Source organism: Adiantum capillus-veneris, chromosome 1 (assembly GCF_014529385.1).
Source record: "Adiantum capillus-veneris isolate H3 chromosome 1, ASM1452938v2, whole genome shotgun sequence".
Lineage (NCBI taxonomy): Eukaryota > Viridiplantae > Streptophyta > Polypodiopsida > Polypodiales > Pteridaceae > Adiantum > Adiantum capillus-veneris.
In genome coordinates, this window is record NC_140931.1 from 102,351,291 (window position 1) to 102,423,379 (window position 72,089).

At 41.2% G+C, this 72,089-nt stretch overlaps 1 protein-coding gene and 1 pseudogene across 1 annotated transcript; one reads left to right on the forward strand and one right to left on the reverse strand.

Annotated features, from left to right (window-relative positions):
- Window positions 1-23,172: 23,172 nt before the first annotated feature.
- Window positions 23,173-25,708, forward strand: LOC147465283 (serine/threonine-protein kinase STY13 pseudogene; annotated as a pseudogene).
- A 20,498-nt stretch (window positions 25,709-46,206) lies between these two features.
- On the reverse strand, window positions 46,207-50,041 carry LOC147465284 (uncharacterized). Its single transcript, XM_086486204.1, has 5 exons — window positions 50,006-50,041; window positions 49,710-49,905; window positions 49,552-49,611; window positions 49,260-49,365; window positions 46,207-48,548 (listed from the first exon to the last, which is right to left on the reverse strand). Exons 1-5 carry the CDS (start codon window positions 50,039-50,041, stop codon window positions 48,521-48,523), a joined length of 426 nt encoding a protein of 141 aa, XP_086342330.1. The 3' UTR covers window positions 46,207-48,520.
- Between the last annotated feature and the right edge of the window lie 22,048 nt (window positions 50,042-72,089).

The window sequence follows — 72,089 nt, forward strand, 5'->3', positions numbered from 1 at the left end:
CGCTATGGAGGCACTCCATTCCTCTAGCAACATCAAGAGCATATTTTATTGCAAGCAGAAATGGTATTATGAGTCTCCATGCAAGAAAATTTCTCAAAGAGCCCCCTTTAGCATACTCCATCTCGATGCACTAGACCAAAGGTTTGGAACATGCACCAATGAAGCGCGCTACATTCTCACGTTGAAGGGAAGCAAGCATGGAGACCTCTTTAGCAAACTAGTTTTCAAGAAATTGTGCCCTCTCAAGGATGTTTTCTGGCCTATCAAGGAGCTTAATATCAACTTATTCACTATTGTAAGTGCCTTCGTAGAGGAGGCCAAAGGCACCTTGTGCAAATGCACGGCCCATGGAGGCGGCACAAATCAAGCTGGAGGCCCTCAGCAGGGTATCTAGCATTGATAAGGGCATTTGAAAGAGAGTCCACACACCAAAAGCAAGTGACGGTGAACTATTGTGAACAATGTTGTATTCTATCGTGGTACCTCTCGTATGTTCAAGTATGAGCATGATGGTAGAGGTTGCTATGAAATGGTTGGAGCCCTCACTACTGTATACCAGAGACATAATAGCCGTTTGGTCTATATCCATTGGCATAGTGTGCGGATAAGGCAAGCGGTGATAATCCCTATCTATGAAGATGGGGTAAGAATGCCCATCAAACTGAATTTTGGGCAAACAGAAGCAAACCCAAAATTCTGCAACTTCAACAGAGGAAACCTTTTTTCGCAATGCAGACTCAAAAGCCCCCTGAAAACAGTGCGCAGAGGAACATCATGGCATTTTAGCAGAAACACTTGATTCCGCATCGTGCATCATCAGCCCGTGGCTGTGTTGTTATGGGTGCTACACAAGTTCATCAGTACAATTGTTGGCGCTCCTTTATGCTCCTCTACTACATTTTCCTTTCAACTCCCTTGCCTTCTTCGTCGGTTGGTGCTACTCTACAAATTAGGCGGAGATGAAGGAGTTGTTAACTCATGCTTTCTTCTTGGGCTTATACATTCGACTTGCAACACCATATAATTAACTAAAGAGAGGAATAATTTCTCAACGTTTTTCTACTTCCTCCAATCGAAGTTGCCAAATGGCATGGCTCAGATTCCATGCTTGTTTACTATATTAGGTAATCAATGTAAAAACTGCTTCCACCGTTGTAGGTCTAATGCACAACTCTAACTTGATCCTCCTAGCCTATTACCCACTGGCGTCCACTTCTAGTATTCATGGGTCGGGCTTGTCGGTCCAATAGGAAAAGAGTAAGATGATCGCCGATGAGAGGTGCACTCTAATAGGAACATTCAAGGGTTATTTGGCTAAGTATGGGCGCCCAAGTGTGAATGGGGCGAGCTCATATAAAAGTCACCTAAACCTAAAATTCATTTATTCTTTCATTTGTGCAATTGAAGAGTGCTCTTGATCCATCTCCATCTTCTTCTTCTTCATCTCCTTGTGTGTGTGTGTGTGTGTGTGTGTGTGTGTGTGTGTGTGTGTGTGTGTGTGCATGAGAGAGAGAGAGAGAGAGTGTGTGTGTGTGTGTGTGTGTGTGTGTGTGTGTGTGTGTGTGTGTGTGTGATCGAGCATTGCGACGAAGGCACAGTGGCAGCGAGGTGGTTGAGCGTGGCATGGTGGTAGCTCCTTCTTCTTCGCGGCGAGGAATCCTCCATGAAGGCGAGCATAGGGCGGTGAGTGACACACCCTTACTCTCTTGAGCTTGCTAGATTAGTCTAATTGTGTGCTTGCAGCCATTTGTGGCTCGCACACAGTGTATCGGCAAGTCCCTTGCATTGACACATGCGACAAACACGCATATTTTTGGTGTCGTTGCCAGGGAAATGCCTTACACTAAGCTCGAGTAGCACTCTATGCTGCGTTGTGGTGCAATTTCAAATGTAGGAAAGGTAGAGAAGGAAGGTGTGTGTGTTGAGAAGAAGTTTGTTTTGTTGCTGTGTATTGTTTTGTTAATAAGGTGCTTAAAGGTACTGTGTTTTTTTTGTTAATAAGGTGTTGAAAGGTACTGTGTTTTCTCTGTGATAAGGTGTTAGAATTAAGGTAGTACATCCAGAATGTTAGTTCTGTGTAAAGTACAGTAAGTAGAACTGTTAGCTAATGAGTTACTGTAGTAGTGTGTTAGTGTGTAACAGTAGTTGTATTAGTTGTAAGTAGGTAGGTTAGGTGTGTGTGTGCTCGCGTGCACAACGCGGCCACGACGACCTTATCCCCAAAAAAATAAAAATAAATTTTTTTAAAAAAAGTAAAAACATTTTAAAGGTAGGACCGGGCTCAGGAATATTTCCCAGGCCCAAGCCCAAGCCCACGCTCAGGCTCAGGCCTCAATCCCCCTTTAAAATTACGTATTTTAGTCTCACGCATAGGTAAAAATCGACCTTTTTGAGAACCAAGGGAGCTTCGGGTAACCGAATGCTGTGCTGTAAAGCACACCACAACCCTTGAGCAATATGCTCGTTTCAATCTATCGCACACTCTAATCCAAAAACCGATCATTAAAAAATATTTTTAAAAAATAAAAAACGAGTGAAAACGAGGTGCAAAACACCTAAAAAAGTAAGCGGTTAACCTTCAAGGTTATTTGCCGACACTTGTAGGGTGCCAAATGTACATGCATCTGCACTCTGGTCATGTGCTAGAGGCCGAGCAACTAGAGAGCATTTCGATTTACGCGAGTTCTCAATATCCACCTCCCTTAGGTTCCGGGCCCTCGGCGGGGACCCAAGGTAGTACAAACCAAGACCCAAACATAGCGGCTAGTGACCTCTGACTACGATGTCATGGAGGGTTTCCCAATGCCTAATCCCAATAGCTTAAGCCAAGACATGCATGCCATGGATCCACGGTCCGGGTTGAGCGTGCTTAGCCGCTTGAAGGAAACCTTTAGTAGAGACACTCGCTCCAAACATGGAGCTAACGATGTAAATGAGGGGGGTGGGGAAGTAAATTTTCCATTCATGACCAACATAGACCCCATGCTCTTGGAGAGTATGCACGTGAATGCTCCATTCACTGCACCCGCTGACTCTTCAGAGCTATTCCCCTCCGAGGTCATATTACCTGATGGTAGAAGCCTTGCCAAAGTGGAAGAGGTTGAGCGATATATCATTGCCGCTAGGGAAAAGGAAATTAGAGCTTACACAAGGCGAAGCAATGAAGAGAGTTAAAATATAAAGCCCCTATGTCAATATCATTGCTAGGAGAGCAATCGAGTGCTCCTGACTTAGCAACCACTAAGGGCCAATCCATAGAGAGCAACATTACATCTAGCTCAAAGGACACCCCTAGGACCTCAATCCTAGATGGAGCGCTCTTAAATGAGAACTGGGAGTACGAACTACAAACAAAAACTCTAACCGACCTATACACAGGTCACACCTATCACGTGGGTTGGTTACATGTCCTACAATCCACAACAGGAGCTACTAGTGTGGAGGATCAACAACAAAGAGTTTGTGAGGTCATCCATAGGGTTATTGCACTAGAGAGACAGAACAAGGGGATCCACATGCCTTCAATGGGTCTCATGAGATTCTTTGATACAAGGAAGTCTAAACAACTAACCTTATCACAGATGGAGACTCCCTCGATAAGTCCAATGGATCCTCCATATGTTGTTTCGCCAGGGGTCTCAGTGCAATCTGAGGCTACAAGTGATAGCTTTACGTTTCCAAGTCTAGCTCATCTTTCCCTTGATGACACCATGGTTACCATGCCTACCCCAATGATGGGCATGCCAAGAAACACGCCATGGACCTCATTTGTTAGTAAAGCACCGCTACATGGTAGCTCAATGCCAACAACAGCCCCTACAAGTGTGTACCAATCGTATGCACCTATGGGTCATCGCACTCATGTAGCCCCTACCCCTCCCGTTGTTTCAACAACCAATGCTCCACAACCACAACACCCAAGTTCTTATTTCCATGGGACCATACCGGCTAGCATTAGCATGTCACATCCGACGTCTGCTATGCCTAGGGCCACACATATGAACTTTGGGCCACCACATGGCACAACACCGTACCAAACATGGAACCCAAGGGCTTCCTACGTGCCAATCCCAATGCCAATACCTACTCCACATGTAGTATCTGGAGCGCCTTCACCCACGATGCCTGCTCAATTAGGTGACTTGGCAACATTTGCTCAAGCTATCGGTCGATCTATTGCTGAAAATATGTGTAACACGCCTGATAGAGAACCTAGAAGTAAGGCAATACAAATAGCCAAGCTCACACAAAATTTAGTGGAGACGGAGATGTGAGAAAGCATATCAAAGTGTTTGAACACATATGTGATTCTCTGGGAGAACACAATGACCTGCATAAGAGTAATGCTTTAAGCCTAATCTTAAGTGGGAAGGCAGGGAAATGGTATAGAATCCTAAGGACGAAAGAAAAAACAATTTACCCTACTCTTAGGAGAATGTTCTTGAAAGAATACATACGAGAGGGAGTGCTTTGGGTGTAGCCTCTCAACTCCAGAAAGCCCAACGAGAGGAAGGAGAGTTGGTGAGAGACTTTATTAGTCGCTTGAAGCATTTGAATTCTCGTTGTAATCCAAATGAGTGCTTCAATAATCATCAAGTGCTTGATAGATTCATTAAGGGATTACGACATGAGGATATCTACAATGGCCTAGTCATTAGAGGTATCACCACTTGGGAAGCAGTCACCACCAATGCAATCCAATTGGAGGATAATTTAATGATTCAAGGAGAAAGACTGTCTGTTGAGCCTAAATCTATTAGCTCGCAAGCATTGGGGCATCAGCCAATGACCCTAAAGCCTATTGCTAAGAAGCCAAAGATATCTGAGATGACTTTAGCAGATCTCACCAAGGCCATTCAAGAGAGTCTTAGAGACAATCGTGCTCCGCAAAACAATCATATGTATCCAAGAAGGGAGCAACAATGGTGCTCAATATGCTATGGACTGCATAGTACTAGTGAATGCCCTACTTTTAGAGTAAAATTCAATGGGATCTGCAATGCCTGTGGGAGGTATGGTCATCAAGCTAAGGATTGCATAGTATTTAAGTGCGTGACGACCAATAGACCAACCTTAGCATGGACAGACACACCTCGAGTGCCTGCATTGATGCCGACCCCACCTCTTGAACAAACATCACAACACATGGTCCCTAGGGCCCCGAATGTTGTTCAAACAACACCCTTACCACCTCCAGTGCTAGGAACACAACCACCACATCCGAGAATCACTTCAGTGAATCAAGTGGGCTGTGAGTCATCTATTGCTTGTTTGGAAGGCTATGAGGAAGATATAGACCTTAATTTTGCCTATGGGATTGATGCGCTTGAAGAAAGTCCACAATACTACATGGAGGACTATTGGGGACAAGTCAAACTTGTCTATCAAGTAGCTGCTCTTGCTTACAAGAGGCCAAAATATCAATTACACTGCTAACAGACCACCTCTTCAATGCTATGAGTGTGGAGGTCCACATCGTGTGGCCGAGTGTCCTATTAGGCTACAAAAGAATGCCACACTAATGCAAACCAAGCAAGCGAGCACGTGTTCAATGTCGATACTCATTTGTAATCGATGTGGCATAGATCATTTGATTGCCCAATGTTTGAATAATCCAAATGCACTGAAGATCACGCCATTAAATGTGATTGAGGTTACCGAGGAGCCATCACAAAGTACACCTATGGTATCGGTAAACGTACTCACATGATTGATGCTCCAAAAATAAAATTATATTCTTGAGGAAAGAGACACGGCATCAATTTCCCACTCTCAAAAAAAAAAGAAAACACGAGGAAGAGATCGCAAAAAGAAGCAAAGTCAGACCCCAACATAGGGACTGGTGAAGACCCCGTATATATGAACGACACTGAAGAGGATTCTGATTCAGGTGAAACCATGGAGACCAAAACGACCACTAAGATAGAAACCAAGGAAGATCTTCATGAGCCACAATGGACAGGATCCAAGAAGAAGATAGGAACTTATCCAAACCCTACAGAGGAGATCGAGCGAGTCAAGCAATTAAGGATTTTGGTAGAAGATACCCAAAGGGATCTAGAACCAACACCTAGGCAGATCCAAATTATAGACACAATGTTCCCTACAAAACAACAACCTCATCAAGTCCATAGACCCTTAGCCATACCTAGTGTCATCCAAGAAAAAAGTGACTTAAAGTCATGGGAAAGTGGACGTACTCACTTCTTGATGGAAAGAATGTTTACAGAGGGACTACTGATCCTATCGAAGAAATGGAGATCCCATCTTCCCTGCGTTAAGGGACTGAAGCCCAAAAGGTGCCGTTAAACATTGCCAAATTGATGGATTTCATGTCTGCAGAAGTTAGAACCACCATCATGTCCAAACTATATCAAGACCCTGAGCTAGTCTCACCTCTTCAAGCCTTCCTCAATGGAGAACTGAAGTTTGGGTTACCAAAATTTGCACTGATGGATGGAGCTAGGGAGATGCCAATAGAGGAGGAACACTTAGATCCACAACCCAACCTAGATGAGAACCTTGTTATAGAAATACATGTTAACAAGTTGGGACAATACTTTGAGGGTGATGAATCCAATGCGACCATACCAATCACTACTAAGGGATTAACTGTGAAGGGAATCCTTGATGGTGGCGCTGGGGTTAGCATTGTGAATAAAAATTGCTAGAAACTATGGGACGACCTCACCTTGCGACCACAACCATAGTAATGAAGATGGCCAATGGGTCTATTGTTAAACCTATTGGGATGCTAGAAGATCTCAAGATCAAGTTCTTTGGACATAAAATAAGAATTACCTTCATGTTTATGGATTTCTCCAAGCACACTATGACATCTGAGATGATCTTAGGATGTCCTTTCATGAGGGAAGCAAAAATGGTGCATGATTGGTCTAAAAACCATGTCTACTTGCAGTTCCAAGATTTTGTCATTCGAGTGGATCTTGTAACTGGTAGAGCACATCCTCTAGGAAACACGTTTATAATTGATCATAGATCTGACACCACAGTTCACTCGTCCCCATTGCAGTATTGTTACACGTGTAAAGCGGACACTGATGTTGGGGAAGATTCTCCTTATATGGACGTACTACCTGGGATGACTGAGTCGGACAATGTGGATTGCGTCCACCTAGCAGCAACCATAAACACTTGGGGAAATAATGGGACGACCTGGGTAACACCTGAGGGGGATAAAATTCCACCACTCGTACCCTTAAATATGCTAATAGCAATGCATATAGCTTATGATGACCTACAAGATGAAGGTTTGACTAGCATTAGAACCAGTAGCGCCTCACAAGACTATAGCCCACACGATTTGGGGTCAGAATCATAAATTGAAATTGACTCTGAGGACAAAGAATCTGAGTTAAATCTTAGTGCAAATGTGGGGAAAAACCATTCAGGGCCCAGTGGTACCCCAGATGACAATCTATCCAAGGGATCAGAAGACACAAGAAGCGATTCATCTAGTGACTCTTCACTAGAGATCGGTCGTAATAAAAAATTAGACAAGAGGAATAAGAGATATAAGAGGTGATGATATCGAGAAAATGTGCGTGCTAGAATAAATGAAAAGAAATCTATTGCAGAATGTCTTAATTATATAGGGGCATGTGATGCTCATCAGAAGTTGGTAGATAATTTGGGTGAATATCTTCAAAGCATTATGTAGTGTAGTCCACAACCATTGACATCGCACAACTAGAGGCTACAGAGAAGCCAAAAATGAGCCGTACCGTAATGGGACGACAAAATCGAGAGTTAGCTCAACAACAAAAGGAATTGGAAGTGAAATCACAGTCCACAGAACAACAGGACCTCACAGACTTACACCCTGCACTTGAACATTTCAAATCCTATACCACAGAGGAACATAAGGTTGTGTATACAAAGTCTCAAAGAAAACATATCAATGGGAGCAATGGAGTCTATGACGGTCCAGCACTATGACAACAACTAAAAACAAAACAAGAAAAAAAGAGAAAAAAGAAAAGAGAAAGCAAATAGCACAAACTTCCTTGTATTTTATGTGGATTTTATGTGGATTACACCTAAGTGGTATAAATGACAAGACCACTAGTCCTTAGACCCCGACGAGAATTCCTAGAGTTAACTACTCTTTAGTCGATGTTTTTTAATTAAGGTTGGTCAATCTAGTACTTACTTTAGCCCTAGCTCTTGTGTACTTCTCTTAGAGTCGACCTAATAGACTCTAACTCAATTGCATTTTCTTCAAGTACTACGCTTGTTCTAGTTGGCAGGGTTACAATTCATGAATTTGTTTTTGCATTTCCTCAAATATCATGTATGCATCTCACTTATTGCACACTTGTACATGCTGCCTTTGAGATTTCACAATGTTGTTTTTCTTCTAACACAAGTACTTCTATCGTGAATCCCAATGCTGCACTGTTATATTTCGAGGACGGAATCTACATGAGGAAGGAGGGCATGCTTACCACTGGTGTCCACTTCTAGTAGTCATGGACCGGGCTTGTCGGTCCAATAGGAAAAGAGTAAGAGTGATCATCGATGAGAGGCGCACTCTAACAGAAACATTCAAGGGTTAGTTGGCTAAGTATGGGCGCTCAAGTGTGAATGGGGTGAGCTCATATAAAAGTCACCTAGACCTAAAATTCATTCATTCTTTCATTTGGGCAATTGAAGAGTGCTCTTGCTCCATCTCCATCTTCTTTTTCATCATCTGCTTGTGTGTGTGTGTATGCATGAGAGAGAGAGAGAGAGAGAGAGAGATCGAGCATTGCGACGACGGCGAGGCGGTTGAGCACGTCACGGCGGTAGCTCCTTCTTCTTCGCGGCGAGGAATACTCCACGAAAGCGAGCATAGGGCAGTGAGTGACACACCCTTGCTCTCTTGAGCTTGCTAGATTAGTCTAGTTGTTTGCTTGCAGCCATTTGTGGCTCGCACACAGTGTATCAACAAGTCCCTTGCATTGACACGTGTGACAGAAGCACACATAGCCATGTGTGGTGCCCCGACAAATGGGATGGTTCCCACCTTTGATGGCATGTGCAGTGCTACCTACACTAGTCTTCATGGCCGGCCCGAAATGGGCTTCCTTCGTTGCTAGCTATTGTGCCCTGTAGTGCCTTTTCCTGTGCCTTCTAGCTACCCCAATCTGCCTTACACTGCTGACTATGCAGCCTCCAACTAGCGAAACTCACTCCACTATGTCTGCCTCCAGCCTCTGATCACATTCCACCTGCCTCACGTATGGGTTGCAGTACAGTTTTCCTTTTCATGTTATGTTGGCCTGAGCCGCCTAGCAGGCCCAGTGGCTCCGTCGCGACTGGGTGGGTTGGTCACAGGCTGGTTGGGCTACCTTGCCGTCCCCTCCTCTTATCATGTTGTAGCCGAGTTGCACCCTGCAACGTTATATTTGGAACCGTGTGTGCTTAGCAGAGGGATTCCAATGTCGAGATCCAATGATTTTTCTATTGTGTGGTTTTTTTTTGTTTGGGAATGCAAGCTAAGCAACCTCAACAGTGAAGAAATGATGAGCTGGCACATGTCAAAAGGTAGAGCGAGCAAAAACAACGAACAACAATTGATTATATAACCACAGAAAAGCTGCACACTGGCGTGGAGTCTGGTTCGTGCGCAGCTGGAGGTTATTGCCCTTATATATATAACCACAAAAAAGCAGCACAACTCGAGTTTATTATGGAATTTGGATGCGATTCTTTGTTAAGGAGCCAATAGAAGCATTGCAAGTGGCATAGGTGCCCTTGCATGGTAAATCTGGCTCGGGCCAGTCTGCTTGTGAAGGGAGGATGGGTCCAAAACCTATATGGTCTCAATTACATAGAGATGAGCAGAGAAAACGCATTACACCGAGCCGAAAAGAGCAAGTGCGTAGGGCAAAGAAAGAGGAGTCTTTGGGTGTGAATCACTTGGGGGTTGTGTGCACTTGTATGGCAAGCCGTGGCGAGGCCTCTTGCGAGCCCTAGTGCTGTTCACGGCTTTGTGCAGACTGGTTGTTGTACATGTTATTCAATGTGGCTGTAGTGACATCCCCACCCATGCTAGCAATGTCACTCTACAGTCCCAGGTTTCTCAACAACTCTCTTGATGTATCAATGAGGATGGAAATTTGCATAATCGATTTTTGATGGGTGGGAATCAAGTATTGATGAAGGAGAACGTCCTGCACATACTAGTTATGGCCACTACGTTAGTAGAACATCTTTGTATTTGTTTTCAACTCCTCCAAAGGAGGTTGAAACAATGCTCCTACAATAGCATAAGTAGTCAAAAAGTGCTTATCTTATTGCATTACATGCGGCAAAATGTATGGAAGGATGAGATGCCACACGAGCAATGTAATATGCTTGAAAGCATTCATGAAAAATGTAATTGTCCATTTGTGGGTCACTACACGGAATATTTGATGCAAATGACACCCTTTGATTGCCGGTAGTGCAATGAAATTCATGGATATGTATGGGACTATGGCACGCAAAGTGAAGTTTCTGGTAAAATATAAGCTACCAAGTGGTAGTGATGTATATCATAAAGGATTGATTGAAGCTTCTATGGAGAGTTTAATGATAGATGGTTATGCATGGTACAATTTGTTGCGTATCGGAATGGGATCTCTTATCAGATGCAATATTTGATTTACATTTTGATAGATACGAGGATGCTCTAAATATGCGTAGTAATGCTCTTACACTCTCTATGGACCTTATGCAATTCTTTGCATACGCTTTTGATGTGTTTGGTGAGAACAATGGTAGCATCCATTCTGTTGAATTCACTCATGAGGAACATACATGCAATGCTCTTTTGTTACCCTCCACGAGTAGTGTTCATATGCATGAAGAAGGTGATGCAAACTTGAAAGAAGTAATGAAAGTATAGGGGATCTGAAGTCTATCTTGTAGAATAATATATCAATAATGAAATCACACTTGCAAAAAGATGTGTCAAACTTGCAAAACGATGTGTTGAAAGATATGTTGCAAGTGAAATCCGAATTATCTTACTTGCGGAAAGAATTGAAAGAAAAATTTGTGTTGCAACACGATCATGTTCCTATTGACGTTAAAATGTATGAGCATATCATGAGGGATGTGAAGAAGAAGGTACAAAGCATCATGGATGCACAAGGATCAAAGATAATTAAAAAGATTGATAAATTGGCTATGCATGTGGGTGCTTTTCATGAGAAATTATGTAGATCTTTATTGGAAATAAATATAAAGCAATTAGTGTGCCATTGCAATGCTTTGGAGGGGTTTAAAGAGTATGATGCATAGTTGAGTCACATTTTTACATGTGTGAAGGATATATGCAATCATTTGCAACTTTGACCCCGCGAATGTCGATACGTAAGGAATTCACTTGTGCATGCTTTGAAGTCAGATAGTATTGGCAAACACATACTTTCTAGTTTTGTGACGTCTCTTGTACGGGCGTTAGAGAAGAGTTTCCCAAAAGATGAAATTAAATGGCCTATTTGCATCTTCTATGCATAAGCACTGCGAAAATGTGCTTGAATTGCTTTCTAAGCCTCTTGCCATGACTGCAATTATTTAAAATCTAAGGAATGTAAAAGAGTTGGAGAAGGAGAATTTAAAGGAAGATGTGCATCTTTTGTATCTATGTAGGGGAGTGATGACATCACAGCTCTTGCTCATAGTTTTGAAGGTCTGTCATAATAATCAATATCTAATTCTCCTAAATGATTTTCTCATGTTAAACTGATCATTTAATATGGGGAAGTGTCAGGGGAGAAAAAGCTAGAATATTGGTTAAGCTAGTAGACTGGCCACAGTAGGGATTCAAAGGAGGGAAAATAGGGATCCAAAGGGGAGGCCATCTGCAAAAGAGCCATGTGCAACAATGGGCTAAAACGACCGTGAGGTTCAGCCCATTAAGACTTCCAAAATGCTAAGGTTCCAAAATTCAAAGGTTGTGTCCAAAGGTCAACCTTAAGGGAATTGGATGCTTTGTGTGTGTACAAAAAAGTCTTTGCAATCCCTACTTGGGAGGGGGCGAGCCTTGCATGTAGGGGATGAGAGAGAAATCCACACACACACACACACACACACAAGCTCCCTTTACACAAAGGGAAAGAGGGACACATGTCAGCTCCCTAGGCCAGATGCCCACAAGGTGTACCCAATTCCTATTGGATGGCCTTGGAGGTGGACCAATGAGAATTAGGCTAGAGTAAATCTAGTTTAATTAATTTAAAAACACTTAATAAAAGAACCAATGAGAATTAAGTCCTCTAGAAGACTATTGGACTGTCTCCCAAGGGGTCCAATGAGCATTCAACAGCCTAATGGCTTGCCTGATTCCTATTGGCTAGGAGGCAAAGGGATCCAATGAGAGTTTAGTTGAATTATTAAATTACCTAAAGCTCTCACAAAAGGGGAAAGGGGGACACATGTCAGAAGGCTATCACTTATGCTGCTTAATAGTCATTGGCTAGCCCTGGGGAGGTCCAATGGGAGGATAACAAGAGCAATTAGGAATAGGGATCGCCCGAGAGAGAGAGGGGGATGATTTTTGCAAGGCATTATCACACACACACACTCACACAGTCTATGTGAGAAGCAAGAAAAAGACTATCTCTTCCCAACTTTAATGGAGAGCTCATCACCTACTCCAAGCTTGTGAGATAGAAGCCTACATCAACACACTCTTGGCATGTGGATGCAAATCCAACCAAGATCCAAGCTTCAATGCATGCTCATCTCCTCTACCATGCTAATTACTAAGATAAGTTATGCTAATATGAGTGATTATGTGAGGATATGTACATCTTTCTCGTAAGATACTTCTTCTTCCTCTTAATCTACTCTCATACCCTGCTAGCTCTCACCATCTTCGAAGGTGTGTGAGGTCTTGGGTCTGAGACCGGGGAAAATTGATGTTGTGTTTGCTAAGTGTTTTGCTTAGTGCATGAAGCTTTCCTCTTCATTGCACTAGCTAGTCTTGAAGGAACACAAAGAATTGTATCGTACAATGTCTCTCTTTATGGGAGAAACCATAATACAAAGCCTTTTGGAGGGGGGACCGGCTCCATGCAAATCCTGTCCTCAACTATTGTCAATAGCTTAATTTCTCTCTCTTTTGAAAGTATTGTTCATGCTATCTAACTAGGTGTTATGCTTTTTGTTGCTCTCTCCACCCAAGCACTCTTGTAATTCTCATTAGTAATCTATTCTAATGAAATGCCCACTATGTTCATGCTAATTTCCGCTACACACAATTTTTTAGGCCATTAAATGTTACATTGGTATCAGAGCACAAGGTTTCTTTTTTCTTGCTCAAGAAGGGAGGTCCTCAAGCTAGCTATAAATGGTTGGTATTATTAATTGCCTGTGAGTAAGTAGAATAGGGAATTTTCAGCCTTGCAGTGCGCCTGCCTTTGTGCAGTTAACAGGGCATCACCATCGAGAGCTATGGTCTTAATAGTGGAGTCCTACGGGGCTTGCCTACGGCTTAACCACTATTGAGCTATTAGAAGCTTGACAGGAGCCGGTGCTATTTTGGTGTTGAAAGACCATCTCTTCTATTCCTTGCAATTAATGGTGTTCGAGCCACGGGTACAGTAGCTTGAGTGCTTTTTCTAAAGGGGTAAAGAGGAGTAGCAACTAGGGCTTGAAGTGCCAAAGTACACATAAAATTTTACACCTAAAAGTTGTTAGAATGGCTGACAATAGTAAAGAGAGTGAAATTAATGTTGATAACTTTGATTTTGCTAATGAGAAAGCTACTAATGATGCTCCGATGCTTGTTAACTATCTTGTTTCTAGGCTTCAACAAGCCATGGGAAATCCATCTCTCCAAAGTGAAGTGCAACGGCAGCTCCGTGCTCACGGGATTCTCCAAGCTCATCACCATGACGAGAGAACACCTAGGAAGCCTCCTTGTGAGACTCCCAAAAGAGGTCTCTCTCCGATTTGGGAAGAAGAAGAGAATCCATACGAAGACAAAGTACTCACTGAATGGCGAAGCTTAAAGCTCTCTCCCTATGAATCCATCCACAAATATGTAGACAAGTTTTGGGACTTACAACTCAAAGCCACTGTCTTCAAAAAGTTGGATTTTGGAGAGCAAAAGCAACAATTTTGTGCGAGCTTAATCGAAGAAATGGCAGAGTATGTCAACTCCCAAAGGCCACGTACCATATCGGCGGTAATACACCATACATTGTTGGCTCTCAAATCAATTTCCAAACGGGGGCTAAAAGAAATAATAAGCCCACGGAAAACAAGGGTTCCAATGAGCCTAAGGGAAAGGACAATGTCCAAAAGTCTCCTAAGGGCAACTCCAACAAAGCTAAAGAGAAGGGAGTTTACAAAGGTAAAAAAAAAATCTCTCCTGAAGATCTTGAGCATTATCGCAAGGATAACCGGTGTTTCAAGTGCGGCGAACAAGGGCATGCGTACCGCGCTTGTCCCCAAAAGAACAACTGCCAAGATCCTCCTAGAGCTTCCTTGGTTGAAGTCCAAGAGGAGGAGACTCACCAAAATCATCACAAAGGATCTCCTCTATGCCATGCTTGGGGAAAGGTAAGAGAACATGATGCTTTTATTCTCTTTGACCCTGGTTCTACTCACAATTTTATATCTATAGAGTTGGCCACCAAGCTAGGCATACAAGCCTACGAGATGGGAGATGTCCTACCCGCAGACAGTGCCTTCAAGGGGCAAGAAGCTTCAGTCACTCGCTTAATCGGGAAATTGAGGCTTCATGTCCAAGGCTATGTGGACAAAGAGGACTTCTTTATCTCTCCTCTCAAGCATGAGGAGGTAATCCTAGGGGCACCATGGTTTGACCGCCTGGCTGTCAATGTTAAATTTCCTGAAAGAAGAATCTCCTTTAAGTTCAGGGAAAAAGACATGTATATAGATGCTAAGGAAATGGGTAACACTATTCCCATTGTACATACACCAGCTTTCAACAAGTCAATAAAGAGCTCTATTTTCCTGTACATGAAAGATTCTCAAAATGAACCTAATGCTTTAGCAAAGAAAATAAAAGCAACCAAAAGGAATTAGAGTTATCCAATTTTCTCAAGGGGTTTCAAGATGTTTTTATTGACGACATCCCTTGTGAGTTACCTCCTAAACGAGGTAATGATGACCATGCAATTGAACTTCTTCCAGAAATTTCACCGCCTAACAAACCTCCTTATAGAGTTTCTCAAGCTCAACAAGAGGATATTATGCGGCAAGTGCATGAGTTAGTTGAGAAGGGCATGGTTAGGCCTAGCTCATCTCCATTTTGCTCACCTGTGCTATTAGTGCAAAAGAAAGATGGCACATATCGTATGTGTGTCGACTATAGAGCACTAAATAGGATCACTATCAAGAATAGGTTTCACGTTCCACGGGTAGAAGACCTATTTGATAAGCTACAAGGATTGACCTACTTCAGTAGGATTGACCTAAAAAGTGGCTATCATCAAATAAGGATAGTTGATCAAGACATTGTAAAGACCGCATTTCACACCACATTTGGTCTTTACGAATACATTGTCATGCCTTTTGGCTTGACCAATGCACCAGCCACATTCAACCGCTTGATGGAGAATCTGTTCAGGCCTCATCGAACCTTCACTGGAGTGTTCTTTGATGATATTATCATCTACTCTAATTCATTAGACGAACACAAGCAAAACCTCCAGGTAATATTTCAAGTTTTAAGAGAGAATAAACTTTATGTTAATCGAAAGAAAAGTGAATTTTTCTTGCAAGAGATTCAGTATTTAGGTCACATTATCTCTCAAGATGGCATACAAATGGATCCATCAAAGTTGGAGGTAATAAAAGGATGGCCTAAACCAAGGAATCTTCATGAACTAAGAAGCTTTATAGGTATGTGTGCATACTATAGATGCTTCATAGAAAAGTTCTCACAAATTGCGGGACCATTACATGACCTAACAAAGAAAAACATTAGGTATACATGGTCTGCTAAGGAGAACAATGCTTTCCAAAAGCTTAAAGAAAAGCTTATCTCTCAACCTGTGCTTACACTACCGGATCTCTCAAAACCATTTGAGGTCCAATGTGATGCTTGTGGTGATTTCCTTGGAGCTGTTTTGCTCCAAGAAGGGCACGCCATAGGCTATGAGAGTCGAAGGCTCAACCCTGTTGAGCAAGCTCTAGGCATATATGAAAAGGAACTCCTTGCAGTTCTACATGCCTTAGACTCATGGAAGCACTATTTATTGGGGACTCCTTTCATTCTGCGAACGGATCACCAAAGTCTTAAGTACTTCATGACGCAGACCAAGATCTCCAACAAACAAATGAGGTGGGCAAATATCCTTTCACAATTTCATTTTCATATTGCTCACATTGCTGGCAAGCATAATCAAGTAGCTGATGCACTCTCAAGACGGCCGAGAGTAAATGCGGTTTCCATAGCAACCCACAATGATCTATCTTCAATGATATATGAGTATGCTATTGATCCCGATTTTAGAGATATGATTTCAGCCCTTGCATTAGGGAAGAAAGAAGAACCATTTACTTTACAAGATGGTTATCTTCTCTACGGCAATAGACTAGGTGTTACTAACTCACTACGTGAGAAAGTAATGTATGAATCACATGCTCCACCTTATGCGGGGCATACAGGTATTCAGTCTACCTTAAAGGGAGCCTACCATGAAAGTGAACATACAAGAGTATGTTTCTAAATGTGTGGTATGCCAAAAGACAAAATTTGATAGAGGGAAGCAACTTGGATTGCTTCAACCTTTGCCAATCCCTAATTCACCATGGGAGAGCATATCCATGGATTTTATCTTTGGATTTCCTAAGTCTATCCATGGGAATACGGGAATATGGACGATAGTAGACAGGTTCAGTAAACAAGCTCATTTTATACCTGTCAAAAAGACTATCAAAGCCCATCAAATGGCAACCCTCTTCATTTCACAAATTTTCAAGTACCATGGCTTGCCAATGTCCATAGTGTCGGATAGAGATCCTAGAATGACCAGTAATTTCTGGAAGGGTCTCTTTGAGAATTTAGGGACAAGGCTAAACTTCTCTTCGGCCTATCATCCACAAGCGGATGGCCAAAGTGAAATAGCTAACCTAACAATTCTCGATCTACTAAAAGACTATGTAACGGAAGTAGATCAAAGATCCCAATGGGAGAAGTACTTACCCTTAGTGGAGTATGCTTACAAAACATACTTCCACGGGAAAAGCACCTTTCGAGGTAATTGATGGAAGATCAAAAAGTCCCTTGCTACTTAATGTACATAAGAAGATCTTCGCTGCAGATCAGTATAGCCGAGACCTACAAGAATCTTTTCAAAAGATTAAGGATGCTATCTCTATCTCACAGCAAAAGCAAAAGGCTACTGCTGACAAGCACAGAAGAGCCCAAGCCTTTAAAGAAAATGATTGGGTGTTATTAAAGTTTCCCAAGGCTCAATTAAGGCACACGACAGGCAAGAATCCTACGGGACACCAAAAGTACTATGCTAAACTAGCAAAAAGGTACTATGGTCCCTTCCAGATTCTTAGGCCAATCAATGAGATGGACTATCAAATCAAGTTGCCCAATCATTGGCTCATACACAATGCTTTCCATGTGAGCCTATTAAAGCCTTACAAAGGAGAGCCACCTCAAGAACCAACTATTGAAGACCCACCGGAGATCGAGGACCAAGAGGAGGTGTTGTAGTCCGAGTCCATTCTCCGACATGAAGACAAGGTATTAAGAGGTGGTAAGACTATCCGACGATATCTTATTAAGTTTAAGAATTATCCTTTTGAAGATGCTAGATGGATGCAAGGCATACAATTAAAGGATAACCTAAACCTTGTCAATGCTTACAATGCTTCCCAAGAGTAAGCAAATGTACAAAATATTAAAAATGAACAAAGTTTTTGTCTTATAAGACTCTCTTTTTCTTTATTGTGCACAAAAATGAAGTAGTATGCATGCTTAGATCAAGTTTGCGGAGACGACGTCTCCCAAACACCAAGTAGAGCTTGTCACTCTACTATGGAAGATTGATAGGACTAATGTGCAGACATGCTTGCGGCAGCCTCAGGCTCTCAAGCGCCAAATGGACTAGTCATCCATTGTGGGATGATGTCGTAGGGTAACATAGGGATCCTCTACCCGCTAAGAAAAAGACTCATGAATATGATTTATCTTCTCTACACCATAGTCGAGGACGACTATGATTTCAAGAGAGAGGTAATGTCATAATAATCAATATCTAATTCTCCTAAATGATTTTCTCATGTTAAACTGATCATTTAATATGGGGAAGTGGTAGGGGAGAAAAAGCTAGAATATTGGTTAAGCTAGCAGACCGGCCACAGTAGGGATCCAAAGGAGGGAAAATAGGGATCCAAAGGGGAGGCCATCTGCAAAAGAGCCATGTGCAACAATGGGCTAAAAAGACCCTAAGGTTCAGCCCATAAGGACTTCCAAAATGCTAAGGTTCCAAAATTCAAAGGTTGTGTCCAAAGGTCAACCTTAAGGGAATTGGATGTTTTGTGTGTGTACAAAAAAGTCTTTGCAATCCCTACTTGGGAGGGGGCAAGCCTTGCATGTAGGGGATGAGAGAGAAATCCACACACACACACACACACACACACACACACACACACAAGCTCCCTTTACACAAAGGGAAAGAGGGACACATGTCAGCTCCCTAGGCCAGATGCCCACAAGGTGTACCCAATTCCTATTGGATGGCCTTGGAGGTGGACCAATGAGAATTAGGCTAGAGTAAATCTAGTTTAATTAATTTAAAAACACTTAATAAAAGAACCAATGAGAATTAAGTCCTCTAGAAGACTATTGGACTGTCTCCCAAGGGGTCCAATGAGCATTCAACAGCCTAATGGCTTGCCTGATTCCTATTGGCTAGGAGGCAAAGGGATCCAATGAGAGTTTAGTTGAATTATTAAATTACCTAAAGCTCTCACAAAAGGGGAAAGGGGGACACATGTCAGAAGGCTATCACTTATGCTGCTTAATAGTCATTGGCTAGCCCTGGGGAGGTCCAATGGGAGGATAACAAGAGCAATTAGGAATAGGGATCGCCCGAGAGAGAGAGGGGGATGATTTTTGCAAGGCATTATCACACACACACACACACTCTCACACAGTCTATGTGAGAAGCAAGAAAAAGACTATCTCTTCCCAACTTTAATGGAGAGCTCATCACCTACTCCAAGCTTGTGAGATAGAAGCCTACATCGACACACTCTTGGCATGTGGATGCAAATCCAACCAAGAGCCATGCTTCAATGCATGCTCATCTCCTCTACCATGCTAATTACTAAGCTAAGCTATGCTAATATGAGTGATTATGTGAGGAGATGTACATATTTCTCGTAAGATACTCCTTCTTCCTCTCAATCTACTCTCATACCCTGCTAGCTCTCACCATCTTCGAAGGTGTGTGAGGTCTTGGGTCTGAGACCGGGGATAATTGATGTTGTGTTTGCTAAGTGTTTTGCTTAGTGCATGAATCTTTCATCTTCATTGCACTAGCTAGTCTTGAAGGAACACAAAGAATTGTATTGTACAATGTCTCTCTTGATGGGAGAAACCATAATACAAAGCCTTTTGGAGGGGGGACCGGCTCCATGCAAATCCGGTCCTCAACTATTGTCAATAGCTTAATTTCTCTTTCTTCTGAAAGTATTGTTCATGCTATCTAACTAGGTGTTATGCTTTTTGTTGCTCTCTCCACCCAAGCACTCTTGTAATTCTCATTAGGAATCTATTCTAAATAAATGCCCACTATGTTCATGCTAATTTCCACTACACACAAGTTTTTAGGCCATTAAATGTTACAAGGTCCAATGAGTACTCGTATGCAAGATGTCTTGAAAGAGCGGTGTGGTCTGATGGTGTTGTTTTGGGTGCTAAAGGGAGCCTTCCGTCATGCTGAGGTTGAGATCGATTTGCGAAGAAGTGTGACTCAAGATTGAGAATCTTGGGAAATATGTCTTGGTGAGATCAAGACCTCAGATGGGAGTTGCTATTGAGAAGGCCCGGAAACAATGGACTTGGTGCATGAAGCATTCGAGTTTATTTTGTCAAAGGTAGCTTATCCCGAAAAGATGGAGTACAAATGCAAGGTGACGAAATGTCTCTTTACAGTGCAGTCAACATAGACAGCTGTGTCGTTGGTTGCTGAAGTTGGAGATTTTGTGAGGATAGATGTGAGCCAACTCCCATATTGAAAGTACATAGCTGACCATGGGAGGCAGCTTATCCAGCGAACATGGAGTATAAATGCAAGGTGACAAAATGTCTCTTTACAATGCAGTCAACACAGATAGTTGTGTTGTTGGCTGTTGAAGATGGAGATTTTGTGAGGATAGATGTGAGCCAACTCCCATATTGAAAGTGCATAGCTGACCATGGGATGATGTAATGATCAGATGATAGCTGACCATGGGAAGAGAGTATTATGTTATTTGTTTACTGTTGCGATGCGTGCTTTTGATGTCATCTTTGATGCTTAAAAGACCTGTTTGTCTACAGTTCTGCTGTAGAGGCCCATAAGAAAATGGTGAGGATGAGGAAGGTAGACTTCCATTATTTATGAACGAGATGTATGTTTCTTGCTTCAATGCATACAACGGTGTGTTTTTGTCGTGATGCAAAGACTTCAAAGCTAGAGTTAAGTTGGAAATGGTTAAGTCAAACCATTTCCAACTTAACTCTAGCTGTGAAGTCTTTGCATCACGACAAGAACACACAGTCTGTACGCATTCAAGCAATAAACATACATCTCGTTCATGAATGATGAAAGTCTATCTTCCTCATCCTCACCATTTCTTATGGGCCTCTACAGCAGAACTATAGACAAAGAGGTCTCTTGAGCATCAAAGTTGACATCAAAAGCACGCACCGCAATAGTAAACAAGTAGGATAATACTCACTACAAATGGTTCGCTATCATCTTATCATTACATCATTCCATGATAAGCTACGCACTTTCAATATGGGAGTTGGCTCACATCTATCCTCACAAATCTCCATCTTCAGCAACCAACAGCACAGCTGTCTGTGTTGACTGCACTATGAAGAGACATTTCATCACCTTGCATTTGTACTCCATGTTTGTGGGATAAGCTGCCTCCCATGGTCAGCTACGCACTTTCAATATGGGAGTTGGCTCACATCTATCCTCACAAAATCTCCATCTTCATCAACCAACGGCACAACTGTCTGTGTTGAATGCACTATAAAGAGACATTTCCTCACCTTGCATTTGTATTACATGTTTGCGAGATAAGCTGCCTTTGACAAAATAAACTCAAATACCTCATGCACCAAGTCCATTTTTTTCCGGGCCATCTCAATAGCAATCCCATCTGAAGTCTTGATCTCACCAAGACATATTTTCCAAAATTCCCAATCTCGAGTCACACTTCCTCGCAAATTGATCTCAACCTCAGCAGGACAGAAGGCTCCCTTTAGCACCCAAAACAACACCAGCAAACCCCACCGCTCTTTCAACACATCTTGCATACGAGTGCTCATTAGACCTTCAGAAATGTGAGCAAGAGCTATGATGTTATCAAATCCCTTCCATAGATACAAAAGATTCTCATCTTCCTTTAAATTCTCCTTCCCCAACTCTTTTACATTCCTTAGATTTTCAATAATAACAGGCATGGCAAGAGGCTTAGAAAGCAATTCAAGGACATTTTTGCAGTGCTTATGCATAGAAGATGCAAAATTAGGCCATTTAATTTCATCTTCTGAGAAGCGCTTCTCTAATGCCCGTACAAGAGAGGTCACAAAACTAGAAAGGATGTGTTTGCCAATACTATCTGACTTCAAAGCATGCACAAGTGGATCCCTTACACATCGACATTCGCGAGGTCGAAGCTGCAAATGATCGCATATATCGTTCACACATGTAAAAATGTGACTCATCCGTGCATCATACTCTTTAAACCCCTCCAAAGCATTGCAATGGTGCACTAATTGCTTTATATGTCTTGCAATAAAGCTCTACATAATATCTCATGAAAATTACCCACATGCATAGCCAATTTATCAATCTTTTTAATTATCTTTGATCCTTGTGCATCTGTGCTGCTTTGTATCTTCTCCTTCACATCCCTCATGATATGCTCATACATTTTAATGTCAATAGGAATATGAAGGGTGTTGCAACACAAATTTTTCTTTCACTTCTTTTTGCAAGTAAAATGAATCAAATTTCACTTGCGGCATATCTTTCGACACATCTTTTTGCAAGTCTGATTTCATTACCGCTATATAATTTTGCAAGATAGACTTCAAATCCCCAATACCTTTCATTACTTCTTTCAAGTTTGCATCACCTTCTTCACGCATATGAGCACTACTCGTGGAGGATAACAAAGGAGCATTGCATGTATGTTCCTCATGAGTGAATTCAACAGAATGGATGCTACCATTGTTCTCACCAAACACGTCAAAAGCGTATGCAAAGAATTGCATAAGGTCCATAGAGAGCGTAAGAGCATTACCACGCATATTTAGAGAATCCTCGTATCTATCAAAATGTAGATAAAATATTGCATCTGATAAGAGATCCATTTCGATACACAACAAATTGTACCATGCATAACCTATGTCATTAAACGCTCCATAGAAGCTTCAATCAATCCTTTATGATGGGTTTATGATATACATCATAACCACTTAGTAGCTTACATTTTACAAGAAACTTCACTATGCGTGCCACAGTCCCATACATATCCATGAAATCCATCGCACTACCGGCACGTACGCAATCAAAGGGTGTCATTTGCATCAAATATTTTGTGGTGACCCACAATGGACAATTACGTTTTTCATGAATGCTTTCAAGCATATTACATTTCTCGTGTGGCATCTCATCCTTCCACATGTTTTGCCGCATGTAATGCAATAAGATAAGCACTTTTAGACTGCTTATGCTATCGTAGGAGCATTGTTTCAACCTCCTTTGGAGGAGTTGAAAACAAATACGAAGATTCTCTACTAACGTAGTGGCCATAATCAATAATTGCATGATGTCCTACTTAGTCAATACTTGATCCCCACCGATCCAAAACTTGATTATGCAAATTTCCATCCTCACTGATACATCAAGAGAGTTGTTGAGAAACCTGGGGTTGTAGAGTGACATTGCTAGCATGGGTGGGGATGTCACTATAGCTGTGCTGAATAACCTGTACAACGACCTGCACAGAGTCTGTACACAGTTGTGACTAGCACTAGGGCTCGCAAGAGGCCTCGCCAAGAATTGCCCTACTCATTCACACAGCCCCCAAGTGCTTCACGCCCAAAGCCTCCTCTTTCTTTGCCCTACGCACCTGCTCTTTTGGTCTCTATGTAATGCATTTTCTCTGCTAGTCGTTGTGTAATTAAGACCATAATCGGCCATGTTACAGGTTTTGCACCCGTCCGTCCTTCACAAGCGGGCTTGCCCAAGACAGATTTACCATGCAAGGGCACCTATGCCACTTGCAATGCTTCTATTGGCTCCTTAAAAAAGCATTACCATCCAAATTCCATAATAAACTCGCACTATGCTGATTTTTTGTGGTTATATATATCAAGGAAATAACCTCTAGCTGTGCACAAACCAGACTCAACGCCAGTGCGCAGTTTTTTTGTGGTTATATATTAAATTTTTGTTCGTTGTTTTCGCTCGTTCTACCTTCTACATGTGCTAGCTCATCATTTCTTCACTATTAAGGTTTCTTAGCTTGCGTTGCTAAACAAAAAAAGAACCACACACGGACCAAAAAATCATGCACTATGTAGTGGTTATGTGCTCTGATATGGGGTATTCTTCAACGTGTAAAGCAACCAACACCAATGCAACATCCAACGCCAAGACAATAGAAAAATCATTGGATCTGGATATTGGAAGCCCTCTACTAAGCACACAGGGCTCCGGATATAACATTGCAGGGTGCAACTCGGCTACAACGTGATAAGAGAAGGGGGCGGCAAGGCAACCCAGTCAGCCCGACCTAGCCTAACCCAGTCAATCAACAAAGCCACTGGGCCTGCCAAGCGGCTCAGGCCAACATAACATGAAAAGGAAAATCGTACTGCAAGCCATAGGTGAGGCAGGTGGAACGTGATCAGAGCCTAGAGGTAGACATAGTGGGGTGAGTTTCGACAGTTATAGGCTACATAGCCAGCAGTGTAAGGCAGATTGGTATGGCTAGAAGGCACAGAAAAAGGCACTAGAGGGCACATTAGCTAGCAACAAAGGCAGCCCATTTCGGGCCGGCCACAAAGACTAGCATAGGTAGCAGTGCACATGCCATCAAAGGTGGGAACCATCCCATTTTTCAGGGCACCGCACATGGCTAGGAGGAGCAAGTTAGAGTTGTGCATTAGACCTGCAATGGTGGAAGTAGTTTTTTACTTTGATTACCTAATATAGTCACAAACAAGCGTGGAAGCTGCACCGTGCCACTTGGCAACTTCAATTGGAGGAAGTAGAAAAACATTAAGAAATTATTCTGCTCTTTAGCTAATTATATGGTGTTGCAAGTCGAACGTATAAGCCCAAGAAGAAAGCATGAGTTAACAACTCCTTCATCTCCGCCTAATTTGTAGAGTAGCACCAACCCACAAAAGCAAGGGAATTGAAAGGAACACGTAGTAGAGGAGCATAAAGGAGCACCAACAATTGTGTTGATGAACCTTTGTAGCACCCATAACAACACAGTCAAGGGTTGACGATGCTCGATGGGGAATCAAGTGTTTCTACTAAAATGCCATGATGTTCCTCTGCGCCCTGTTTTTAGGGGGCTTTTGAGTCTGCATTGCGAAAAAGGTTTCCTGTGTTGAAGTTGCAAAATTTTGGGTTTGCTTCTGTTTGCCCAAAATTCAATTTGATGGGCATTCTTACCCCATATTCATAGATAGGGATTATCACCGCTTGCCTTATCCGCACACTATGCCAATGGATATAGACCAAATGGCTATTATGTCTCTGGTATACAGTATTGAGGGCTCCAACCATTTCACAGCAACCTCTACGATCATCCTCATACTTGAACTTACAAGAAGTACCACGATAGAATACAACATTGTTAAAAGTAGTTCACTGTCACTTCCTTTTACTGTGTGGACTCTCTTTCAAATGCCCTTATCGATGTTAGATACCCTGTTGAGGGCCTCCATCTTGATTTGTGCCGCCTCCACATGGGCCGTGTATTTGCACAAGGTGCCTTTGGCTGCCTCTACAGAGGCACTTACAACAATGAATAAGTTGCTATTAAGCTCCTTGATAGGCCAAAAAACATCCTTGAGAGGGCACAATTTCTTGAAAACCAGTTTGCTAAAGAGGTCTCCATGCTTGCTTCCTTTCAACCTGAGAATGTAGTGCGCTTCATTGGTGCATGTTCCAAACCTTTGGTCTAGTGCATCGAGACAGAGTATGCTAAAGGGGGCTCTTTGAGAATGTTTCTTGCATGGAGACTCATAATACCATTTCTGCTTGTAATAAAATATGCTCTTGATGTTGCTAGAGGGATGGAGTGCCTCCATAGCTTTGGAGTTATTCACAGGGACCTAAAATCAGATATCATGTTTATTGCTGACAAGTAAATTAAAATAGCAGATTTTGGAGTGGCAAGAATTGCGGTGCAAATAGAAGGCATGACCCCAACAAAGACAGACACTTTTTGTTGGATGGCACCGTAAGAGTTCTCTATCCACTTGCTCATGCTATTTATGGATTTCTTATATTAGGAGCTCTTGTGGTTTATACATTACATATATTTTGGGCCTACAAGTTACTTCAATAGAAGCCACCGGGCTGAATTTATTACTAGCTCTTTAGATATGGCGCTTGCCTATGCTTGACCCTTGCCTTTTACATGTAAAACAAATGTCATTTACAATTTTAGGCAATTCACATCTCTTAGGAATCTGAAAGAGCTTGACCCAATTGTATGTACCTAGCACTTATAAAGATTTGTGGCTATCTAATGACTTGTGTGTGCAGGAAATGATACAAAGAGCCTAATTGACGAACTATTAAAGCCAAATAGATCTTTACTAATTCACATGGAAGACAGACGAGAACCTCAAGTAGGATTATCTACAACACCTTCGAACCCACATGGAGAAGAGAGAAGGGAAGCAATTTTGAAACTTTAGTTGAATCATGCACATTGTTAATTAGTTGAGAAGAGGGGGAAAAGGAGTTCCATGAGGTTTCCCAACACAATGGATTCATACACTCCCCACTTCACATGGAGCTTTGTTTAAAGTTCCAGCCAGAAAAGGTCTAAAACACACCTTGACAGGTGCTTCCCATGTGAGCTTGCTATATGGATCACTCGAGCCAAGCTTTAGGAGGGATAGGCCTATGTCAACTAAAGGTAATAAATTCTTTGTGTGTTGCAACTAAAATAGTTTAAATAAAAAGGTCCCTCCAACACTAGGGGAGAAGCATAAAGTTCCCCTCCAACACTAGAGGAGAAAACAAGTATACGGGGGGGGAAGGGAATGTTCCCTGGTCATGTCTTGGGTTGGATGTGCATATGGACAAGGTTCTTTCTACCATAAATGATGGATCCATAAACTTATGGATCCTATCTGCAAAGTCTTCACATGTAATTGATGCACCTTTTTTTTTTGTGCAAAACTCACAATTGTGAGTGAATTATATTGATCAACCCAAAAAAATACAAGGGCTTGTCATGCTCGTGTTGAGCCATGACATCATCTAGGAACCAAAATTACATCGGCTATCAGGGCAGCCATCCCTAGCAACCCGCCCCCTTATCCTTGATACACAAAGTCCATTATCATGTTCTTTTTATATCTTTTAATTATCGACGGCCAAGATTTTCCCGTGTCCTAGGCATTTCATATGTTGTCAACAAGGCACAAGTAGTCCTAGACCAATCCTTCGAGTGTTGCTTGCACCCGAGCGTCCATATTAGCACTTTGCTTTATTGTATAATTTCTGCGAAGCTTGCCACCTCAAAACCTCCTTCAAACACACGGCAGTTCCATGTCTGCCATACATTATGTAAGAAGAAGTACTGGACGATTTGAGTGCTGATGAGGAGGGTAGGACTACCTGAATTCTTCCCTCCAAGGAATAGATCACTCTTGGAAAACCAATTTTCCATGTTCTTTGGACCCACTTGCATATTTTCCCTACGAGGCCTTTAATAGTTGGGCAATCCATGAAGAGGTGGGCCAGATCTTCACTAGCCAACCTGCATGCCAAGCATCGATCTGACGCAGTTCCTCTCTCCTAAATCTTCACCCCCGTCGGTAGAGCACCCCAAATTAACTTCCATAAAAATACCTTCATGTGATGCGGAACCTTTGGCTTCCACATGTTCTCCATTACTTGCTCCCACCTTTCCTCCGGCCATTGTTTTTTCCAAATCTTGTTAAGGGGGCTAGACCAATTCTTCTTATGCATCACTGTATGATAAATTTCTTTAGGATGGGGTTTCCATAAGACTGCTTCCGGGCCATTTCGAGGCATTCCAGTCAAACTCCGAATCACAGATTGGCATCACTATATTGTCAAGCTCTTTCATCACTTTGTGGACAACCAAGACCTCCAAGCTATAAAGATGGTACTGGGTAACCAGAAGGTCAATGGTTTTCCAACTCTTGTTGTCACTATCCTAGAAGTGCCCAAGTCGATTTAGACCCTTCTTATTCATCTTCCTGGCTGTCTCTATCCAATAGGGAATTTGTGGCACCTTTCTACCACAATGAATAGCCAATCCAAGTATAGAACAAATGGTCATCGTGTGAAGAGGGGTGCATGAGTCTCCTTATAATCAATACAATATTCTTATTAAAAACCTTTTGCATCTAGCCTTGCATTTAACACTAGCATATAAGACTTTTGCTTAAGCTTCAATACACACTTTCTTAGACTTTGGTAGTATCAAGAATATAATCCGAATTCTTCATCCATTCTACAAGCTCACATGCCTCTTCAAAAGAGTGGCTCTCTATCACATTCTAGTGCAAAGATGATGTTGTTCTATTGAGAATAAAAGACACTAAACTTATTGATTGGTGGCTTGATGCTTTCAAGGGGGCTTTTATGCTGTTGTGAAAGGGAGTCAAGAGGCCAGGGGCCCAAAAGCCGATGTTCAATTACTTCATTCATGAAATGCATGCCTATATCACTCACAATCTCAATAGGTAAACCATATCACAGAAAGACAGACATATATATATATATATATATATATATATATATATATATATATATATATATATATATATATATATATATATATATATATATATATATATATATATATATATATATATATATATATATATAAGAATTGTGCAGTTGTTCACGCATTGGCTTTAGTTGTGGCCTTAGCCTCTACCCATTTAGTGAGATAATTTGTGGCAACAACGATATATTGTGCATGTGAGCGATATGCTAGTGGTGTGATAGGATCTACAAAGTCTAAGCCCCATTTTGCAAAAGCTCTTGCGCTCATCATTGGTCTCAAAGGCATCTCATCTCTTTCTACAGGCACCTTAGTGCGCTGACATTCATTACAACATTTGACATATTCATCCGCATATTGAATTAATGTTGGCCACCAAATTTCGGCTGTCAAAACAATTTTCACTGTCCTTTTCACAGAGAAACGATCACCAACTAGGCCTTCATGAGCCTACTCTAATAAAGTTATGTATTCATTTTCATGGGCACATAACCTTAGACCATCTGGTCCTCATCTGTATAATTGGTCATTGATCAAGACATATGTATAATTGGTCGTTGCTTAAATATCCAAGGATTTATGTCTTGCCTGGTAGTTCATTCTTTGTCAAGTATATTGGCTGTTTGCACTTGTTGTAGAGACTTTTTGACATTATATCTATTTCTAATCCATGGTCAATTAAGGCAATGAATGGCCTGCTTCATGAAGAACCTCTTTTGTGAGCTTTCCTTTTTTGGCTAATTCCATGACATTTGGCCACAATTTACCATGGTCTTCACTCACGAGTTCATCACTTTCAAGCATAGAGTCCCTAAAATTTTCAATTTTTACTCCATAAGTAGATGCCTCAATTGAAGAGGTGGCACGATTAATTGCCATTTCTTCAACTAATGTTTTCATTCCTCCCTTTCCAAAGTTATTTCTCAAGGGTAGACCTATCTCCCTCAAGTTAATCTTTCCATCTTTAGAAAGACAACATCTTTTCTCAAAGCATCACTAAAATCATCACAATCCCTTCTTGCATGATATGTGCTATCACACCATATACATCTATGAACAAAACCTTCTTTGGTTTGTTGTCTTAGCTTTGAGTCTTGGCTTTGAGGGTGGTACCAAGGGTTGTCATTTCTCTTCAAGATTTACAAGTCTTACCTTCAAATCAGGAATTCCATTCACAAGCTCATCTATCATGGACTCATCAAACTTTGAAGGTACACAAGCAAGTTTTACCGTCTTGTTAGAGGTTGTAGAGGTAGAAGATGAAGCATTCACAATCATCTTATCTCTTCTTCTTTGATGCCTAGCAAGAAGTGAGACAATAACTTCAACCTTGTTCCAATTCGTCTTTAGTCCCTACTCAACATCACTGTCTTCAAGAAGTAGCTCCAATTTCTCTTGGAGTTCTTTTCATGATGCCTGTAAGAAGATATATGTCTTCTCTGAATCAAGTGTGGCCTTTTTTTCTCTTGTGAGTTGAGCATAGTATTGCTTAAATTCCTTGAGTAGCTCTGTAGGAGAGATTTCCTCCTTTGTTTTGGCTATCTACTCCAAGAAATTTCTGTTTGTCACTCTCTCATAGTCTTCCATCAAATACTCCTCCTTCAAAGCTAGTTTGAATTCCTCCCAGTTTCTTCCATGCTCATTCTTGATTCCCTTGACATGCTCCATGATCTTAGGAATCACAACAAGATCAAAGATTTCTAACATCTCAACTTCAGGCACATGATGCTACTCCATCTCCTTCACATAACCATTCAGGTACTTTGTCACATCTTTTGTGTCAAATTGATCCATCATATTCACTATTGATTGAATAGTTTTAGTTGCTAAAACCTCATGTCTCTCAATAGCATGTTGCTACTACATAAACATGGCAACTGCTTGAAACATTTGCATTATAGCCAGATCAAAACGCATATCTTGTTGCTCCAACTGATCACCTATGATTGAAGTAGTTTTGAATCGCCCAAAAATTGTCACGTTGATAGATTTTGCATCGGGTTCACCAAAAAGTATTTCAAAAGAGTTGGTGGTCTTGTTGGGAAGGCACCGAGCCTCTAGCAACGAGGGTTTGTGAGGAGATTGAAAAGGCTTTGGCTTAAGAAAGCTTAGTATTTCAAAATAAATACATCAGCTATATCCATTGAAATCTCCCGTGTTCACACACACATGGACTCCTCAAAGCAAAACAAAAATGAAATTATCTTCATCATATCTAATCATAGGAAGGATGAAAGGATTTACAGATGCATTTATAGCAGTAAGCCTCTCTTGACCAAATAGACTATGGATGGTTCTTTGAAACTATAGCTTTGTGCTTATAAAAATGTAGATGTTCTACCTAGTAGTAGGAGTGAGTCGTGTGTATGTAAATACTAGACAAGAGAGGCAAGCAAGGCTTCACACTTCAATGAGAATAAATATGTGCACATCAAAGGAATTAGAGTAGTCCAAGAGTGGTAGAATAATGGGATGCAATGAAAGAATAATTTATTGCAGTCTTTTTGGCCCAAAGAGGAACACAATTCTCTATTGGAAGTTGATTTTATGACCAATACAAACATTAATCCTAAGGGATTTCAAAGCGTGGAAGGGGTGAAAGATTATATTATTTGGGTTATTCGTCTAAGATACTCTATAATTCTAAGAAAACAATGGGAGAGGAAGACGAAACCAATTTGCCGGAAACCGCCCAAGATCAAATTATAAGTAAGAAATTGAGCACACATTGCACACAATCTTGTTGCCAATTTGATGAAGTAGCAAGTTTAGAAGAGCCTTCAACACCTTTCTTTGCCCACCAATGATAAGTCTTTATTGACAAAAGATTAATACATAGAGCATATGAGTGTTATAAGTCAAGGTTAGAGGTAGAAGGTTTGAGTAATGAGAGTGATAAACTAGAGATGCCTTGGGTTGATATTGAAGAGACCTTGTAACATTTAATGGTCTAGGAACTTGTGTGTAGCGGAACATAGTGAGCATTTCATTAGAATAGATTCCTAATGAGAATAACAAGAGTGCTTGGGTGGAGAGAGCAACCAAAAGAGAGAAATTAAGCAACTGACAAGAGTTGAGGACCGGATTTGCATGGAGCCGGTCCCCCCTCCAAAAGGCTTTGTATTATGGTTTCTCCCATCAAGAGAGACATTTTACAATACCAGTCTTTGTGTTCCTTCAATACTAGCTAGTGCAATGAAGATGGAAACTTCAAGCACTAAGCAAAACACTTATCAAACACAACATCAATTCCCTCACGGTCTCAGACCCAAGACCTCACACACCTTCGAAGATGGTGAGAGCTAGCAGGGTACGACAGTAGATTGAGAGGAAGAAGGAGTAGTCTTACGAGAAAGATGTACATCTCGTCACATAATCACTCATATTAGCATAGCTTAGCTTAGTAATTAGCATGGTAGAGGAGATGAGCATGCATTGAAGCTTGGATCTTGGTTGGATTTGCATCACAAAGCCAAGAGTTGTTGGTGTAGGACTCCCTTCTCACAAGCTTGGAGTAGGTGATAAGCTTTCCATTAAAGCTTGAGAAGAGAGAGAGAGTCTTCTTACTCCACACATAGACTAGTGTGAGTGTGTAATGCAATAATGCCTTGAGAAAATCAGCCCCTCTCTCTCTTGGTCGACCCCTCTTGCTATTTGCTCATGTTGCAACCCTATTGGACCTCCCCAGGCCTAGCCAATGGAATTTCAAGAGCATAAGTGATAGCCTTCTGACATGTGTCTCCCTTTCCCCTTTTGTGAGAGATTTAGGTAATTAATAAATGCAATTAAACTCTCATTGGACCCCTTTGCCTCCTAGCCAATAGGAATCAGGCAAGCCATTGGGTTGTTGAATGCTCATTGGACCCCTTGGGAGACTGTCCAATAGTATTCTAGAGAGCTTAATTATTATTGGTTCTTTTATTAAGTGTTTTTAAATTAATTAAACTAGATTTACTCTAGCCTGATTCTCATTGTTCCATCTCCATGGCCATCCAATAGGATTTGATTATACCTTGTGGGCATCTGGGCTAGCGAGCTAACATGTGTCCCTCATTCCCTTTGTGTAAAGGGAGCTTGTGTGTGTGTGTGTGTGTGTGTGTGTGTGTGTGTGTGTGTGTGTGTGTGTGTGTTTTTCTCTCTCATCCCTACTTGCAAGGCTTGCACCCTCCTATGTAGGGATTATGAAGACTTTTTGGGACACACACAAAGCATCCAATTTCCCTAGTGTTTGGCCTTTGGACACAACCTTTGAATTTTGGAACCTTGTTGTAGTAGAGGTTTTTTAACTGCCTTTCAAGGATGTCACAATGATCCCTAAATGCTCTGAAGAATTGCTATTGAAGAAGGAGCTCGGGGCTAGGGAAGGTGGAAGGTAGTATTACATGCTGAAGAATGTAAGGTATGCAAGATGGGAGCAATTAAAGTGGTACTTGTAGAGGTTGTGTTTTTTGGTGAAATTTGATTATATGTCAAAAGAGAATTATGCTCCTTTATGTCTTGCAAAGCAAGGTGGTACAATTAATTGGGGTAATTGGCTATATGAGAGGATTTATGTTGAAGTCTACTTGTCTCATAGAAGGAAGGCTCGGGATAATAGTACACTGTGTGCCTATTTGTTTGATTGATTTAATTATGCTTAGAAGTTTCTAGAAGAGGAGAGTGATGGGGAAGAGCAAAGGGTACCTGGCTCTTCTAGCAGAGCAGCAATCCTAAAGGAAGAAAAACAAATATTTCCAACACTGCTACACATCCTCAAGCTTCCATCGGGTTTCCCTTGTTGAAGAGAGGTCAAGGTAAACAAGGGTAAATATGGGGAAGTCATAGAAAAGGATTTAAGGCCTCCACATACCCAAATCTACCCCAAAGTGGAGGAAAATTAGGAAAAACGTAGCGAGATTCACATTGGAGCACCCAAATCCAAGTATCCAACGTGGTCGTGACACCTAGGCCTCTGATACCATGTCAAAGGTGGCAACAGAAGTTGCAATGAAGGCAAGAACGAGCTCGTGATTGGGTGGACACCTTGAGTCAGATCTGGAACACCTGCAATGTCACATACATGAACAAGCCACCCTTGTGGAGATGAAGACGAGACATCTGAGAATATGTGTGTGTGTGTGTGTGTGTGTGTGTGTGTGTGTGTGTGTGTGTGTGTGTGTGTGTGTATGTGTGTGTGTGTGTGTGTGTGTGTGTGTGTGTGTGTGTGTGTGTGTGTGAGAGAGAGAGAGAGAGAGAGAGAAATTTGGGAAAGTCTCTCCATGCTAATAATAACAAGTTGTCCATACAAGTGACCAAGGGTGGTGCGTCATAGATCTGGCATGCCAACTAGATAGACCTTAGGTACACACAACTGTGACTGCTACTAACATTGCCAATTTCTCCTACACACAAGACCATGGGCATGGTCTCCACATGGGTACAATCTCCAAGCATGCTCTGAGAGTAGCTAGATCTAGTGCCCCTCCTTCTAGCTAGATCTAACATGGATCTAGATCTTGAATGAGAAATTGTACCACTGCACGATTGAAATTCCTGTGTAAGACTACCTTGAGGATGTACTGCACCGTGGAGATGGTCTCTAAGCAATGCAATCGCTCCCTATGAAAATTTTTGGGACTAATCTACTGGGCAAAAATGCTAAGCTAATCTGCAAAACAAAAAAATTGGCTGGTTTACAACAAAAATGTTGGTTGTCCATGCATAGCTCATCTACCACAAGCCCCTCTAAGGCACCCAAGGGAGGGCACCCCCCCTCTGGTTCCAACTATACTATTGTAAGAGGTGACCTCCCTACACATATATATGCCCATAGGCTAGCTGCCCGAACCACTCCTCCAGCACCACAACCTTGGTAAATAGGGAAAAGATAGGAGAGAAAGGGGAAAAGGGCACTAGATGCCCATAGGGCTCAGGGGAAAAATACCGACAAGACTTGGAAAAATACCCCCAGCGTGTAGGAGCCTAATGGCCTTGGAACCAAGCCAAACCCCAGGGCTAAACATGGTTAAACACAACCAGACATGAGAAACCTACCTCACACCAGCCGAGCACAGCCACAAAGTAGCCCTCACTCCCTAACGCATGTCCCTCATAGAAACTAGGACCGACTGGATGAATCCAGAGAGATGCTTAAACTCTAACCACGACCATTTAAAAGCTCACCATGATACCACCCTCATATAAACAACCCCAATCTTGGAGCTTCAAACAATGGAAAGCCAAACATCAATGCCACACTAAATTTCCCAACCGATTCACAACATCACAGAACGTGCTATCCACTTTGCAGACAACAAAAGATGACTCACCAATGGAAAACCATGCATGTATCACTCCAAACCCGCATCTTGCATCACATCGTGTTACCCTGTGCATTGACTTCATTTGCATCATAGGGGCACATTACAAGGCCTTGCACAAGAACTTTTCTATAGGCCATGTATGCACACCACCATTAATCCAACTATTGTTCAAGAGGACTTCCAATAGGAAGGGGGAGAAATGCTCCTCCCCTCCCTTTTCTATAGCCCATGTACACACACCACCCGTAATTCAATGTTGCTTATGAGGACTTCCATCAGGAGGGGGGAGAAATGCTCATAAATCGTGAAATTAAAGTGTACAAAGTGTGTTTTCTTTTGAATTTTTGTTGCTTTTTTTACTTGTTCTTGCATAATAATGGGCCAAATAACTCAAAAGACACATCACCAAAAAAATATCTGTCTTTAAGTAAATAAGAAGCGAGAGAATAATTTTGGCTAATTTTTGGGTCAATAATACTAATTTTTAGGCCAATTTTCTATTTTTTGCATAATAATAAGAAATAACCATAAAAAATAATTATTATCACCAAGAAGGTTGGACTTTGAAAGAAAACACAAAGCAAGAAATTCAAGCATATCCAATATGGGAAAAAATGGAGGACATTCAAATTTGGCACGAATGGCCAAAATGTTGGCACACAATCATCAATCATCAAAATTGCAAACCATCTGATCCACAGGTAATGTAGACAATGAAACAAAGCCATCAAGGTGGAAAACACAAATTGACTTCCAGGTAAGAGGTAGAGATATAGTCAAAAATGAGCTTTTGGTCAAGCTCATTTGCAATTTCTCTCTCACACACACACACACACAGAGGTTTTGTGCCATTGAGAGATTTTCATTTACATCACCCACCAAATCAGATAGGTATGCTCTAAATATGATACTTAATGCTTACATAAGGTCAAAGTACACATGCGCTAGTAGTAGGGTCAAGATCCACCATGCGATAGATCACACAAACCACAAGGAAGAAACTCTACCAAAAGGGGTTAAGGATCTATAGGAAGCCCATCATAGCATCTACACACTGCAATGATCACTTATCCAGATCTTACAAGTACATGGATCACGATCCATGTACCTCAATAAAGTGAAAATAACAGGGTACCTACAATAAGAAGAAGGTATTTGAAAGGAAAATCACTAAGGTGACCCAAAAAACATCCACTCCAAAACTTCCAAACTTTATGGAGAACATGGAGAAATTAGGCAATCATGCTCTCAACTCACCAAAATTGGATCACCCTAGCAAGAACTAATCTCCAAGGCCCAAGGAATGCGTGGTATAAGTCTGGTAAGATTTGGCCAAAGAACATGAATCATGATTCTTGTACCTGGCCATCACTTAAAGAAAAAATGCTACTCGGTCCAAGCAAGGAACAACCAGGCAAAAAGCCACCAAGCCATGAAACAAGTCTTTACTAACACTAACAAATGCTAAAAACTACGCAGAAAAATCACCAACATTTTGACACTTATATCAAGAATTCTAGGAAGCCAATTTCCAAGCCAAAAATTGGTACAAATGAAGCTCTAGCACACCTTTACATGGGCATTAAGAAAACTCAGCAAAGAAAAATGGAAAGTGCTCCTACAAAAGGAGGTCAAAAAATGTATTTAATGCAAAAGATGCAAAAGTATGGCCTAAAACACAAAAAGGAGGTAAAAAATGTATTTAATGCAAAAAATGTATTTAATGCAAAGACAAAAGGAGGTCAAAAAATGTATTTAATGCAAAAGATGCAAAAGTATGGCCTAAAACACAAAAAGGGAAATAACTTTTTCCTTCTAAGATCAAAGTTGTATCTATCTTCTCCAATAGGCCCAACATGCCTGCTAGAAGCAAGTGCATGAGTCTTTTTTTTTTTCCAAAATTGTTGAATCACAATTCATGTACCAACCCCAAACCAAAAACTAATTACACAGACTTGATCTAGAGGATTATTATATGCAAATTTCATCATCTCACCAAAGTTCAAAGCCAAACCTTGTCAAAGACGAATTTCATATCCAAAGATCTAAAAATTGCACAAATGGACTTGAATTTCCAACCAATGATCCATTTGTTATACTAAACCAATTTATGCCATCAAAAGTCAGTTTGGCCAACATTCTTAAATCGTGATCCATTTACCTTTTTTTCATTTTGACATGCAAACTCTTGCACTTGTGGATAGTTTTCCTAAGTCTTTTGGTGAATTTTGGTCAAATTTGGATGAAGAATGCACTCAACACTAATTATGTCCAGTTTTCTGTTTATAATTAAGCCATGGACATTGATTCTGAAAACAACTTATAGTCGCCAAAGTGGAGTAGGTTTTGAAGGCTTTTTAGTTACAATTTCGAGCGTTTAGAGTGCCTCGATGCAAGACTTGAGACTAGAGAGAGTGAGACGCGACTCCCTATGAATAAATAAAATTGATCTCCCACGAGCAATCAGACATCTCTGAAGAAGATCTACAAAGGCTTCTAGCAAATGTTTTTTGTGGAAAAGTTCCAAGATAACGAAAGAGAAAGAGCCATCATACTCCCTTGAGAGTTATGGCAACTACACATGCAGAAAGAAGTACTCAAAGCAGCAAAGTTGATACAGCTAAACAAGTATCTCAAATTACTGCCATGGGGGATAGACGTCAAGAGAGCACATGAGCTCATTGAGTACAATGAGCTCATGGGGAACAGACTTCAAGAGAGCACATGAACTCATTGAGTACAATATATTGCAACGAAGAAGCCACCTTGAATAACAAGGACAGAGCCCAAGTTTTGTTAAAAATTACAGTTAAAACCATAACTCAAGAATTACACATACTTGTAGGAATCCACAACCTACTCACAAAGACCACAACGGCTAATAATGATAGAGAATTTTTATAGCTAAAGGGGCAAGACTTCACCTACATAGACTTGTTTTTTCAAGAGATAGAGATGGCACTAATGCTAATCTCTCAGCATCTCCAGATTCCAAAGCCACCTTGATACACCCAACCATTTTGACACATTACGGTGGTCATGGCCATAGGACTGTCATCAGAGCACAAAGGGGTTCGCTATGATTTTGGTAGCTACTTGATTGATTACATAATAGAAGGAAACTTAAAGGACAGTGAGAAGTACAAGTCTTACATGAATGCATGTTGCATGCTTACCAGAATAGCCTATTAAGCACTAGGGATGATAGCCGAAGCTCATCCTAAAGACCAAGCATGATGCAAAGGAGGTGAAAGGGCTAGAAACCACCCCTGTTAAGGAAGACACTCAAGGATCTAGCTCGAACACTCTTGAAGATGAGGACAAAGATCCCACCTCTGAGGAAGAGACCGATGAAGGGCCTACAGACAACATAGAAGTGAATATCAAGAAAGGTTAGATGAGAGCACTAAGTCCAAAGGACAAAGATCCCACCTCTGAGGAAGAGACCGATGAAGGGTCTACAGACAACATAGATAGTGAATATCAAGAAAGGTTAGATGAGAGCACTAAGTCCAAAGGACAAGAGAAACAACCAAAAGAGAAAAAAAGTGTCATAGATAGAAGGCACGCAACCAATGGAAGATACTCTAAAGAGAGGGAAAAAGAAGAAAGCATCCATGACATAGAAGAAGTCTGAGAAGAAACCAATTGGTGAAGACGATCACCGGGATTTTATTGGATTAGCCACAAGTTACAAAATGGAACACGAGGAAAGGAGGGCAAGCCCAATTTCCTAGATGAAAAGAAAAAAAAGTATTGATGAAGAAGAGCTCAAGGATGTGGAAAGCAAATAAATTTCTACATCTCAGGGTGCAAGACCTTTAGAAATGAAGAGCTGGATGATTTAGAAAGGAGGCTATTCAAGAAAGATCTAAAGATGGATAAAGAGTTCAACCTAGTAGAAACAATGGAGCAGCTCCAATATCGATTTAAATGCCACCGTAATGTGATCAACACAAGAGAAAGAAGTCTATTCAAGAAAGATATAAAGATGGCTAAAGAGTTCAACCTAGCAAAAACAATGGAGCACCTCCAATATCAAACCATATGCCCTCATAGTGTGATCAACACAAGAAAAAGGTAGCTTAAAGAGAAGGTAGCAAAGAAAGACTCTCTAGAAGATCAATTCAATGCACTTGAGAGCGAGTGGATTGCTTTGCAAGAGGAAAAAGACAAACTGGCAAAGGACCTACGAGAGGCATACATAGACATTGAGAGGCTCAATGAGAAAGATAGTGAAAATCAAGTCAAAGCTCAAATATTAGAAGAATTCAATGTTGAACAATGCAAAGCCTATTAGAAGCTTGTAGCTTTGTATGATATAGTAAAGGTGCCTCTTACAACTCGTCTCATGAATCTAGTAACAAAGCTTTAGATGGCGATCGCTTCAAGATTGCAACAAATTGAAGAGGTAGCACCAAGTTGAAGAAGGACCTGGAAGGAGAAAGGATACATTGCCAAATGATCATAAGTGGCACCATGGCCACCACCTCTCAAAAAGAAGCAAAGATCAGGGAAATGGAGGAACAAGTAGCAAAGCTAAAAGCGGAGATAGAGCTCCATGCTACACAGTACAAAAAAGAGCTACATAAAAAATAAGATATTATTTGTGCTATAAATCTATAGTTAAAGGACCTACAAAGATCTAAATAATATGTGCCAAGCATATCTATAGTAGTGAACTTTGTGATACCTGAGCCGCTTGAGTTACCCCCGCAGAACAACTTGAGGCTTCTCAGCATGTACTTGAAACATCGCGAACTGAGCCACGTCTAGAATTCTAGTTTGAAAACACCTTGGTAGAAAAGAGATAGCCTAGTGGATAGAGGATATGCCCGAGGGATTTGCAAAGGAATACTTGAAGTGGGAGCACATAGTGCTCTCGTCAGTGGCCTTATAATTCATTAAACTAGAGGAACATATAAAAATTTTAGAGCACGAGCTACTATCCCTACCATTGCTCAATCATCAGATATACCTCTAGCAAAAGAAGATGCTACCAAATCTAGAGCCTAATCCTCAGAATACCTATACGAAGGCGTAGCAGTTACTCAAGAAGAAGCCCAAGTAATTTTGGACAATCAACCTCTATGGAGACAAAGATGACTACAAAAGAGGCCAGGTGATGAGACCAGGTATAAGGCTGCCCTATACCACTTCTAATTTTGTAATCTATAAAGACCGCTTTCATTTTGTGAAACTATACCCCATGGAAATGGAACCTAAGGTCATTGTTTGGTAAACCTAGGTATACAAGACACTTTTGTAAATGTAAAAGAGGTTCTTTTAAAATAAGATATCGTTGTGTGAGGAGAAGGCTCCGTAGTGCAACTTTATAATCAACATACCTCATTCATTATAATCAAAATCAAATTTTGACTATTGCCTTATTCCTCTCCTCTTGCTCTTTCATTTGATTGTATGAATTTTCAATAATGTTTAAGTTTGAGATTGCACTTTATGGTCATAAAGTCACTAATTTGGTGCCATAATCAAGTGTAAATGATGATTTTTTAATGGGAGAAGAGTCTTAGGACATAAGTGCTGCAATTATACCACTTTTATTTGTGTTTTTCACACCTAAAAATCCATGAATTGCGTGTTATTTATCTCTAAAAAATGACTTTACAGGGTCCAAATAGGTTCTATTAGTCCTTGCCTATAATCTTCTAAGCTTAAGGGGTTCACTAGTGAGAACACCACCTATATAACATGTGTTAAAGGGGTATTTTAAAAACCCCTTTTTAACATGTTTGAATGAATAAAATGACCCCTGATTTCAGGAATGGAATATTAAAACCCCTTTTGTTAATGCATCTCTTTTAATTTGATTAAATTTTTTGCATTTAAAAACACCTTTTGTTGAACTCACATGATACCGTAATATGATTGCATAGTGCAACCCCCAAGATTCTAAAATTTTATGGTGTTTCAAGCTCGTTTGGCATAGGAAATCATCAATTTTTTGGTAGGAGAAAGGATTCAATGTAGGTAGTGATAGACTATCTAAGTTGATTCTGTGATTGAGTGTAGGTAGTGATAGACTGTCTAAGTTGATTCTGTGATTGTGCTATAGTGTTTCATTAGTCACAATAGTTCCATTGGGTTTGACAAACTCAATGTGTCTCCATGCCCTACCCTAATTGCTTCCTTGAGTATTTTGTTAGTGCCAAAAAGTTGTGCTATAGATGTCTATCATAGCAATTCGCTAGCACTCCCAACATGCATACTTCTTACAGATGTCATTGAACTTGAGGGAAGGTTTTGAAATGGGCAAGTTCACATTATCTCTATTAGAGGAGTGAACAAGGGCTAAGGATGAATGCATGATGGAAGTAAGTCAATATGTACAAGGGCTAAGGATGAAGGCATGATGGAAGTGCACAGCAATTGTGACAAGTTGGCCTATAAGGAGTTAGGATCTTGGAATGCACTTATTGCAAGATGTGTGGAGTATGGTCATGGCAAGAAAGCAATAAAGGCTTTTGACCATATGCTTCTAGTTGCCACCATGAGTGTATGGTCTCATAGAATGTATCCAAGTTTGATCCAGGTCGTCAACCAATGGTCAGATGACCTTACGTACATATTGTGCAAGCCTTTTTTTTTTTTGTTAGTTTGATGGTTCAAATAGTCATTGTCCTATGAAAGGCACAATATGAATTTGCTGACAGTTTTTTTATACTTAGATGATGTTGAATGTCGATCAATTTTCCATGTTTGCTAGTTGCACATGTTGAGCATGAATGCCCAACATGGGGGTTGGGCAATGATGATGCTACCAAGTTTGTCTACATCTCAATGTATCACCAGGCATGGTGATTTGATATCATAGTGTTGGTAAAACTCCATGAGAAGTTGCCACTTTTGGAAATGTACCAAGCATGCAGCCCGTAGATAGTGTACAAAAGATTGTTTTTTTGTAGTTGATGCAAGGTAACGGTAGTCTTTCCTATCATCGTATGCATTTATAGTATGTGCTCTGTCATAAAAACTAATATCTAATTCTCCCAAATGATTTTCTCTTGTGAAAGTGATCATTTAATATGGGGAAGTACCGGGGGAGTAAAAGCTAGAATATTGGTAAGGTTGCCTGACCAATCTCTGTCAGGGATCCAAAGGAGGTAAAATAGGGATCCAAAGGGGGACAATCTACAAAAGATAAATGTGCTTCAATGGGGCTTAAAATACCTAAGGTTCAGCTCCATTAAGACTTCCATAGGCTAAAGTTCCTAAAATTAATTGTATTGTCCAATGGCCAAAGTAGGGGAAAATTGGATGGTCATGGGAAGACTAAAAATCCTTCCCACGTCCCTAGGAAGGAGGGGGTGAGCCCTAATGGTATGGGATGAGAGATAAACACGCATACACACTCCCAAGCTCTCCCCAAAGGGAAGAATGGACACATGGTAGGCTCCTAGGCCAGGTGCCCCCAATTTCCCCTCAAATTTGCATGGAAAGATAGCTTATGCATTCCTTTTTTACATGGTTTTGAATGCCATCCGAGGGACTATTTTGGAGGCATGCAAATGGACCATTTTAAAGCAGTTAAGACCACAAGGATATTCTTATACTTATTATTTGCACATGATGCTTGTGGTGACTTGCTTTTAGACACAATTTTTTAGCATCCAATGGATGTCCCAATAATGGTATACAAGGCATGCCAATAGATTATGGTTTTTTAATCTACATTTTGAGATATCTAGCAAGGGTTGAGGTGTAGGATTTATTTTCCCCATTATGGAAATACAACCTTCTTATTTCTTGGATTACTAGATCGTTGAATGCATGGCATGATAGCAATTTTGGCTATCAAGTTTTTGAATAGATCTCCATACAGCTATGACTTGTTAATAATACTTCCACACTTGGTGACAAAAAAACTTGGTCTTGCATGATATTTTCTTTGTTTACTTTCACAAATTTTAGATTCATTTCATCATTATAATTGTGTGAAAGTAAGCATGTAGTAGCTACATTTTACTTATGAGATTTATGCATGATAACATGTCTATATCTAAGATGATATGTTTCTATTGCTAAGACTATTTTGAATCTGGCCATCAATTTTGTCTAATTTGGCATAAGTATGGCACATAGATCAATTTTTCCTACTCATCCTACCATGGTGTCCAAGATACCTTCACTGAATTTTTCCTTATGTGAAAGTTACAATTGCCACTTCATGGCTCCTCCATAGGATGGAATTATTATGGTTTCTTTGAAAGTGCATAGATTATGACATCTTTCAGTGATGACTAAGGACTATGCTTGTGACTCATGAGTATATAACTATTTTTCAAATAAATTTTTTTTCTCTATGAATGTGATTGAGGTCTATTCATAGACGAGCGTGCTCTTGTCCACCATCACATCTATATAAAGTTGTATTCTTTCCCATTGAAACGAAGCTCTCAAGTCTCTTTTTCATCCACATGTTGCCCTTGGTTACAATCAATATATCTAAGAAGTGCAATATGACCCACTTCACCTACAAGGATGTACAAGCATCAAAATGCACATTGTATAGTTTATCCAAGATTGGTTCTAATCAAAATTTTGAAGTTCTCTCCAAATTAATAATTTGTGAAGTCTTGTGGTATGAGACACAGAACATGTGTGAGTTGATTGGTTGCATATGAAACTTAGTTATGATAGTATGTATCTACACTTCTTTTTCTACGACAAACACTTACTTTTTAAACTATTTTCAAAAAGAACTCATGGTATACTATATAACAAATGAGTTATTTATAGAAAGGTTTTCAACACACTATTTTTTCCTTAAAAGCATGTTTGCAAAGCTGATTTTTGTGGAAAATCTTTCAAGAAGATTTCACCCAAGTAGTAAGTAATTTTGATGGGCATATCTACATACTTACAATCATGTCTTGTATTCTCTCTTTTTGCTTAGTCTTTCATTAGCTTGGCACGTCTTGTATCATCTCTTTTTGCTTGATCTTTTATAGGGATAACGATCTTGACAATTACCTCAACTTATCAAAAAGTTCTCACATGGAGTTGTGATGTAGATAGTGGATTTGAGCCACAAGCTAGGAAAACAATATGGGGACATGGGTTCTAACAGGTGGCCTACAATGGCTACTAGGGACTAAGAGCATAGAGGATATGAGCCAAGGGTGAGGATCTATCTTATAAGGATAAATGGTAGCTAACCTAGAAGGCACACAAATGGAGAGAGGTCCCATAGAGAAGGGGCAAGGACCTGGGCATGCAAGATCCACATACCTAACCAGAGTTAGGTATCTGGATAGAAGTATTGGGACAGGAAAGGCTTGAAAATACTTTGGAAATATTGTGTTAGATCAACCAGTTAGAATGGTCGTGATTCTTTTAGTGTTTATGGCTACATTATTGTATAAGACAATATACAGTGGCAACTCCTTTTAGAGCTACAAAAAATTTTTTACATGACAAGAGTTACATAGACTTTCCTTAAGGCCAACATAAATAAGATAAGAGTTAGTGTCTATGGCATGTTGCTACATTATTATATAATACAATATACAGTGGCAACTATGTTTAGAAATACAAGAAACTTTTTGCATGACAAGAATAGACTTTCCTTAAGGGCAACATAAATACAATAAGCTTTATACTTTTATGAGTATAAATTCTAGATGAACGAAGGATCCTTCTCACTGCATAACCATTTTTCATTGATACTATACATAGTTATACTCTTTAGAGTGATTAATTGAATTGTTGCTAGCATATCAATCAATATATAGGGACATACTCCACATGTGGAGAGTCCCTAGGACTATTCCTATTCTTTTAGAGACCTTTGCAAGCACTATGATGGCAATTATAATGGTTTGGGTTGGTGGAGATCAATGAATAAGCTACTTGTTGAAAGCACAAGCACTCAAAGAAGGTAGAAATTGGTTCTCACATGATGCTCTTGAGTTGAGAGCACCATCCCCATGGACTTCATTGAGTGCAGATAGTGAACAAGGTGTCACTCTAGACACTTTAACATTGTGGTAGAAGCCTACTTAGTTTTGATTACAATCCTTACACAATCCTTTTGATTTTAGAAGCAGTATTCTAGGAGTAATACTTGGCTCAATCATGATAATGTTACACTGAAGTGTTTGAAAAATAATTATGCATGTCTCAAGGAGTGTGTTCCTCCATTGGGCTACACAAGGTTTAAACTATAAGCTATTCGTTCAATTGCATTTAAGAAAATCTACAAGAAGTACTTTGGTATGATCCAATCATATGTATATATTCTATCCAAGTGAGTTGGATGTATGAAGCGCGATAAGACATTACACTTGTAATTAGAATGGTAAAGCTAAAGCATTGTTTATAGTGCACTCAAAAACTCGAAACATGGTGGAGACATTAGTGTTCCTTGGGTAAGAATTTTCACTCTTGTTTTCTAGGACAAAAATTAGGGAGGGAGTAACATCAAGAGAAGGGTCCTACCCAAGAGAAGGTGGCAGTTAATTTTACACTAGTCTTGTAATGGGCCATAAATGTGGCTGGAACCACTTAAGTGGCTCATGCCTAGATTCTAGTATTTTAAGCATACCTTTTGCATATGACATAAAAACTTCTTGAGCATCTTGTTAGGATGTGTTTAAGACTCTGAAAGTCGTAATTGAATTAAACTACTTAAAAAGTTTAAAAAATCCGTTGTAAAAAGAGCCTTTTTGCGCAAAATTGTAATTTACTACTTAACTTGGGCAAGAATAAATATTGTCAATCTTTATATGAGTAATATAGAAGAGTGATAAGCTCATTCCATACCTATTAAGGGATTTTTCAAAGAAGTTTTGAGTCTATTCAAAAAAATTATTGGTCTACCATTGAGTCAATTTAATAAAATTATACGCATTTCACCAAATTAACACTTAGAGATGGCCATGCAAAGACAACTTCAACCCTTGATTTATTTTCTTAACATTTTTTTAATCAATTTATACTATATGTTGAGCATATTTCTCTAAGGCTATTTTGTTTAGACATCTCAATAATTGTAATTATTTTTTTACAAATGCCTCTTAAAGCCACAAAAGTGGCTATTTTTAATACAGGACTAGTGTTAAGGGATAAGCTAAGCCTCTATCTAGGATGGATGGGTGGTGTTGTAGCCTATGGGCTTAGGGGTGAGGGTTCAAGGGAGTTGGCCGAAAGTCGATTCTATGGAGTCGACATGGCCAAGGACCTTTCAGATCTAGTCATTGATGTGTAAGAAAATAAGATTTTTCAAGTGTAAGCTGGAAAACATAAACATTTTCTAGAAGAGTCTTCACTCTTTGTGAGATGCAATCATTGCTACCAAAATCATTTTCACAAAGTATGAGGGAGTTGCAAAGTTTTCAAGTGTGTAGGTAAGACATTGTGTTAGAAGGTTGTCTAGAGAGCTCCATGGACTCAACGGGTGCAAAGAGTTTTAATCGTCTTGAAAGGAAAATGAGGGTGTCTTGAAAGGAAAATGAGGGTGGAAAGAAAAATGTTATTCTTCTTCACTACTTCTTGCTCTAGAAGAATGGCATTTTGAGATTGAAAAGAGACAACATCAAATTGAAAGTACAAATTTGAGCTTTACAAGAAGCAATGGAGAGAAGAGAAGCTCAAATATAAGAAGAATGCCATCTCTAGAGGGTATAAAATAAAACATGGACCAAATTGAAAACTTTTTCACTTTCGGACTTTTGATTGTAATGAAGAACTTTCAACTTGATCCCACATGATGGAGCCACCACATTTGCCACATTAGCCTGATGTCGCTAACATCGATAAATGGAAGCCACCAGCAAAATCCTTAAGTTTGTTCAAAACAATGTTGCCCAAGAGCCAGAATATCAGAGACTCCAAACCAAACACTTCGACACACATGACATACAATATCAGGGCCATGCGTCTCTGTCTCATTTATCACTCATCATGATTTGGTGCTTTTCTCTACCTAATGAGTTGTTCCAAAAAGCGGGAAGTACACTGCCGGCTCAAAGTGAAGGCCCATGTTGGTATTCTCAAACAAGAACTTTTTAAGGAAGTCACATGAGTCCCGTAAGTAAAGGGACACATTCCCAGGGCTCACTAAAAAAATTGTACACCTTTCTCAAGTGTGTTTTAGCATGCCAATAATCTTGCTATGCTTATTTCTTTCACATGCCATGAATCCTCACATTCAATATCTTTCGCAAGTTCTATGGCCCAAATTCTATGGCCCCGATACTCACAAGGGACCTTCAGCCAAAGCAAACATTCAAGCCAGCACTCCCATCCCTGCTCAGAACTCTCTCTCTCCAAGCCTGTGATTAACTACATACCCTTACTGAGCACAATCAAAAGTAAGAAATATATAAAAACCCATTAATGTCCTGTTTGTGCAGCATTTCTATCACCATCAAAGTCGGGGACCGAGGAGCAGAGCATCTGCACCACCCCTGTAGCATCCATTCCTCACCGTAATGCTTGCCTGCAGTCCTCGAAATCGTGCCAACTCAGCAGCCAGAATCTTGACAAAATTCCGACACCAAGATCATGCCATCTCAGCCTGCGTAAATAAATCACTGCATCACCTGATCTGTGCCACATCAGCAGGCAGAATTTTGAGGCAACACGATCTTCACCAGCTCGGCAGACAGAATTTCGTGCAGTTTATTGCGATCACTTCGTGCCATCTGTCAATTGTGCAGTCACCTGCAACCAGCCATTACTGGCCCCTCCCCCTAACTTTGTCTGGGAATGGTCAGTTTGTGACCATTCCCTTGTAATGCATTCTCCTGCATGACTCCCTGCCTCCACCGGTCGCTATGCAGTCCCTGCATTGCATGGAATGGTCACTGACAGACTATTCCCTACCCCATCAAGGTCGTGGGGAGGGGGGCAGCGCATCCTAGCTGTACATTTACTGCAGTTTCCTGTGCAAAATTCAGTGGGTGTCTGTTAGATGCCCGCCATTTCAGCATACGGAATGTCAGGGGACACCATCACCCTGCACACAGCAGATTAGCAACAAGAAATAGCTCATGCTGCTCCCAACTCGGCACTCAGAATCAGCGTAGCAATGAAATCCCCAGGAGCCGACAACTCAGACACAGTACAGCCAGGAATGGTCGTGTACACATCACAATGTCCAAAAGGACCATCGCATCGACAATCATGTAAACACATCAGCTAGCAAATGTTCAAAAAATCAGTATGATTGAATTTGTTCCTGTTATACAAAATAAATAAAAAACGAATGCAAACTTTACCGAGCACCCAATGGCACATGGATTTTGAAATTTTGATGTTGCCCGTAAAAATGCAAAGAATTGGTGGGCGATGTTTCGAATTGCATGGATGGCATGCCACGACCATGCTAACACAGTGTAAAGAATCAGTATACAGGTAACATGACCTTTTTCACTATTAAAGGTCCCCGCGTTTCATCAAACCATTTTCTTCTTCGGACTTTAGCATTTTCCTCTTCTCGGCCAGTAAGAATGTGATCACAATAACCTGGAGAAAGCCAGCAATGGATATGAAGGCAATGCCAAGAATCTCACCACAGTTGTACCTTCGCAACTGCAGAGAGCGAGAGTGCCGATTTTGGCGATCAGACTTGGACCTGGGGGGCTTCAACTTCGACTTGGAGTTATCCTTGTTGCCTTTTTTGCCTTCTGTGATAGGATGATGGAAGAATGATGAAAAAGGCGATCTAGGAGAAGGGGATGGGGGAGGGGGGGCTACATTAGGGGGAGAGAAGGGAGGAGGAGGAGGAGGTGGAGGGGGAGGTGGTGGCGGTGGTGGAGGCGGCAGCGAATATAGAGGAGGTGGAGGTGGAGGTGGTGGTGGTGGTGGTGGTGGTGGTGGTGGTGGCGGAGGTGGGGATGAATAGATATCATCACAATATACAAGCTTCAAATGCACAAAAAGGATGTAGGAATACAAGAACAATCCTGCCACCGATCCCCATCCATTTGCATATCCATATCTGCTCCTCCCATTCATCTCTCAGGGTACCCAATGCAGCCCCTGGTGTGGGAACATGGGTATCATCAAATAGTCTAAAAGGTGAGCAAGTGCATATTGAAGCATGCTAAGAAGAAAGCTACAGCCATTGTGTATTACATTACAGGCATTAATGTCTTTAACTACTCATATACGTGTCAGATGGACAAGAACCCAAGCCGTACGTGGGACAGCATACATGGATGTCAAAATGCTAAGTGCCTGAATGTGACATAATGTAGTCGGTCGAGTCTATGAATCCAGCCAGAACAAGGATACACCAGCAAGTAACATGTACACATATGAACATGAAGTCATGTGCTCCTAAACTATTTAGAATTGCTCTGAACTCAAAGCACTTCTAAAACACCCAATTTTGACAATTCGCAGTGGACCAAGGGCTCCTAGAGGCCCTTCGGACACATAGATTTGCAAAAAAGTAGCCACCTGCTAGCTCTGCATGAGCTTACTCTAAAATAGGCAAATACTCATTCTCTGCAACTATCCATGTATGTATTAAGTTGATCTGTCCCATCCATTGTAAGACCATGTCTGCCTGTCTTAATGCAAATACCTAAATGGGATAATGCTCATACCTGTATGCGATAACACATATAGCCTAAGGCTCTTCATGTATGCGATGACACATTTTGCCTATTCATGGATGGGTACACAGCTTCTGTCTATGCACCGAAGTTTGTTTCTAGCTAGCAAAAGAAAGGACGGTATGCGAACCTCTTGAAGGCGGAGCCAGGATGGAGTGACTCAGGAGGACAACTGGTTGACGCCAGCAAATTGAATCCTTCAGCTAGCAAATCGAATCGTCCGGCGTGATCTGGAGCTACAGATCAAAGATCCATCGCAGCATAGCCAGGTATGAGAATAGGACAGGTTTGTTAGACCTCGCGAAAGCGAGAACATAAACACATTAAGCAGTTCAACTGCCCACAGAATCGCTCATAACGCAGGTCTGACCCCATCGTTACACCGCGCCTGAACAAAATCTTGAGAGAAAGAGAGTGCATACCTCTGCAGAGAGACTTCAGGTCCAGCAATGGAAAGTCGCGAGAGAGCGAGAGAGAGAAAGCTGGTGCAGTCAAAGGAGCCCATAAATGGTAGCACATGTTGGAGCGCTCAAAAGGATTATACTTTTCTACAACAAACAAAAACTAACTAAAAACGAACTGAGTGGAGGTCCCTCCTTGCCAACTTCAAGTTCCTGGGTAGCCCTTATATTTGTTTGGCCAATATTAGGTGTGTTTCGCACTGATACCGTCAGAGAGTCCTTGTCGCCTACCACAATGCAGGCCAAGCATTCCCAACTCCGTCGATATTTGGCAAAGTTAGCCAACGCTGCCCACTCTCTCACTGGTTTCCCTATCTAGGCAATGGACAACTCTTGGAAATTTTGGAGACAATGACAACAAACTACTGCACACTACTTTTTAGCATAGAGAAGCAATTAACGTTGATGATCTCACAAAAACAATGCCAAGCCTTTCATGCAAAAGCGCCATAAGGTCATGTTGCATAGAGAACTAAGTGGAACGGTGGGGGTAGGCAACAGGTTTTACACTGCTTCCGAAATCGGCTCAACTACAACTTGCATGGTAAAGTTGGTCTTACTAGACTCTTGGAATCTTAAGAGACATCATGGACCATTGGATTAACCTTATTGAATAGGGCCACATAGAAAAGTCAATTTTTTCCTACTTGTGATGTCCCATCATCTTATGCGGGTCATTGTGACTATTCACCTTTTTCTCCTACTATGATGTCCCATCATCTTATGCAGGCTACTCTGATTATTCACCTTTTTCAGAAACAAGTGAGAAGTTCATGAGACCTGCCATACACACAATTCTCATTGCAAAACATCATTGCAAGTGGACTTGTTCCTTTATCCTAGTCTTTATGCTCCATGATTTGCTTTGGATCCTCACTATGATGAAATTCTCATCAATGCTTTTATATACTTTGTGATGGTGGTTGCACCATGGAATGCAAGCTACAACCCAAGCACTACAAACTTATTTCTATTGGCCCACTATGAGACATGACATTCAAAACTATGTACAACAATGTGTGGTATGATAAACACAAAAACCAAGGTCAAGGAAGCTATGAAGCTGCACAACAAAAGCAAAAGATTCTATAGGAAATGATTGGGTTTGTCTTAGAATCTGAAAGCTTGTGTAAGGTATGCTACAAGTAGAAGCTAGCAAGGAGAGCTCATGGGTCATCAGAAGTACTATATAATATTCCTTGAAGGGGTGTTGGCGAGATCCCAGTATAGGCCTTTGTTGCCTTTAATAGAAATAGTCCAAGGGTGGCCACTTGCCTCCACATCGTTGAATACGTTGATCAAAGTGATGAGCATTTTGACGATCTTAAATAGAAATTGGCAAGCCAAGTCGGGTATGTCATAAAAACTAATATCTAATACTCCCAAATGATTTGCTCATGTTAAACCAGGGGAGTAAAAGCTAGAATATTGGTAAGGCTGCCAGAACGGTCTCTGTCAGGGATCCAAAGGAGGGAAAATAGGGATCCAAAGGGGGACAGGACAGTCTGCAAAAGGGCAATGTGCTTCAATGGGGCTTAAAAGACCTAAGGTTCAACTCCATTAAGACTTCCATAGGCTAAGGTTCCAAAAATTAACTCATTTATCCAATGGCCAAAGCAAGGGGAAAATTGGATGGTCATGGAAAGACTAAAAAGTCTTCCCACATCCCTAGGAAGGAGGGGGAGAGCCCTTATTGTAGGGGAAGAGGGAGAAACACACACACACACACACACACACCAAGGCTCACCCTTTACACAAAGGGAATACTGGACACATGTCGGGCTCCTAGGTTGCTCCCAATCTCCCCTCACATCCTATTGGATGGCCATAGAGAAGGACCAATGAGAATTAGGCTAGAGTAAATTTAGTCTAATCAATTTAAAAATGCTTGATAAAAGAACCAATAGAATTTAAGCTCCCTAGAAGACTATTGGACAGTCTACCAAGGGGTCCAATGAGCATTCAGTAGCCCAATGGCTTGCCTGATTCCTATTGGCCAGAAGACTAAGAGGTCCAATGAGAGTGTAGTTGAATTATTTAATTACCTAAAGCTCTCACAAAAGGGGAAAGGGAGACACTGTCAAAAGGCTATCAATTATGCTTCTAATTTGTGATTGGCTAAGCTTTACAGGAGCCAATGGGAGGCCAGAATGAGCAAATAGCAAGAGGGGTCGACCAAGATGAGAGAGAAAGCTGCATTTTACTCGAACACAATTCTACACACACACACACACACACACACACAACTCATGTGTGCAAGAAGATAAGTCCATCTTCTTCTCCAAGCATTGACAAGTAGAGGCCTACACCAACAACTCTTGGCTATGGAATGCAAATCCAACCAAGGGCCAAGCTTCAATGGCATGCTCATCTCCTCTACCATTCTAATTACTAAGCTAAGCTATGCTATTACAGTGATTATATGAGGAGAATACTTCTTTCTTGTAAGATACATCTTCTTTCTCTCAATCTATCCTCATTCCCTGCTAGCTCTCACCATTTTTGAAGGCGTGTGAGGTCTTGGGACTGAGGCTAGGGACACTAGGTGTGTTTTTCAAGCATAATTTGGTGTATGAAGCTTCCATCTTCATTACACCAGCTAGTTTTATCAAGGAACACAAAGATTGTATTGTACAAAAGTCTTCGTTGATGGGAGAAGCTATAATACAAAGCCTTTATGGAGGGGGGACCGGCTCCATATAAATCCGGTCCTCAATTGTTGTCAATTGTTCTATTTCTCTATCCTTTCAAGTATTGTCAATGCCAAATTAGCTAGGTGTGAATTTCTAAGGGTAGAGCCTTTGATGAATGGCTTGCCAAAACTAGGTAGTTCAGCACCAAGTTCCTTTTCTTTCCATGTGGCAAAGGCGGTCCAGTTTCTCCTTCTCGGTATAGGGCAATATGTCGGGTCTAGCCAAATGAGTTGAGGTGCCACTTTGTACCTTGTTTCTTCACATGGTCTCTTTTCTCACCATCTTTTTCTCCATAGAGGCTGGTTTGTCCAAAATTGCCCTCCTTTGTGACTGCTACACCTTTATAAGTTCCTTGAGGCTTGGTCCCTAGGTTTGGAAGCATCTTCTTCTCCCATAAACTTCGTGCTTGATCAATGGTAGTGGTAGTAGCTCATACCCAATATACTTTACTTGCTCATTGGGTTTGATAGTATCTTGAGCTCCCTGGTCTCTTATATGTAGGTCTCTGGCACAAATCTAGTCATATTTTTCCTATAACTCTTTCATGTATTGTGCCGCTTGGAGGCTCCATCTCCACTTTGAGCTTTACAACTTGCTCCTCCATCTCCCTGACTTTAATTTCATTTTGGGAGGTGGTGGCCATGATGCCACTGACACACATTTTCCTTTGGATCTTTTCTTATTCCAGCTCCTTTTTAAGCTTTGTTACCTCATCATTGTGTTGCGATCTTAGGGTGCTCACCATAGAAGACTCGCTTATTGGGTTTATTAGAAGGGTAGTGCGTGTAGACTTCACTAAGTCATAAGATGTGACTAGCTTCTCATAGGCCTTGCATCATTCTTAGTTGAGCTCTTCAAGTCTTTGAATTTCCACTTGTTTCTCACTATCTCTTTCATTTATATTTGTATATGCTTCTTGAAGGTCCTTCTCCAATCTTTCATTCTCCATTTGCAAGATTGCTATATTTGATCTCAAGTTCTTCAACTTGGTTTTGTAGAGCCTTCTTGTCAGTTACTCTTTATATGTAGGCTAACATAACAACTCTTATCTCTCTTTCCCTAGTGTTGATTACATTGTGTTGACGCAAAAACTAAACTACAATTGCTCCATGGCTCCATTCATGTTAAACGCTTTTACCATTTTTAGTCCTTTTTGGAACAATCTTCTATACAAATCATTTATTTCTACTTGGGTAAAACTTGCGGAGGGTCGTGCATCCTTGGATGTTTCTACTTCTTTTGATTCTATAGGCCCTTGAGTACTCTCTTTTGGCAATGTAGTAGTTTTCTCCTTGGGAATTGTATCTTCTGTCTCGCTATGGTGCTCTTGAGCCCTAGCTTAGCCGCATCCTCTTGTCTATTTTCTAGTGTCTTTATCCCATCTTGATCTGGTATATCCTAGGCTTCATCTCGGTTTGTTTGTAGATCTTCAAGGTGCTTTGGAGTAGTAGTAGCAATGGCATCATTTGGGTGTTTGTTCAGTGGTAGTTGCTCCTTGGGTGTGCCCCTAGGTGGGCTTTTTACTGATTGTTCGGTTGATTGTTGATAAGCCATGTGTTCCTTGGTCCTGCTTTTATGGTGGGTGAGAGGGTTGGGTTGTTGAAGAGGTCTTCGTCATCTACTTCTTGACTTTTTGCAACTCGCTCCTCTCATTTCCTCTTGAGTTCTCTCCTGATCCTTTCCTTTTGGGCTTGTATTTGGCCTATCTTTTCTTTAACCCTTTGTCTTCATTCTTCGTGTTCTGTCTTAAACATGGCGGCTAAGCCCACAATGTCCTACTCATCTTCCTCTTCAACCTGTTTTTCCCTGTACTTCTTTTGGGCAATGGTGGCTTTCCTCTTCTCGGATCTCTTCAATGTCGCTTCCATCTGTTGCTTGGACTTGGTTTTTGGTACTTGTTGTTCTTTTGGTAGATCTTTTTCACCATTAGACATTTTGTCTTCTTTTGCACTGTCCATGTACTCAAATGGAATATTGTCTTTAAGCCCTTCATCAAATCTTCATCATCAAAAGACGACTCCTTATCGTCTTCAGTAGGAGCTTGAGTGCTCAAATCTCAGGAAAGTTTGTTTGTGGGAATCGTCTAATCTCCTGAAATTTTGGCATAATGCTTGGTCTTTCGAATAAGTTCTAGTTTTGATGGGGTAAGTGGGAGTTGTGTGAGCATTCCCAATGCTTGATAGGCTATACTTGTGAGCATAGGGCCGATGTTCATGTAAGACATGTACCTGTCACTACCCTTTATATTTCCTTCCAATGATTCAATCGAGCAGGCACCTACCAAAGTCACAAGGACTATCCTGTGTTTTGAAAGCCCTATGGCCATGACCACTATGATATGTTAGAGTGGTCAAGTGTATCGTGGAGGCTTGGAGACTTGGAAATGTTGAGAGATAATCCATAATGCTAGCTCTAACTCCGAGAATAGAAGATCTTGGTATGTAAACTCTTGCCCCTTCAACCTCACAAAAGCTCTGTCATTGTCAGCTTTCATTGTCTTCATCAACATATTATGGCTTCCCAATGGGATGTGGAGAGTCTCTGTGATGGTGTTTGCAGTGATTTTCACTAGTGTTGGGTCTCCATCTTCATCTATCATAGTGGTTGAATTGTGCTCTTCCAAAGTCTATTCCCCATGGGAATAATTTGAAGTATTTCTCCAATTGCACTGGCTTGGTCACTTCAATCACTTCTTTCTAGAAATGCAACTACCATACTTCATGAGGAAGCATGGTGGCTCTGGCTATCTTTGCTTCTTTGTCCTAAAATTTTGTGACGAAGGCATTGACTGGTAGCTTTTGTAGCTCCTCTTTGGATATATGTGATTGCTTGTGGGAGATTAGATCATTGGCTTCATATGGAGTTGCATCCCACTCTCTTTGAGCTCAAGCTTTGCATGGAGGCATTGTAAAAGTTTGAGCATAAAATTTGTGATTAGAAGTTCTTCAAAACTTGTCATCGCAAAGTCGGTGAGTGAAAGTCACTTTTAGTGTCAATGACTATAACTTTAACATAAACATATCTAATGCATCCGTTATCCAAATTTGACCAAAGTTCACTAGTAGACCTAGACTAATACTATCCAGAAGTGCAAGTGCTAACATGTTAATTCAAGAAAAAGGTACATCAACTCATGATTCAACATTTTTTGCTAAACCGACTTTTGATTACATAACTTGGTTTAGCATGATGAATAGGTTGTAGGGCTATCATGTGTGTGGCATTTCGATAATTGTTGTAATTTCAAGCTCCTTTTTAGAATTTTCAGAGCCTTGGGCAAAAAGTTGTCTTTTGTTAGGGTTTTGGCTTTTCAACTAGGGAGAGATAATGAAATTTGTATACAACTACCCTCTGGATCAGATTTGTGTGATTGATATTTGCTTTGGGGGTGGTATATCATGCACTTGCTTCTGAACATCATCCTAAAGCCTATTGATGAAGTTGGATGCAAATTTGAACTTGAACAATGAAAGTCAACAATCCAATTTTAGCCATATGGATGTCACTGAAGGAGAAGAGCATCATACCACAAACTTGGGGAGCCTTCGAGGATGTGTTTAGAAAGAAATTTATGCCCACAGATGAAGTAGATAGAAATTGTTCTGTATGGAAAAAGTGCTCTATGCATCAATATAAGACACTGTTGGAGTATATCTCACACTATCGTGATGTGATTCTCAAGCTGGAAGGTCTAGACACCTTTCAGCAGGTGCATGGGTTCTTCCATGGGTTAACACCAGAGCTTAAGAAGCATGTTAAAACCCATGATCCCAAGAATCTTGAGGAAGCTATAATTCAGGCACATATACATGACCATCCTAATGACAAAGCATTGCATAACACACACATGCATGACACTGGACATGGAAATCCACGAGCACCTCATGCACATAATAAGAGAAAATTTATAGCAACTGCATCTGATGCATCCAAGAAGCCCGAGGGCCCTAGGAGCCATCTATTTAATGAAGAGTTTGAGAAAGCAAAGAAGAAAAATCCCAAGGGGCCTAGGGGCCATTTGTTTAGTGAAGAGTTTGAGAAAGCAAAGAAGAAATGTTTTAACTGTTTAGGGAGTGGACACGCTAAAAAGGATTCTCCCAAGGAAAAATCTATTGCCCAAGGTAAAGAGAAAGCGGTGCACATGGTGCAATTGCTACCTCTTGAGTCCTCTTGATTTTCCAGTCTAGAAGTAAAACACACCACCGTGGTGCCCAAGTGCTATATTATAGGCTCAATGTGGCAGGTCCACATGAGCTTGTGTGCATGCATGGGTTTATCCAAGGTCACAAGGTGATAATCTTGGTAGATAATGGTGCTTTGCACAATTTCATTAACTATAAGTTAGTGAAATGATTCAATTTGCCCCACACTCCTAGTTCCCACCGCACCAAGGTAGCAACGATTAACAGTCATGATGCTTATGTGTGATACACAAGTAAAGGATGTATTGCTAGATATTCAAGGATACCACACATCCTTGAATTTCCAAGTTATGAATATGGATCGAGTAGACGTGGTACTTAGTTGAGAGTGGTTATATGGGTTGGAGTCATCATTATAGTGTAGCTTTGAGCATAATATTTTAATGTTCGAATCCAATGGCATGCATGTACTATTGTTGGGGGAGAAGGATGTTCCGTCCTCGCCACTGATTTATACATCTGAGCTTATGAATCTATCTTCTCAAGAAGAAATATAAGAATTCTTTTTGTGTTACTTGTTGTGTCATTTTTTGTCAAATGTTGATAATGTTTCAAATGACAATTCCTCAATGCCGCATTCTTCTCTCTCATCTCTTCCATCTATGGCTACTTCTCTATCACTAGAACAAGCAAATGTTGCTAGTAATTTAAAAGAATTATTAATGGAATACAAGGATTTATTTCCTAATGATTTGCCACTAGGGTTACCGTCGACACATGTTGTGCAACATAGCATCAATGCCTTAGAGATTTTCCCCTTTGCCGAACCACCTCGTCCTTTGCTCTTGAGCCCTGGAGCTTCCTTTCCCCTTCTTTCAGAACATCTCCTATGCATGCCGATTCCCTCCTCCTTCTCTTGTTCAACCCTACAATCTTCGTGGGGAATGTTGTAGTTTCCCCAACCAGTTCCTTTACTCTTCCTTTGAGTACAAAGTCATGTTGTGTATTGGATATTGATTATATAGTTTAGTTGTGGGTATATTCTTATCAACACAAGTACAAAGGATAACTTTGGTGAAGATTTTAAGGAAGCAAGTTACAATAGTGGGAGTATATGTGCTCTTTTGAGTTTGTATGTAGTTTGGCATATTGTATTGGATTGTACTTGCAGGGTTGATCTTGGCAGATGCAGAGGAGTGGTGAACATTTGGTTTGATCTTAGGGAGTTTGCTTGAGCAGTTAGGTTCTTCTTAGACCCCAACGGCTACTTTTTAAACACGATCCTCAGGTGACAACCTTTCAGGTCTTCCTATTCTTAGAAGCCTGAGTTTGTCGATGGTGTGATTCTCTTTGGGTCTCAAGTTCCTTGAAGTTTAGGTTTTATTATTCAATTACAAAGAAAGCCGTTTTACTCTACATTGTCTCAGATTTCTTTCTGGTGGTACTCATTCTCTTTTCCTAGGATTGAGCAAGAGGGGGACCTCCTATCTTGGGAGGAGCTCTCAGCTTTAACTTTGGAGGAGCCAGCTTTGAGCGATGGTGTTTGCTCTGTTTTGATGTGGGGTTGAGTCAACTATTACCTCAGAGTGTACTTTTGAGGGTACTTCTCTTTCAGAGGGGGCTTCTAGGCTATTATCGTCACTTGACTTTTGATGCTCCATTCAGTGGAGTACCATACATGGTATCTTCCCAGTACTTGGTTTCCTTGCCTATTTCTTGAAGTTTTGGATGGTGTGCTTTAGCCCATAGTGCAGTTAGTATCTAACATATATTCTTCTCTAGCCAGTCTAGTGGTTGCTTTGTCTTTTGGATTTGTGATGTGATGGTTTCTCCTCCCAATGCATTCGAGTAGTAGTTCCTATGCCTTGTCTACTAGATTGATCCTTGGAGACTATGCCATTTAGAACACACCTACTTCCCTTATCCCTTAGACATACATGCTCTTTCATACAAGTGGATAGTGGTCCTACTCGGTCAAGGAACCAGTTACAACTAGCCAGCATTGTTCAAAGAGGGGAGACAATGTTCTTGGTTCTCCTAGATTTGGTTCCAGGTTCCACATGTATATTTCCTTTCGAATCATCTACCTCGGGTGATCTAGTTGCACAAGTAGAGACTATTGGAGAGTTATGATAGTTATCCATGGTTTGGGTGTTCTCCCTTCAGGGGGGGATGTGGAGCCAACTTGGAAGTTCGTTTGCATAAACTACTCCCTTTCAATTCTCGTGGTTCCATGTGCAACAGCACATGATTGATTTCTAGATGGTGGCTTTGTATAGCACCTTGTTTTTCTCTTATATATCTTGGGTGCAAGATTTCTTGATCTTTTTGTGTTATCTACATTCTCAGTATTGATGCGTGTTCCTTTCTATTAGATGTTAGTTCCTGATTTACTTTGAGAGTGGGGTGATATTCTCTTGGAATTGTGTTCAAGATGGATGAGAACAATAGCAGTTTTCACTCTCACTTCCGATGAAGTTCCTTCACATACAGTTTGGAGTTCATCATTCTATATGGTGGTTGGTGCAATTCCTTGGTACTTTCTCATCGCTCGACAGATAGTTAATATCTCAAATGCCTTGGTTGTCCCATTCTTTGGACTTCCCATAGTAGCTTGGAGATTTTGGCATGTGCTATATGATCGAAGGTGCAGGTTTCTTAATCTTTCTTTGAGGGTGGATCACTTTAGAGTGGGGAAATGATCTAGATACCATTAGTTTATGCCTTTACCCTCAGCTTTGATGAATTCTCTTGGAGTGATCAACAACAATACCTTCTGCAAATACTGGTTGTGCAGCTTGTGAGTTGGTTGAGTTGAGGAGATTCTTGATAGAGATGAATTTACTTTTAGTGGATAGCATTGTACTTATCTTTTTTTTTTAATGGGGGGGGGGGGGGGACGTAGTGGTTGGAAGATATGGTGGCCATATACTATTCAAGCTTAGAGTTTTGTAGCAGATATCCTCGTCCACGAAACCCTCTCGTTTACAGTTGCAGATTGCTCATTTCAACTTTGTGGTTTGTCTTCCTTCCAAGAGCTAAGAAGGGGTGTTGGATGCATCTCTTTGGATTTGTCCAATTGGTCCCTATTTCTCCTAGGGATATGGAGTGAGGGTTGTTTTGTGGCTGTGCCTGACTAGCGTGAGGTAGGTTTCTCATGCTGGATTGTGTTTAGCATGTTTAGCCTTGGGTTTTGTCTTGGTTACATGGCCATTAAGCTCTTGTAGGCTCAAGGTATTTTTCCTTAGTCTTGCTGATATTATTTCCTTGAGCCCTATGGGCATCCGATGCCCTTTTCCCCATTTTCTCCTATTTTTCCCCTATATACCTGGGTCGTGTGGCTAGAGGAGCTTATGGACATATATATATGTGGGGGGGGGGGTACTCCCTTGGCTGCCCCAGAAGGGCTTGTGGAAGATGAGTTATGGATGGGCAACCAACATTTTTGCTATAGATCAACTAGCATTTTTGTTGCAGATTAGCTCAACATCTTTGCCCAATAGATCAACCCTAGAGTTTTTCATGGGCAACAAGTGCATTGCTTGGAGACCATCTCCATGATGCAGTACATTCTCAGTGCAGCCTTACATAGCATTACGATCATGCAGTGGTATAGTCTCTCATCCAATATCCAGACAAATCTTGTTATTACCTTACGGACACCCTCTCACCTACGACGGACGCCGTATTATTTATTTGGTAGATTCATGGACCGGGCTTGTCGGTCCAATAGGTGTGTAGGTGATCACCGATGAGAGACACACCACTTATCTTATTTTTACAATATTTGTGCAACAATCGGCCACTGTGGACGCCCATGTGTGAATGGGCCGAACTCTTATAAAAGGTCCATTTGACCTAAAAATCCTCATTCTTTGAGGTGTAAGCTAAGAAGTGCTCTTGCTCCATCTCTATCTCCTTGTCCTTCGTGTATGTGTGTGTATATGCTAGAGAGAGAGAGAGAGAGAGAGAGAGAGAGAGAGAGAGAGAGAGAGAGAGAGAGAGAGAGAGAGAGAGAGAGAGAGAGCATTGTGACAACATCGGCAGCGACGAGGCGGTAGAGCGCGGCATTGGTGGTAGCTCCTTCTTCTTTGCAGCACATGATCCTTCATGACGGAAGCATTGAGAAGTAAGTGACACACCATTGTTCTTTGAGCTTGCTAGGATTCTCTAGCTGTGTGTTTGCAGACTTTTGAGGCTCGCACACAGGCAAGTTCCTAGCCTTCAACACGTACGGCAAAGCGTGCATTTTTGGCGTCGCTGCTGGGGACAACCTTGCATTAAGCTTGAGGAGCACTCAATGCTACCTTTGGAAGATTTTCTTCCATCTGTTTGCTGAGTTCTGTGAGAATTGTTGATTGTAAAGGGCAGATTAGCAAGTTTTTGTTAGATTCTATTAGTAGTTGTAAGCTCTGTTAGTGTTGCATTGTGCTGGTTTTTGTTAGTTTTGCACAATCTGTATTGTGCAGGTGTTAGTAGAGCTGTCAGTGAGTGTAGACAGTGAGAAGTAGAGTAGACAATGAGCAGCAGAGTTGAATGTGTGTGAGTGTGCAATTCTGTGCTAGACATTTAATTTGCTAATAATTAGCTGTTAATAGTTGTAAGGAGAGTAGACAGAGCTCCTAGGAGCTGCTGTGTGTGCGTGGGAGCTCGGCGTCCACGCGGCCACATTATCCTCAGAAAAAGTTATTGAAAAAACGCTCGGAAATATTTGGGACTAATTCAAAAATTAAATTTAAAAAATATTATTCTAAAAGAAAGGGATCGGGATCTTTCCCCAAGCCCAAGCTTAGGCCCAAGCCTCAGTCCTCAGTCTTATGATATACGACTCACACTACCTTATATATAAAGGCTAGGATCTCAAGTGAAGGGAAGGCATGTGGGACAAGTTCCTCAAGTCCTCCACAATCCCCTTCACACTCACCCTTTGGACTTACTAATTCTAGCCCTCTCCCCACCTAGGAAAAGATGTTTTAGGTCTGAGGGCTGTATGTAACCAAATCAGGGGCGGTAAAGCACGTCACGTCCCCCAGCTAGGACAATTGTTTTGAGCTATCGCATGCCATATTCCGTGGATCTGTTAAAAAAAGAGATCAAAACTACAAAAAAATTGGGTTGTAAACACCTAAAAAACTAGGTGAGCGGCCTTTACGGGCAATCACCAACACTTCTAGAGTGTTGAAGTCACATCCACCTACACTTTGGTCGTGTGCTAGAGAACAAGCACATCGAGAGTGTCTCCGTTTACACGGGCACTCACTATTCCTCTACCTTAGGCTCTAGGCCCTCAACACAGCGGGAACCCAAGGTAGTACCACTCAGGACCCACATATTGCGTCTAGTGACTCTTCCTCTGCTACAACGTCATGGAGGGTTACCCATTGCCTAATCTCGATAGCTCAAGCCAAGACATGCATGCCATGGGCCCACAGTCCGGGCCGAGCGTGCTTAGCCGCTTGAAGGAAACCCTTGGTAAAGCCACTTGCTCCGAACATGGAGCTAACGTGTAAATGAGGGGGGTGAGAAAGTAAATTTTCCATTCATGACCAACGTAGACCCCATGCTCCTAGAGAGTATGCACATGAATACTCCATTCACTACACCGCCTCACTCTTCAAAGCTATTCCCCTTTTAGGTTATATTACTTGATGGTAGAAGCATTGCCAAAGTGCAAGAAGTTGAGCGGTATATCATTGCGGCTAGGGAAAAGGAAGCTTACATAGGGTAGAGCAAAGGAGAGAGTTAACAGCAAAAGCCCCTATGTCAACATCCATGCTAGGCGAGCAATTGAGTGCTCCTAAATTAGCGACCACTAAGGGTCAACCCATAGAGAGCCACATTGCATCTAGTCCAACGGACACCCCTAGCACCTCAATCCTAGATGCAACGTTCCTAAATGAGAACTGGGAGTATGAACTACAAACGGAAACTCTAACCAAACTATATACATGTCACACCTATCACGTGGGTTGGTTAGATGTCCTATAATCCATGACGGGTGCTACTAGTGTAGAGGATCAACAACAAAGAGTTTGTGAGGTCATCCATAGGGTTATTGAGCTAGAGAGATAGAGCAAGGGGATCCACATGCCTTCAACGGGTCTCATGAGATTCTTGGATAGAGGGAAAGCTAAACAACCAACCTTATCGCAAATGGATACTCCCTCGATAAGTCCGATGGATCCTCCATATGTTGTTTCACCGGGGCCTCAGTGCAATTTGAGCCCACAAGTGATATCTTACCTTTCCAAAGTCTAGCTCACCTTTCCCTTGATGACACCATGGCTACCATGCCTTACCCAGTGATGGGCATGCCAAGAAACACGCCATGGACCTCTTTTGTTAGTAAAGCACCGCTACATGGTAGCTCAATGCCTACAACAGTACCTATAAGTGTGTACCAATCAGTGTGTACCAATCATAGACACCTATGGGTCCTTGTACTCATGTAGCTCCTACCCCTCCCATTGTTTCAACAAACTATGCTCCACAACCACAACATCCAAGCCTTATTTAAATCGGACCATACCGGCTAACATTAGCATGTCACATCCGACGTCTGCTATGCCTACGGCCACACATATGAACTTTGGGCCACCACATGGCACAACACCTTACCAAACTTGGAACCCAAGGGCTTCCTATGCACCAAGCACAATGCCAATACCTACTCCACATGTAGTCTCTGGAGTGCCTTCACCCACAATGCCTGCTCACTTATGTGACTTGGCAACATTTGCTCAAGCTATCGGTCAATCTATTGCTTAGAATATGCGTAACACTCTTGATAGAGAACCTAATATAAATAGCCAAGCTCACACAAAAATTGAGTGGAGATGGGGATGTGAGAAATCATATCAAAGTGTTTGAACAAATATGCGATTCCCTAGGAGAACACAATGAACTACATAAGAGTAATGCTTTAAGCCTGATCTTAAGTGGGAAGGCTCGGGATTGGTATAGAACCCTAAGGGTAGAAGAAAAAACGATTTACCCTACTCTTAGGAGACTGTTCTTGAAAGAATACATACGAGAGGGAGTGCTTTGGGGTGTAGCCTCTCAGCTCCAAAAAGCCCAACGAGAGGAAGGAGAGTCGGTGAGAGACTTTATTAGTCGCTTCAAGCATTTGAATTCTTGTTGTAATCCAAATGAGCGCTTCAATAATAACCAATGCTTGATAGATTCACTAGGGGATTACGACATGAGGATATCTACAATGGCCTAGTCATTAAACGTTCACCACTTGGGAAGCAGTCACCACCAATGCGATCCAATTGGAGGATAATTTAATGATTCAAGGAGAAAGAGTGTCTGTTGAGCCTAAATCTTCTAGATCGCAAGCATCGAGGCATGCCAATGACCCGAAATCCTATTGCTAAGGAGCCAAAGATATCTGAGATGACTTTAGCAGATCTCACCAAGGCCATTCAAGAGAGTCTTAGAGACAATTGTGCTCCACAAAACAATCATATGTATCCAAGAAGGGAGCAACAATGGTGCTCAGTATGCTATGATCCACATAGTACCAGTGAATGACCTACTTTTAGAGTAAAATTCAATGGGAATTGCAATGCCTGTGGGAGGTATGGTCATCAAGCTAAGGATTGCATAGTATTTAAGCGTGCGATGGCCAATAGGCCAACCTTAGCATGGAAAAGCACACCTCAAGTTCCTGCATTGATGCCGGCCCCACCTCTTGAACAAACGTCACAACACATGGTCCCTAGGGCCCAAAACGTTGTTCAAACAACACCCTTGCCATAAGCATGGGAGCACTTGTCACGGTCTTTTGAATGGCTCATAAGCATGGTCACACTCTGCGGTCCAGTGGAACTCAATAAGAAGCTTGTACAAAGGACTAGCTATATGCCCTAAAATGACTCCATGTTTAATCCAAAATTGGTATTTGAAAGGGTTTAAGGAGACTGATACAATCTGTGCTTCTCAAACACTTTTTGTAAACATGATACATGTTCTTTTCAGAGTAATAAACACAAAGGTCATCTAAGAAAGCTTCACAAAACTCCCTGAAATATTCTCTAAAAGCAGTGTTTATTAATCTTTGAAAGGTAGCAAGGGCATTGGTTAATCCAAAAGCCATAACACAAAATGCAAACACTCCAAATTTGGTATAGAGATTGTTTTAGCTTGGTCCTCTAGCGCAATTGTGGTTTGATTGTAGCCAGAGTACCCATCTAAAAAACTACAAGCTTCCTTTCTTGCAACTCTTTCAAGCACATGTTTTGAATATGGCAAGGGGTAATGGTCCCTCCTAGTGGTGGCATTGACCTTCTTGAGATCCACGCACACTCTGAGTTCCCATTCTTTTTCGGCACAATCACTATTAGAGACACCCATTCTGAGTGTTCAATAGGGTATATGAATCCTCATTTGACAAGCTTTTCAATCTCTTCTTGAACAATCTTTGCATACTTAGGATTCATTGGGTAGGGTCGTTGTTGTTGGACTGGTTTTGCCATGATATTCATGGGAATCGTGTGTTGCACCACGGAAGGTTGAACACCTTTCACATCATGATATGTCCAGGCAAATACATCCTTGAATTCCTTGAGAATTCCTTCAAGTACATACTCCTCAGTCTCCGTCAGATCTTGGGCAATGAAAACAGGTTTGGACTCTTCCTGCTAACTCTATCTCTTTAACTATCATTGGACCATCATAGACTCCATTACTTCCATCGATAGGTTTTCTTTGAGCCTTTGTATACACAACCTTACGTTCCTTTGTGGTGTAGAATTTGAAATTTTCAAGTGCAGGGTGTAAGTCTATGGGGTCTTGTTGTTTTATTGATTGTGATTTCTCTTCTACTTCCTTTTGTTATTGAGCTAACTCTTGATTTTGTAGTCTCCTTACGGTACGGATCAACTTTGGCTTCTCTGTAGCCTCTAGCTGTGCGATGTCAATGGGTTGTGGACTACACCACATAATGCTTTGAAGGTATTTACCCCAATGTTACCTAGATTGTCCCCCTATTTCCCCAAGTGTCTATGGTTGCTGCTAGGTGGACCCAATCCACATTGTCAGACTCGGTCATCCCAGGTAGAACATCTATATAAGGAGAATCTTCCCCAGCATCAATGTCCATTTTACATGTGTAACAATACTGCAATGGGGCCGAGTGGACTGTGGTGTCAGATCTATGATCACTTAGAAATATGTTTCCTAGAGGATGTGCTCGAATAGTTACAAGATCCACTCCAATGACAGAATCTTGGAACTGCAAGTAGACATGGATTTTAGACCAATCATGCCCCATTTTTGCTTCCTTCATGAAAGGACGTCCTAAGATCATCTCAAATGTCATAGTGTGCTTGGAGAAATCCATAACAATGAAGGTATTTCTTATTTTGTGTCCAAAGACCTTGATCCCGAGATCTTCTATAATCCCAATAGGTTTAACAATAGACCCATTGGCCATCTTTACTACTATGTGAGGTCTTCCCATAGTTTCCCAATAATTTTTAGTCACAATGCTAACCCTAGCGCCACAATCAAGGATTCCCTTCACAGTTAATCCCTTAGTAGTGATTGGTATGGTCACATTGGATTCATCACCCTCAAAGTATTGTCCCAACTTGTAACAGGTATCTCTATAGCAGAGTTCTCATCAAGGTTGGGTTGTGGAGCTAAGTGTTCCTCCTCTGTTGGCATCTCCCTAGCTCCATCCATTTGTGCAAATTGTGGTAGCCCGACTTTCAGTTCTCCATTGAGGAAAGCTCAAAGAGCTAATAATAGCTCGAGGTCTCCATATATAGTTTGGACATGATGGTGGTTCTAACTTCTGAAGCCATTAAATCCATCAATTTTTCAATGTTTAACGGCACCTTTTGGGCTTCAATCCCTTGACGTCGAGAAGATGGGATCTCCATTTCTTCGATAGGGTTAGGTAGTCTTTCTGTAAACATTCTTTCCAGCAAGAGGTGAGGATGCCCACTTTCCCATGACTTTAAGTCACTTTCTTCTTGGATGACACTAGGTATGGCTAGGGGTCTATGGACTTTGTGAGGTTGTTGTTGCATAGGAAACACTGTGTCTGTAATCTGGATTTGCCTAGGTGCTGGCTCTAGATCCCTTTGGGTCTCTTCTACCAAACTTCTTAATTGCTTAACTCGCTTGATATACTTTATAGGGTTTGGGTAAGTTCATATCTTATTCTTGGGTCCTCGCCATTGTGGCTCATGACGATCTTCCTTGTTGGTTTCTTTCCCAATGGTCATTGTGGCTCATGACGATCTTCCTTGTTGGTTTCTTTCCCAGTGGTCATTTTGGTCTCCATGGTTTCACCTGAATCAGAATCCCCTTCAGCGTCGTTCATATATATGGGCTCATCACTAGTCCCTATGTTGGTCTTTGAACTAGGGTCTGACTTCGCTGCTTTTTGCGATCTCTTCCTTCGTGTTTTCTTCTCTTCTGAGATTGGGCAATTGATGTCGTGTCTCTTTCCTCAAGAATATAATTTTGTTTTTGGAGCATCGATCGTGTGAGTACATTACTGGTACCACAGGTGTACCTTGTGATGGCTCCTTGGTAACCTCAATCAAGTTTAATGGCATCGCATTTGGATTATTCAGACATTGGGCAATCAAATGATCTATTCCACATCAGTTACACATGAGTATTGGCATTGTAGACGTGCTTGCTTGATTGGCTTGTATTAGTGTAGCATTCTTTTGTATCCTAATACGACACTCAGCTACACGATGTGGACCTCCACACTCATAACATTGAAGAGGTGGTCTCTTGGCAGTGTAATTGATATTTTGGCCTCTTACAGCAAGAGCAACTACTTGATAGACAGGCTTGACTTGTCCCCAATAGTACTTCATGTAGTATTGTGGACTTTCTTCAAGTGCATCAATCCCATAGGCAATATTAGGGCCTATATCTTCCTCACAGCCTTCCAAACAAGCAATAGATGACTCACAACCCACTTGATTCACAGAAGTGATTCTCGGATGTGGTGGTTGCGGTCCTAGCAATGGAGGTGGCATTGGAATGTAATTTTCCATGTGCATATTGATGCATCAAACTTTACTATTGGGTGTGTTGTAGCTCAACCAGGAGAACATAAATTGGACTACCCCTTAAGCTTTGCAAGTTGTCATTTGAATGATGCTGAGAGACACTACACCAGGTTTAGCTATGATTTATGCAATGAAGAAATTTTGCTACTACCTTCTTGCCAACAAGTTTGTTTTCTATGTGGATCATCAAGCCTTGTTGTATCTAGTAAATAAACCTTGTTCCATGGGAATAATTACACACAACGGGCCGAGGGGGTCATATCAGCTGAAGATGAAAGAGCCGAGGATGAAGAAAGGTCAAATGAGCATATGCAAGGTGCTAGTGTACAAGCAGAGGGGATTATGGAAGAGACAATGAAAGAGCCAAGTAGGCCAGTGGAGGAGCCAAAAGAGCCCATGGATGAAACCCTGGATGAGGCAAGGATGGATGAGGAAATCAGGACTATGGATGAGCAAAAGGATATGGATGATGCAAGCCGGCCAACAGAGGCAGCGGAAAAGACCTTGGAGGAAACCCTGAATGAGGCAGAAAGATCCATGGGGGAGACCCTTGATGAAGATGAGAATGATGACTACGACGATGAAGCTAAAGCAGAGGATAGCAACAACGACAACAACACTATAGAGACCCAATATGGACCCTTGCTACCTGTAGATACGGTTGTTCCGGTAATGTCTATTCAAGTATGGCAAAATATGTTCAGCTTCTAACTACTTATATGTACTTGTCAACTTTTACAGAGGTTGATTATCTTGGATATTAATGGATTGCTACTGATGCGCGTGCCTTTGGGTATAGCAGACCCCTTCGAGGATTTTCAAACATTTTGGATGGGAACTTGTCGAGTCGGGTTCATCCAGGAACCAAAGAATTTATTTAGTTTCTTCTTCCGCGCTTCAGAGTTGCCGTATGGTCTTCAATGCAATGGAAAAACTTGTCGCCACTTATTACAATAGTTTGCTGTGTATGCGGCACTCACACGTTAGATTTTGCCTTTTTGTATGATCAAAGAAAATGTGTTACCGTCGAGGGCCACTACCACCCTAAAAAAACACACTTACCTCTTTTGTACAAACCGTTTAGCCAAATCAATGTATCCTTTGATGCAAATAATACACTACTGATTGATGATAATCCTGAAAAGGGAGAACTAAATCCACCAGGAACAACTATCACCACCCTCTTTTGAGGGGCATACCTTTGATTTTTACCTTGAAGACATTTTGATTCCATACTTACAGAAATTGTATCTCAGTCCATTGTTCCGGACGAGTTTGTACTTTCTAATGAATTAAGATAACTCTTCTATCATGTCTTTGTCTTGCCTAACATTGAGAGAGAGAGAGAGAGAGAGAGAGAGAGAGAGAGAGAGAGAGAGAGATAGATGTGGCAATGGCTAAAGAAATGTATTTCAAGAACACTTATATTCACAGAGCACAATTGACAAATGAGCTAAAAAAAACTTCATGTATTGAAAGTCATTCGTATACACTTGGGTTCACAAGAATCTCTGTTACATTGACACTATTTCAACCCGACCATCCAACTCTTTGCACAAAATATCTTTTTCCCTATGCCGCATCAGCTTACGGCCAGCTAGGAAAAAGGAAAAATCTGAAAGGTCCCTGTCCATTGACTCTTCAATTATGTCGTGCCGCAACTACAGAAGACTGCATAGCTCCCTTATTGTAACCACCAACATTAGGCCTTGCTCTTTATCAATCACTTCCACATCCACAGTAGGATTATCTTCCAAACCTGCAGAAACCTGGTCCATAGGAATGTGCTTACCTCTGAGCATTTGTGATCGCATATACCAAAAGGAGACTAACAGTGTTGGCTTGCAATCATGTACTTGACAACTAGAGTGTCAAGCGCGACCTCTCACCGTATGGCAATCTCTTCCTTTACATACCATCCTCTGTCAAGAAGTTTGTCACAGGATGACTGCTAAAATGACTTGCACATGAACATAGTTTTTGTAACACGTATATTGTAGTTATGAAACAACTCTATGAACAATGCAGCATGACAAAAGTTTGCAATTCTAACCAGTTTGGTGGGAATAGAGCTATGTAGAGACCTCTGTATATCCTTGTAGAGCTTACTTCGCATTGCCTCCACCATTGTTTCCTCAAGAACTGGCCAGTCCACAGTGTTACAGTCGGTTGGTAGAGGCACTTTCACCAACATGCCATTCTTATTCCCTGGGCAGAGTTGGTAGAAGTGGTCATAAAAAAATATTCCTTCATCAGCCAGGCTTTTGTTGCTTCTCCCTGAATACTGTAGAGAACCAATGTGGGCATGAACGACAAGGAAGAGGCCTATTATGCACTCCACAGGCTCCCATTGCTCATAAGAAGAGGGATAAACATCTGCAAAATATATAACAAGAGTTAAACTAAGAGTATCAATAAGTCAAAATGACAAATCTAATGTAGTTGAGATGTGAAGAATGGATCCATTGCTCATAAGAAGAGGGATAAACGTTGCAATATATATAAGAAAAGTTATCTGAGAGTATCAATAAGTGAAATGACAAATCAAATGTAGTTGAGATGTCAAGAATACTTACAATTGCAACGTGGTTGATGTATATCTGACACATTTCCACTGTTTGCTATCACGTCTGGATGGGTAAACTGAAGTCGCGGAGTGGAGCGTGGATCGACTCTCACACACACACAGAGAGATGCACAGAGAGCTTACACAGTACACAGTACACAGTACACAGAGAAATTTGTTTGAAGGGTTATCTCCCAAACCTTATTATCCACAAAAGTATAAGTGAGTATATACAAAGAGTTAGTGATAAATGAGTTAGGCGGGCGGGCGGCCATATCCGTATAAGAGGCCACTTGGGCTTTAATCCCAACAACCTCCCACTTAAAGTCCAATGTGGCACTTTAAGTAACTATAAATCTATGAACATAAATGTACAAAGATTTACATGGCTGCCATCTATCCAATGCCCAATAACTCACGACAATGCACAAAGCCCTCTCCTGGAAGTCCCTTTGTGAGTAGATTATCAGGATTGTCCTTGGTGTGGATCTTCAGCAGTTGTATCTGCTTGTCTTCAAGTACTTCCCTAATGAAGTGATATTTCACATCAATATGCTTAGTCTTCGAATGGAACACTGGATTCTTTGCCAATTGTATAGCACTTTGACTATCACAATATAACTCTGGCATATCTACTTTGATTCCGAAGTCTGCTACCAATCTACCAAGACAAATAGCTTCTTTGCATGCCTCATTTGCTGCAATATACTCAGCTTCTGTAGTAGACTGCATAACACAATCTTGTAATCGAGATCGCCATGATATGGCACCTCGAGCCAATGTAAAGACATAGCATGATGTAGATCTCCTCTTATCCAAGTCTCCTGCATAATCTGAGTCAATGTATCCTCTGACACTCAAATCCTGACTACCATAGCATATGCGCATACTCTTTGTATGTTTTAAGTATCTCATGATACCTTTCACTGCCTCCCAATGTTTCTTGCCGGGATTTGACATATATCTGCTAACCACTCCCACTGCCAATGCAATATCCGGACGTGTAGCAATCATTGCATACATCAAACTACCCACTGTAGATGCATATGGAATCTTATCCATTTCAACCTTTTCTTTCTTAGACACATGACAATCTTGTTTGCTAAGTTTCACATATGGTGGCAATGGAACACTCAATGCCTTTCCCTTCTCCATATTGAAACGTTGCAAAACCTTGTCAATATACTTTGTTTGAGATAACCAAATCAGCTTCTTTGATCTGTCTCTCTCAATGCGCATACCAAGTATATGACTTGCCTCACCCATGTCTTTCATGTCAAACGATTTTGCCATCTTTGACTTCAAAGCTGAAATTTCTTCCAAGTGCTTGCCAGCAATCAACATGTCATCCACATACAAAATAAGGATCAGCCAACTCCCATTCTTAGCCTTCTTTGTATATAGACAATGTGATCGAACTCACTACGTTTGTAGCCTTGAGAAAGCATAAATTGGTGGAACTTATGGTACCATGCCCTCGGTGATTGTTTTAAGCCATAAAGACTCTTCAACAACTGGCATACCAAATCTTCCTTGCCTTTCTCAACAAACCCTTCTGGCTACTGCATGTAAATTTCCACATCTAAATCACCATGCAAGAATGCTGTCTTGACATCCATTTGGTGCAACACCAAATCCAATATAGCAACCAATGCAAGAAAGCATCTCAATGTAGTCATCTTAATGCAAGAAAGCATCTCAATGTAGTCATCTTAACCACTGGAGAGAAGACTTCATCAAAGTCAATGCCTTGTTCTTGCTTAAAGCCCTTGGGAACAAGCCTTGCTTTGTACTTTGGCTGACTATCATGAGCGGTGATCTTATACCTGTAAACCCATTTACAAGGTAGAGCCTTTTTGCCCTGTGGTAATTTAACTAGCTTCCATCTCTGGTTTTTATGCAGAGTCGTCATCTCTGATTACATGGCCAACTGCCATTTCTTCGAGTCAACCACTTATAATGCTGCCTTGTAACAAGATGGTTCTCCGCAATCTGTGAGCATGACATAATTTAGATATGGCACATAATGATCAGGTGGGTTGGAGACACGCTC

Coding starts and splice junctions, on each gene's coding strand:
- LOC147465284 (XM_086486204.1), bottom strand. CDS start 50,041: ATGGCGCTTTTGCATGAAAGGCTTGGCATTGTTTTT. Junction 49,366..49,551: donor CCTGAAGTCTCTCTGCAGAG/GTATGCACTCTC, acceptor TTTGATCTGTAG/CTCCAGATCACGCCGGACGA. Junction 48,549..49,259: donor CCTGGCTCCGCCTTCAAGAG/GTTCGCATACCG, acceptor TTCCCACACCAG/GGGCTGCATTGGGTACCCTG.